This window comes from Oryctolagus cuniculus, chromosome 1 (genome assembly GCF_051225735.1).
Source record: "Oryctolagus cuniculus isolate XC-2025 breed Fujian yellow rabbit chromosome 1, ASM5122573v1, whole genome shotgun sequence".
Classification (NCBI taxonomy): Eukaryota; Metazoa; Chordata; class Mammalia; order Lagomorpha; family Leporidae; genus Oryctolagus; species Oryctolagus cuniculus.
In genome coordinates, this window is record NC_142867.1 from 12,296,226 (window position 1) to 12,367,906 (window position 71,681).

The 71,681-nt window shown below is 40.8% G+C and overlaps 3 protein-coding genes and 1 pseudogene across 8 annotated transcripts; 3 read left to right on the forward strand and 1 right to left on the reverse strand.

The window, feature by feature from the left end:
* Positions 1–13,999: 13,999 nt before the first annotated feature.
* LOC127493005 (focal adhesion kinase 1) lies at positions 14,000–14,482 on the reverse strand. Its single transcript, XM_051854499.3, is given in 2 exon segments — positions 14,000–14,337; positions 14,340–14,482. Coding segments are annotated over 2 exon segments (363 nt in total). The 5' UTR covers positions 14,455–14,482; the 3' UTR covers positions 14,000–14,089.
* A 7,140-nt stretch (positions 14,483–21,622) lies between these two features.
* MS4A4A (membrane spanning 4-domains A4A) lies at positions 21,623–39,531 on the forward strand. Of its 5 annotated transcripts, XM_008271854.5 has the most exons (7): positions 21,623–21,815; positions 22,997–23,156; positions 26,425–26,553; positions 28,886–28,942; positions 30,427–30,585; positions 34,719–34,820; positions 38,848–39,531. In XM_008271854.5, the coding sequence occupies exons 2-7, from the start codon at positions 23,013–23,015 to the stop codon at positions 38,965–38,967; spliced, it is 711 nt and encodes a 236-aa protein (XP_008270076.3). In that variant the 5' UTR covers positions 21,623–21,815; positions 22,997–23,012; the 3' UTR covers positions 38,968–39,531. The 5 variants fall into 5 exon arrangements, with proteins under 5 accessions (XP_008270076.3, XP_089164647.1, XP_017202226.1 ...); XM_089308521.1 differs by lacking the exon at positions 22,997–23,156; XM_017346737.4 differs by lacking the exon at positions 34,719–34,820 and having other exon boundaries at positions 21,646–21,815.
* An 8,739-nt stretch (positions 39,532–48,270) lies between these two features.
* LOC100351637 (caprin-1-like) lies at positions 48,271–51,046 on the forward strand (annotated as a pseudogene).
* A 2,118-nt stretch (positions 51,047–53,164) lies between these two features.
* MS4A6A (membrane spanning 4-domains A6A) lies at positions 53,165–64,540 on the forward strand. 2 transcript variants are annotated; one of them, XM_002709187.6, is made up of 7 exons: positions 53,165–53,286; positions 54,489–54,651; positions 56,470–56,604; positions 58,825–58,881; positions 60,620–60,823; positions 63,086–63,187; positions 63,966–64,540. In XM_002709187.6, exons 2-7 carry the CDS (start codon positions 54,505–54,507, stop codon positions 64,056–64,058), a joined length of 738 nt encoding a protein of 245 aa, XP_002709233.3. In that variant the 5' UTR covers positions 53,165–53,286; positions 54,489–54,504; the 3' UTR covers positions 64,059–64,540. The 2 variants fall into 2 exon arrangements, with proteins under 2 accessions (XP_002709233.3, XP_089164663.1); XM_089308537.1 differs by lacking the exons at positions 53,165–53,286; positions 54,489–54,651 and adding an exon at positions 55,271–55,370.
* Positions 64,541–71,681: the final 7,141 nt, after the last annotated feature.

Sequence of the window (71,681 nt, forward strand, 5' to 3'; positions counted from 1 at the left end):
GAAGATCTCCATGATGAGAATTACAAAATATTGAAAAAAGAAATAGAAGACACAAAAAATGGAAAAATTTTCCATGTTCATGGTTTGGAAGACGCAACATCATCAAAACATCTATTGTTCTGAAAGCAGTCTACAGGTTCACTGCAATAGCAATCAGAATACCAAAGACATTCTCCTCAGATCTGGAAAGAGTGATGCAGAATCTCATTTGGAAACACAGGAGACTTTGAATACCTAAAGCAATCTTATACAACAAAAGCAAAGCTGGAGGCATCACAATACCAAATTTGAATCCATCTACAAGACAGTTATAATCAAAAATGCCTTTCCCTGATTGCTAGTGATCTTGAACATTTTTTCATGTGTCTGTTGGCCATTTGGATTTCCTCTTTTGTAAAATGTCTATTGAGGTCCTTGGCCCATCTCTTAAGTGGGTTGTTGGTTTTGATCTTGTGGAGTTTCTTGATTTCTTTGTAGATTCTGGTGATCAACCCTTTATCTGTTGCATAGTTTGCAAATATTTTTTCCCATTCTGTCAGTTGTCTCTTCACTTTCCTGACTGTTTCTTTTGCAGTACAGAAACTTCTCAATTTGATGCAATCCCAAATGTTAATTTTGACTTTGACTGCCTGTGCTTCTGGGGTGTTTTCCAAGAAGTCATCGCCAGTACCTATATCTTGCAGGGTTTTTCCAATGCTCTCTAATAATTTGATGGTGTCAGGTCGTAGATTGAAGTCTTTAATCCATGTTGAGTGAATTTTTGTGTAAGGTGAAAGGTAGGGGTCTTGCTTCATGATTCTGCACGTGAAAATCCAATTTTCCCAGCACCATTTATTGAATAGACTGTCCTTACTCCAGGGATTGGTTTTGGATCCTTGATCAAATATGAGTTGGCTGTAGATGTTTGAATTGATTTCTGGTGTTTCAATTCTGTTCCATTGGTCTATCCATCTGTTTCTGTACCAGTACCATGCTGTTTTGATAACAACTGCCCTGTAGTATGTCCTGAAATCTGGTATGGTGATGCCTCCAGCTTTGTTTTTGTTGTACAAGATTGCTTTAGCTATTCGAGGTCTCCTGTGTCTCCATATGAATTTCAGCACCATTTTTTCCAGATCTGAGAAGAATGTCTTTAGTATTTTGATTGGTATTGCATTGAATCTATAAATTGCTTTTGGGAGAATGGACATTTTGATGATATTGATTCTTCCAATCCATGAGCATGGAAGATTTTTCCATTTCTTGGTATCCTCTTCTATTTCTTTCTTTAAGATTTTGTAATTTTCATCGTAGAGATCTTTAACGTCCTTGGTTAAATTTATGCCAAGGTATTTGATTGTTTTTGTAGTATTGTGAATGGGATTGATCTTAGAAGTTCTCCCTCAGCCATGGCATTGTCTGTGTATACAAAGGCTGTTGATTTTTGTGCATTGATTTTATATCCTGCTACTTTGCCAAATCTTCCATGAGTTCCAATAGTCTCTTAGTAGAGTTCTTTGGGTCCCCTAAATAAAGAATCATATCATCTGCAAAGAGGGATAGTTTGAGTTCTTCCTTCCCAATTTGTATCCCTTTAATTTCTTTTTCTTGCCTAATAGCTCTGGCTAGAACTTCCAGAACTATATTGAATAGCAGTGGTGAGAGTGGGCATCCCTGTCTGGTAGCAGATCTCAGTGGAAATACTTCCAACTTTTCCCCATTCAGTAGGATGTTGGCTGTGGGTTTTTCATAGATTGCTTTGATTGTATTGAGGAATGTTCCTTCCAAACCCAGTTTGCTTAGTTTTCATCATGAAAGGGTGTTGTATTTTATCAAATGCTTTCTCAGCATCTATTGAGATAATCATATGGTTTTTCTTCTTCAGTCTGTTAATGTAGTGTATCACATTGATTGTTTTGCGCACATTAAACCATCCCTGCATACCAGGGATAAATCCCACTTGGTCTGGGTGGATGATCTTTCTGATGTGTTGTTGCATTCTATTGGCCAGAATTTTATTGAGGATTTTTGCACCTATGTTCATCAGGGATATTGGTCTGTAATTCTCTTTCAATGCTGCATCTTTTTCCGGCTTAGGAATTAAGGTGATGCTGGCTTCATAGAAAGAATTTGGGAGGATTCCCTCTTTTTCGATTGTTCTGAATAGTTTGAGAAGAATTGGAGTTTGTTCTTCTTTAAATGTCTGGTAGAATTCAGCAGTGAATCCATCTGGTCCTGGGCTTTTCTTTGTTGGGAGGGCCTTTATGACTGTTTCAATTTCTGTCTCAGTTATGGGTCTGTTTAGGTTTTTGATGTCTTCCTGGTTCAATTTAGGTAGGTTGCATGTGTCCAGGAATCTATCCATTTCTGATAGATTTCCCTGTTTGCTGGCATACAAGTCCTTGTAGTAATTTCTGATGATTCTTTTTATTTCTGTGGTGTCTGTTGTTACGTTTCCTTTTTCATCTCTGATTTTATTGATTTGGGTCTTTTCTCTTCTTTTTTTATTTAGTTGGGCCAATGGGGTGTCAATTTTGTTTATTTTTTCAAAAAACCAGCTCCTCGCTTGGCTGATTTTTTGTAATTTTTTTTGATTCAATCCTGTTGATTTCTTATCTGATTTTAATTATTTCTCTTCTCCTACTAGATTTGGGTCTGGTTTGCTGTAGGTTTTCTAAATCCTTGAGGTGAATTTAAAGCTCATCTATTTGGTGCTTTTCCAATTTCTTGATGTAGGCACCTATTGATATAAACTTTCCTCTTAACACTGTTTTTGCTGCATCCCATAAGTTTTGGTATGTTGTGCTGTTATCTTCATTTACTTCCAGAAAAATTTTGATTTCTCTTTTAATTTCTTCTATGACCCATTGTTCATTCAGGAGCATGTTGTTCAATCCCCATGTGTTTGCGTATGCTCTAGGGATTCCTGAGTTGCTAATTTCCAACTTCATTCCTTTATGGTCTGAGAAGCTGCATGGTATGATTCTAATTCTTTTGAATTTGCTGAGACTTGCTTTATGGCCTAGTATGTGGTCAATCCTAGAGAAGGTTCCATGTACTGCTGAGAAGAATGTAAAATCTTTAGCTGTAGGATTGAAAGTTCTGTATATTTCTGTTAGATCCATTTGGGCTATAGTGTCGTTTAAATCTACTGTATCCTTGTTGATCTTCTGTCCTGATGATCTGTCTATTTCTGAGAGTGGAGTATTGAAGTCCCCAATAGTATTGTATTGGGGTCTAAGTCTCCCTTTAAGTCCCTTAACAAATCTTTTAGATAAACCAGTGCCCTGTAGTTAGGTGCATATACATTGATAATTGTTATATCTTCCTGTTGAATTGATCCCTTAATCATTATATAGTGTCCCTCTTTGTCTCTCTTAACAGTTTTTATGGTAAAGTTTATGTTGTCTGATATTAAGATGGCTACGCCCGCTCTTTTTTCATTTCTGTTGGCATGGTATATCTTTTTCCAGCCTTTCACTTTCAGTCTGTATGGATCTTTGTTGGAAAGATGTGTTTCTTGTAAGCAGCAAATAGATGGGTTTTGTTCCTTAACCCAATCAGTCAATCTGTGTCTTTTAACTGGACAGTTCAGGGAAATGCAAATCAAAACCACAATGAGATTTCACCTCACCCCAGTTAGAATGGCTCACATTCAGAAATCTACCAACAATAGATGCTGGAGAGGATGTGGGGAAAAAGGGACACTAACCCACTGTTGGTGGGAATGCAAACTGGTGAATGGAAGTCAGTTTGGAGATTCCTCAGAAACCTGAAGATAACCCTACCATTCAAACCAGCCATCCCACTACTTGGAATTTACCCAAAGGAAATTAAATTGGCAAACAAAAAAGCTGTCTGCACCTTAATGTTTATTGCAGCTCAATTCGCAATAGCTAAGACCTGGAACCAACCCAAATGCCCATCAACAGTAGACTGGAGAAAGAAATTATGGGACATGTACTCTATAGAATACTATGCAGCACTCAAAAACAATGAAACCCGGTCATTTGCAACAAGATGGAGGAATTTGGAAAACATCATGCTGAGTGAATTAAGCCAGTCCCAAAGGGACAAATATCATATGTTCTCCCTGATTGGCGACAACTAACTGAGCACCAAAGGGGAAACTTGTTGAAATGAAATGGACACTATGAGAAACAGTGACTTGATCAGCTCTTGTCCTGACAGTTGATGTACAATGTAATACTTTATCCATTTTAGTGTTTTTTTTGTTCTAGTACCATTGGTTGTACTCTGTAATTAACACACAATTATTCTTAGGTGTTTAAATTTTAACTGAAAAAGTGATCCCTGTTAGGAATTTGGAAAACATTATCTGAGTGAAATAAGCCAATCCCAAAGGGACAAATACCACTTGTTCTCCTTGATAGGTGACAACTAACTGAGCACCAAAAAGGAAACCTGTTAAAGTGAAATGAACACTATGAGAAATGGTGACTTGATCAGCCCTTGCCCTGACTGTTGATGAGCAACTTAATATGTTATCCCTCTTAGTATTTTTTTGTTTGTTCTACTTAATACTTTAGGTTGAATACTGTAATCAATACACAATTATTCTTAAGTGCTGAAACTTAACTGAAAAGTGATCGCTGTTAAATATAAGAGTGGGAATAAGAGAGGGAAGATATGTGCAATTCGGGACATGCTCAAGCTGACTTACCTCAAACGGTACAGTTAGAAACATACCAGGGGATTCCAATTCAATCCCATCAAGGGGGCATGTACCAATGCCATCTCACTAGTCCCAGTGGTCAATTTCTGTTCACAATTGATCATAATGATAGGACTAAGAACCAAAGGGATCACATAAACAAGAAGAGTGTCTGCAAATACTAGCTGATAGAATAAAAAAGGGAGAGAATGATCCAACATGGGAAGTGAGATACACAGCAGACCCATAGAATGGCAGATGTCCTAAACAGCACTCTGGCCTCAGAATCAGCCCTTAAGGCATGCAGATCTGGCTGAAGAGCCCATGAGAGTATTTCAGGCATGGAAAGCCAAGACACTCTGGGGGGAAAAAAAAAACCTAAATGAAAGATCTCTGCGAGTGAGATCCCAGTGGAAAGAACGGGTCATCAAAGAAGGAGGTACCTTTCTCTGAACGGAGGAGAGAACTTCCACTTTGACCATGGCCTTGTCTAAATATTATCAGAGTCAGTGAACTCAGGGGGCTTCCATAGCCTTGGCAGCTCATTACAAGAGTCTAGGTTGATTACTGAGGCCATAAACAAGAGTGTCAATTTGTTAAGTCAACAACAGGAGTCACTGTGCACTTACTCCTCATGTAGGATCTTTGTCCTTAGTGTGCTATACATTGAGATTTAATGCTATAACTAGTACTCAAACAGTATTTTTCACTTTATGTTTCTGTGTGGGAGCAAACTGTTGAAATCTTTACTTAATGTATGCTAAGCTGATCTTCTGTATATAAAGAGAATCGAAAATGAATCTTGATGTGAATGGAAGGGGAGAGGGAGTGGGAAAGGGGAGGGTTGTGGGTGGGAGGGGAAGCCATTGTAATCCATAAGCTGTACTTTGGAAATTTATATTCATTAAATAAAAGTTAAAAAAAAAACTGCCTGGTACTGGTACAAAAACAAATGGAGAGACCAATGGAGCAGAATAGAAATGCTAGAAATCAGTCCAAGTATCCACAACCAACCTATTTTCAACCGGGAGCTAAAACCAATCCCTGGAGCAAAGACAGTCTCTTCAACAAATAGTTCTGGGAAAATTGAATTTCCACATGCAGAAGTATGAAGTAGGGTCTCTACCTTACACCTGACACAAAAATCCATTCAAAGTGGTTTAAAGACCTAAATCTATGGCCTGATACCATCAAATTATTAAATTATTAAGAGCATTGGGGAAATTCTGCAAGATATTGGCACAGGCAAAGAGTTCTTGGAAAAGAAACCAGAGGCACAGACAATAAAAGTCAAAATTAACAAATGGGATTACATCAAATTGAGAAGCTTCCATACAGTCAGGAAAGTGAAGAGGCAACTGAGAGATTGGGGGAAATTATTTGCAAACCATGCAACTGATAAAGTATTAATAACCAGAATATATAAAGAGATCAAGAAACTCCACAACAAAACAAACAACCCAGTGAACAAATGGGAAAAGGTGTGAGTTTCCGTAGTGTAGTGGTTATCACATTCGCCTAACAAATGGGCAAAGGATGTAAACAGACATTTTTCAAAATAAGAAATCCAAATGACTAACAGACACATGAAAAAATGCTCAGGATCACTAGCCATCAGGGAAATGAAAATCAAAACAACAATGAGGTTTCACCTCACCCCCATTAGAATGATTTTCATACAGAAATCAACAAACAAAAAATGCTGGCTAGGATGTGGGGGAAAAAAGTACCCTAATGCACTGTTGGTGGGAATGTAAATTAGTAAAACCACGATGGAAGACAGTTTGGAGATACCTCAGAAAGCTGAGTATAGTCCTACCATAGGACTCAGCCAACCTACTCCTCTGAATTTACCCAAAGGAAATTAAATCAGCAAATAAAAGAGTTATCTTCACCCCCATGTTTATTGCAGCTCAATCAGTTCACAATAGCTAGGACAGGGAATCGACCTAAATGCCCATCAACTAGACTGGGTAAAGAAATTATGGGATATGTACTTATGGAGTACTACACAGTGGTTAAAAAAATGAAATCTGGTGATTTGCAACAAAGTGGATGAATCTGGAAAACATCATACTTAGTGAAATAAGCCAGTCCCAAATGTGAAATATATGTTTTCCCTGATCTGTGACAACTAAAAGATCACCTAAAAGGAAATCTGTAGAAGTGAAATTGATACTATGAGAATCAATGACTTGAATAGCACTTGTCTTGACTCTCAGAAAACAGGGGTTTTTTTCCTTCTTAATACCATTGGTTGAACTCTTTACTTAACACAGAATTAAGTAATCAATTGAAAATAGATCCCAGCAAAAAACAAAGTGGGAATAAGAGAGGGAGGAGCTGTATAGTTCTGCATACATTCCTACAGACTTACTTCTAAGGGTAAATCTAAAAACTTGCCATGGGACTCCAAATCCCATTAAGTTGGGTGGTAATAATGTCACTTTAAGTGTTAAAGTGATTGCATTAAGTGCTTAATTGATCATATAGATAGAATTAAGTGTTAAAGGGATCATATAAATAAGATCAAGTGTCTAGTAAAAACAATAGATAGAATTAAAAAGGAGAGAATGTTCCAGCATGCGAAGCAGTTCATGCAGGAGACTCAGAAAATGACAAATGCTCTAAACATCACTCTGACATCAAAATCAGCCCTTAAGGCATTCTGGCCTGACTGAAAAACCCACGAGAGCATTCCAGGCATGGAAAGCCAAGACACTGTGACAAAAAAAAAAAAAAAAAAATTCTGACCGAAGGATCTCTCTGAATGAGACCCCAGGGAAAAAAAAGAGGCCCTCGATAAAGGATGTAGTTTTCTCCAAAGGGAGGAGAGAACTTCCACTTTGCTTATGGCCTTGTCTAAATACTGATGGAGACTGTGCACTCAAAAGGCTTCCATAGCCTTGGCAGCTTATGTCAAGAGCCTCAGGTGATCACTGACATCATACATAAGAGTGTGAATTGTTAAATTATCAACAAGAATCACTGTGCACTTACTCCCCAATGCAGGGCCTCTTTCCTTAATGAGTTATACTATGAGAATTAACTATAAAACTTGTTCTCAAACAGTTTTGTTATATTGTGGGGGGGCTGCAAATTATTGAAATCTTTACTTAGTATAGAGTTGATCCTCTGTGTATAAAGTTAATTCAAAAAAAGATGTGGAAATGCCTGGGAAAGCAGAAGTTAGGAGAAGGCATGCAACACTGGGCCCTTGCAAGGTCAGCATGAAGCGGTTAGAGTCCAAGTTTCATTGGCAAATCTTTCAGTAATGATATTGGTGGCTGTCATGAGTCAGTTGGGCTGTGCTGAAATCCAGGCTGTGTGACTTCTGTTCGTGTCTAGTCAGAATGCACAGTACCAATGTCTTTGTACCATTTCATGAAACAGCAGTAGTATATTTCCTTCAGGGCTAGAGAGATGGTCAAGTGAGGAACACCGAGTGAAAACACTAAACATCAAAGTCATACAAACCAACATCCTTTGTCTTCATTCCTGTCCTTAAAACCCGGGCCCAGGAAACTCTGTGTAAAAGTTCTCCTGGCATCTTGTGTTACTAGTTCAGAGGAGATGCTGAAGAGGTGTCAGTACAGATTAGGGCTTACCTGTGGCAAAACATCAGTGGAGACCCTGGCCCAGTTCATCTCAGTCAATATCTCAGAGTTGAAAATAATTACAGAAAACCCAAGAATCAGAACTATAGCTTCCTACCATGCCCTGATTATTTTTCTTTGCCCAAACTGACATCTCCTAGCTTTCCACCCATTAGGAGAAAAAGGGTGTTTTGTTGGTTTGCTTGGCAGCCTGGGGGGTAATAAAACTAAATGAACTTCTGAAGGCTCTGAGAGTAACAATGTCCATCCAAACTGCTGTTCTTGAAGAAATATCTGGAAAACCATGAAAATTATGGTCATTAACTGTCACCCAGGGCTTTCCTTTATGAAGGAAATCCAACACATTGGAGATGAGTGACCATCTGAATGCAGCACACTCAGGGCACAGAGGGTGCCTTGGCTCCATGTATTCAAATCTCTGCTGTGGAACTCTGGAGCTTGCTGGAGAGAGCAGACCTAGTGTCTGTCATGACTTCAACCACTGAATACCCCAGTCTTCCCTGTTGTCTTCTCAGGTTCTGAAACCTGTCTCATGGCAAAGATTATCCAAGAATTCTAGAATAAATATTGAGTCAACCTTACCTACCTGCCTCCCTACTTCCAGAGTAGATGATTGTCTCTGGATATCTTCTTGTCACCCTGGAGCTATTTTCTGGCCTGCACATCTCTATTTCTAAAATAGAGTTTTACAGGAATTTGGGATACACTGAAGGAGTGAAGAGGTAGGTACCATGCATTTCTTCTTGTGCAACAGGAGACAGGCATTCTTAGAAGGATCTATGAAACTGACCATGGTTGGTTGCATTTCATTGTCTAAAATCGATGAATATTGTTGAACCCCATAGAACTTTTTCAACCATATTTTTCCTGATTTATAGTTTTGTTCACTCTATAAACTCATATATTATCTCCCTCATCCACAGCCTCTCTGGTGAAATCATCACTTGAAGTAATTTTTCCTTTCTTAATAGTTACCTTTGTATAAACTGTGTACAGGTGTCCATCTTGCATACACTGTGAGCCATCCCCATGTACTTATTTAGTCAATAAATATTCAGTACTAACAAATGTCAGATTCTCTACTAATTCTTAAAAAGTCATAAATGAACTTATTTCTCTTTATCCCTAGTTTCATGAGATTTAAAGTCTAGTGAGATAGAGAAGAGGGTAAGCAATATAATGTTATTATTCCAATATATTTATGAGAACCATGAAATAATGTGAGCAAAGTTTCATGAAATAATGAAAGAGGAATATCAAACCTAGGTGTGGGGAGGTCAGAAGCAGTGTATCCAATGCAAGTGGAAGAGAAGTAGAAGTTAGGCCTAGACTCAGATTTGACATGCTAACCTGCTGTACTCTACTGCCTAAACCTAGAGCAAGCTGCAGGGTGAGCTATATTTAAGGGGAAGGAAAGTAGATGCCTATGTCATGGGAAATGGTGTATAGTCAAAGTGCAAAGGGCAAAGATGCAGGGAGAATGAGAGATTGTAGCCATTTTTGTAATCTGCTACCCTTTTTTGTCATCATTAATATTTAGGACCCAAAACAAAACAGGTGACTTGGAATATTTTCTGTGATGACCCCCCCCCCATAATTCTGGGGTGAAAAGCATCAACAACTCTTCCAGTAGAGAAAAGTCCAGTCTTGGTCTTTCATAAAATCCCAAATTTTCTTTTGAATCCTCTCTGGCCTTAGCTCATCTTAACTATTCTCCTAAACCCAACCACCTCAATAGTGTACATCCCCAATTTCTTAGGGCGAAATTCTCCCATTGGTGTCCTGGTACCTTCTTCCTTCTAATTAACTCTTCAATTTCATGTGAAGTGACTAATATTAGCAAGCATGGACACTGACTCTCCCAAATCTGTTCCCCTGTTCTTTAAAGTCATTTCTGAAATGTTATAGCAACTAGAATGAATCAGTTTTTGAAATTTTGACCATTGTTTTAATGCCTGTAACTCATGTCAAAACTACCACTTGACTAACTTCCATCTGCTGGTTCACGCCCCAATTGGCCACAATGGCTGGAACTGTGCTGATCCGAAGGCAGGAGCCAGCCAGGAGCCAGCCAGGAGCCAGGAGCTTCCTCCGGGTCTCCCAAATGGTTGCAGGGGCCCAATAACTTGGGCCATCTTCCACTGCTTTCTCAGACCACAGCAGAGAGCTGGATCAGAAGCAGAACAGCCAGGACTCGAACTGGTGCCCATATGGGATGCTGGCACCACAGGTGGCAGCCTTACCCACTATGCCACAGCACTGTCCCCATATCACTCTATCTTTGAAATAAATAATTAAATATTTCTAAATATGTGGTTTAAAATATCGACAATTTTTCTGTCTTTGATGGTTTTTCCATTTGTTACTCCTGATGTTTTATATAGTTTTGATATCTTGATTACCAAATGTTTGGGGCCCTGCCACCCATGTGGGAAATCTGGATGAAATTCATGGCTTTGGCTTGGCCCAGCTCTGCCTGTTGCAGCCACCTGGGAAGTGAGCTACAAAATGAAAGATATCTCTCTCTCTCTCTCTCTCTCTCTCTCTCTCTCTCTCTTTCTCTTTCTGTCTCCCTCTCTCCTTCCCCCCTCCCTCCCTAAATCTTACTTTCAAACAAAAATAACTAAGTCTTGAAAATAAAACGATAGACTGAGACTTCAGTTCCCAGTCTGATATGTAAAGAACTCAGAAATTGACACTCTCATACTCACAACAAGAGAACCACGGGACAATGAAAAGGTCCACAAATAATCACAGATTTATTAGAGAATTGAAATCACAGAGCAAATGGCTTTTCCACAACTTGGAGAGACAATAATAAACAGATTCACAGCTTGGCAGCAGCAAACCTGAACTATAACTGATGAATTGCTGGAGATTAAATTAATGATACATTTTTCCAAAACCAGTGACAAACACCAAACCACCAGATCAAGCAGCTCAGAGAATACCATACATGAATAATGACAAAATATTTAGAAATGTCATATTCAAATGTCAGAAAATTGGAGTAAAAATCTTGAAAGAAGTCATGGGCGAGATATAAAACAACATGTCTATAGAGGAACAAAGATAAGAATTACATTGACCTTCTCTTCAGAAATTGTGCAAGTGAGAAGAGAATGGAATGAAAAACTTAAAATACTGAAGAATAGAAACTCAAGCACAATCCTCCGTCCTTCTTGGTTGCACAAAATGCTGAATGAGATGTTGATCTTTCAGTCTTGGAGTTCTACTTGGGAATGCTGTCATGCCAGCTCAACTCCACCTCTCCCAGTCTGAGAGTGCCAGCATGCTCCATTGAGTCCGTATATCTCAAAGGCTGGGATTTATGGATGAATGTGCTGAGGTTTGACAGAGTGTGTGTGTGTGTGTGCGTGTGTGTGTGTGTAATGTGGTGATAATGAAGCACACATAGTAAGTGGTTTTGAATGCAAGGGCAGAAGTGTTCAAATGAGTTGATTCATAATGAGGGTGATATTCACAAGGGAAGAGCTAACCAGGTGTGGGATCACTAGAACACAGGTTGTTTGATCATTAGAACTTATTCCTTTCAACTTCTCAGTAAATGAAGAAAAAACCTATTTAGTAGCTGAACTGAGATTAAAACTTGCATTACCTCACTCCCAGGAAAGTACCTTATTGTCTTTTTTGAAGATTTTATTTAATTATTTGGGACGCAGAGTTACAGATAGAGAGAAAGACAGAGAGAAAAGTGTTCCATCCGCTGGTTCACTCCCCAAATAGCCAAATGGCCACAACAGCCACAGCTGGGCCAGGTAAAAGCCAGGAGCCAGGAGCCAGGAATCTCTTCCAGTTCCCCCATGAGAGTGCACGGGTTCAAGCACTTGAACCATTTTCCACTGCTTTTCCAGGCCGTAAGCAGAGAGCTGGATCAGAAGAGGAGCAGCACAGACACGAACTGTGCCCATATGGGATACCGATGCCACAGGGGAAGGCTTAGCCCACTATGCCACAGCACCAGCCCTCATACTTTATTGTCTTTAGCCACCTTGCTCCTTAGACAATCTCCATAGCAAAGAGTTCTTGCAAATGTGATTTTTTTTGGCCTTCATAATTTTTTAATTATTATTCTTTAAAGATTTATTTATTTGAGAGGCAGATTTGCAGAAAGAGAGAGGGACAGACACAGGGGTCTTCCATGTGCTGGTTCACTCCCCAATGGCCTCAATGGCTGGAGCTGGGCCAATCCAAAAGCAGGAGCCAGGAGCTTCTTCCAGCTCTCTCACATGGGTACAGGCTCCGCTAAATAAAGTAGATTGGATTTTACTTGAAATACGGCTGAAAAGAACAGAAATCAAGCTAGCATACTCAGAGATTTGGAACTAATGAATATTTCATTAGCATTAAGATTATCCTTATAATGATGTTTGTCTCTCACATTACTATAGAACAATGTTCAATAAAAATACCTGCAGATTTTAATTTATTTGACAGGCAGAGTTATAGACAGGCGGAGGCTGCAGATATTTTTAATGGATCTTTTAGATTTTTCCAAGTTTTAAAAATTTTGGTTACTTAACTAAATAATAGAGATCAACTCTCAAATAAAATCTTTTTTAGCCACTGATAAAAACAAATCCAACTGCATTCCCAAGGAATATTTTGCCAGTTCTGTTCCAGCTTTTTGAAAAATTTTGAAAATATACCTGTACTTTTCTGATGAATTCTGTAACTGGGACAAGATTTTATTCAACTTAAGATTTATTTGGGGCAGACACTGCCTACTAGTTAGGACACTAGTTAAAGACATCCATGTCCCATATCGGTGCACCTGGGTCCAATTCCTGCTTCCAGCTTCCAGATCCAGGGAGGCAGGACGGACAGCTCAGGTACTTGGGTTCCTCTCACTCTCATGAAAGTTCTAGATTGAGTGCTTGGCTCCCGGCTCTGGCCCCAAGCCTGGAGCCACTGTGGGCATTTGGGAAGTGAATCAGCATATGAGAGCAAGTGTGTGCAGTTTCTCAACAAAGACAGGAATGGGGGGGGGGGGTACAGGGGAAGGCAGAAAAAGAAGTTATTCACCTACACGTATGTGTTCTTTGAAAACATCTATCCTAATCGATTCAGATTTTTGTACTGACAGTTACTGACATTAAGAATGAACTTGTCAGTTCATAATCATCTTTATTTCTGTGGTATTAGCTATAAAAATGAGAACCCCATGGAAGAAGCCCATTTTTACAATTTATACTTCTTTTGAAGTTCAGTACTTTAAATCTACAATTATCAATTAATATTTTGATTTACTTAACAATGGAGAAAAATTACTATGGGAGAACCAGAAGAAAGACGGTTATAGGGACTTCTTTTATTTCACTTTGAAATAATTTCAGTTTCACTGATGCTTCAGTACTAGGAACTAAAAGATCACTTTGCAGTTTCAGTGTTCCATATGAATACCAAATATAGAATCATTTTCTTTAAGGGGAGCTGGGGGTTACTGGGCCTCAGGAAGCAAGCTACACAGCCCAATACTAAGGTAATTAGGCATACTTTCCTCAGGGGTACACCAAGAGATAAAGGATCAGACAGCAAAAAGACTAAGGGCTTGGGTTCTGTTGAGAGACAGACAAGAAATGTGCCCAGTAACGAGCATCACAACACAATGAAACCAGATGGCTCAAGGAGTGCCAGAGGCTGAACAGAGGTCTAAAGAGGTCACAGGTTGCAATGACTAACCAATTGCTTTTGTACAGGCGTCATAATGAAAACTAAGAATACACATTTATCCTCTTACGCATGTTTTAACATGACAACAAAGCAGATGTGCATCAGTCCAAAGCAGGTTTGCGTCTTACTTCCACTCCTCTGGGGGGTGGGCGAGCTCATACTTCTCCCTCACGCTGGAGACGCCCATGTCCACGTGGAGCCAGTGAACCTCCTCGGACCGCAGGTGACTGAGGCGGAATCCATAGCAGGCCACGTGCTTTACCTTGTGACTGTCCACTGTCTGCTGAATGATGCCCCTGACATCAGTAGCATCTCCATGCCTGATAATACTGGCCCAGGTGGTTGGCTCACTATTGCTTTCAAAGTAATGAAGACTTTCAATACTCGCTCCATGGCACCAGGGGAGCGCTCCATGCCAGGACCCAGGTGAGTCTTGGCACTGGGATTCGGTGTGTGATTCAAGTTTGGGTCGAGGTCAGCAGCTGCCATTGTTTTGCTAGATGCTAGGTATCTGTCATATTCTTATGAAAACCAAGGGACAACAGGTCTCTAAATACAACACGCTGGCAAAGGCGACGATATAGATGCTGTTCACTTTCCTTGTGGAGCTTCGTAACAATGACTGGACTCCCCTTCCGTTACTCTTGGGGGGCTCTGGGAAGTGGAGGAAGGCACTGCATTTGTAACTGGAAGACTCGGGAGCGCCAGTTCTACAGTTCAGAAGGCCGCAATAACTCCGTGAAGAAATCAAACGATTTTTAAAATACTCCTAGTTTCTTTCTTCTGTCCATGGCAGTCAGAGGACTCCGGCCGCGGCTCAGCACCGTGCGACCGCGCTCCCTCCCACGCCTCGCGCCGGGGGCGCACAGCGGTGCTGGCCCGGAGGCGGTGGCGGCGGCCGCAAATGTGATGTTAATTCATGGATTCTCTTTATCTGGTTTTTGATTGCTATCATTGACAATTCATTCTCCCTTTTAGCTCTCTCAATATTATAGCTTTAATATCTCTTTTCTTCAGTCTACAGCAAGAGCTATAGTCTGGTGGAATCATTCAATTAGCCTATGAAAATATTTGCATAGAATTCTAACTTATCCACTAGTTTATTAAAGTAAATTTTAATGAATGGTTTCTAGAGAATAACATTGCTTTGTATTACAGAGAATATTCTAGGCAATTTCAATTAGCTAATGATTATGTGTTCAGAATTCAGAGGAAATGTGACTGTGAAAAATATTGTATCAAGCCATTGGAGCTGGATTTAAAGAGCTGACCACATTTTATTAAGCTTTTTATGGAATTTATTTTTTCCTGTCCTAAAAGCAAGAGATAAAATCCAGAGTATCAAGATTGTGACTTTATGACTCTTTATAAAAATGGAAGTTTTGAGGGAATTACTTGCCAAAGATAGTTGATAATGATCACCTGTTTAGCTTAATGTACAAAGAAAAGGAGATTAGCCTTCCCTGAAATCATATGCAAGTAAGAAAGATTTGGTTTCTTTGAAAAGTTATATATTTGTTCAATTTAAGAGACCCGACTGGCCTGAAAGCCATTTTCTGAGTTTCAGATATAAATATAATTCTTTTAATTGGTAAAAGTGGTTGCAGATCAGTAAAGTAGGCAGAGGTGAGTGACCTAATTTTGATAAAGAATGGAAGAAGGTGACACATGTACCTTGCCTGGATGTTGGCATAGACTAATCAAGCTATTGTCACTAAGCATAAACTATCCCAAGGGAACACTAATAGTTGTTTTACATACTATTTTAAGGTTTTTATGTAACGCAACTTATTTTTCTTTCTTTTTTATTATTTGAGAGGCAGAGACAAAGAGGATGAGGAAGTGAAAGTGAGAGAGGGTGGGGGAAATTCTGTCTGCTGGTTTACTCTCAAAACTCACAATAGCAGAGACTGGGCCAGGGTAAAGATGGAAGCTAAGAATTCAATCCAGGTCTCCCAATAGGTGGCTGAGATCCAACAACTTGAGCCATCACCTGCTGCCTCCCAGGATCTGCACTAACAGGAAGCTAGAATTTGGAGTGGAGCTGGGACTCAAACCCAGATACTCTTACATTAGATGTAAGCATCTCGGCCAGCACTGTGGCTCACTAGACTAATCCTCTGCCTGCAGCGCTGGCGCACCAGGTTCTAGTCCCAGTTGGAGCACTGGATTCTGTCCCGGTTGCTCCTCTTCCAGTCCAGCTCTCTGCTGTGGCCCGGGAAGGCAGTGGAGGATGGCCCAAGTTCTTGGGCCCTGCACCCGCATGGGAGACCAGGAGGAAGCACCTGGCTCCTGGCTTCGGATCGGCGCAGCGCGCTGGCTATAGTGGCCATTTGGGGGGTGAACCAACAGAAGGAAGACCTTTCTCTCTGTCTTTCTCTCTCATTGTCTAACTCTGCCTGTCAAAAAAAAAAAAAAAAAAAAAAGATGTAAGCATCTTATCATATATCTTCACTGCTAAGCCAAATGCCTATCCATTATTCTACACTACTACACTACATTATTCTATTTTTTTCTATCAAAAACTCACATAGATTCATTAGAATATGAAAAAGATTCGGTTTCTTCTGTACAGGTGGCAGAGCGGCAGCAGCTGCGGTGGCTTTGTACATGGTTGTCGACGTCACCCTGGCACAGGCACTGCTGCCCATGGGACAGGAGATGGGCAGGTGGGCTTGGTGCCTGCGGCCCAGTGCACTGGGAGGTGGGACACTGACTATTGCACGATCCTGGGAGGGGGAGTGTCCTGGGGGGGACCAACACCGACAGGCCCGGGCCTGGCCATGGTGTCAGTGATGGGGGGAGTGTGTGTCTCTGGGGGCCCAGGTCCCTGCCCAGCCCAGCAGCCCTGGCTGCAGCGGGAGATCCACGGGGCCTTCTCCCTGAGGACTGGGCTCCATAGCAAGCAGGCTGCGGTGAACGCGAGGTCGGGGCTCCAGGGCCAACCCAGCGGTAATACAGGCAACAGTCTCTGGAATTAGGGGTTAAAAATTTTAAAAGTGTTCTTTTAAGAATATTAGGTTTCTGGGGCCAGTACTGTGGTGCCAGAATTGCATATGGGCACTGGTTCATGTCTAGGCTGCTGTTCTGATACAGATCTCTACTTATGGCCTGGGAAAGCCGTGCAATATGGCCTATGAACCCGCATGGGAGACCTGGAAGAAGCTCCTGGCTCCTGCCTTCACACTGCTCAAGCTCCAGCTATTGAGGCTATTTGGGAGTGAACCAGCGGATAGAACACTTTTCTTTCTGTCTCTCCCTCTGTCTGTAACCCCACCTCTCAAATAAATACACAAAATGTTTAAAAAATGTTTCTTAGTTATGTATTTGCTATTTGCAGAACCATTTTTTTAAACACAGAGAAAACCTTCACAGGGAAAAAATTATACAACACACACACACAGAGACACACACACACAGACACACACACACACACACACACACTTTTCTGTTTTTAATTTGGCATTTTATAGCCACTGAAAAAAATCTTTTATTAAAAGAAAGCAACATTATATCCTTCCTGGATTCAAAACCAGGATGAGCAATGCTTCCATCTGTCACATTTATGTGGCCCCCAGTTCCTGATATATTTGCCTTCACAATTTTCTCCCATTTAGTTCTTTAATATCAGGAATCTCTGAGGCTTCTTCCTTTCTGTAGCTGAGGTTAGAATATCATTTTCTCAGATGATGCATCTTGACTGGCTGTGGATGTACCACCTCCTTCTCTCTCTCCCATGGACTCTAGGTTATGTACCCAATAGCATTCAGCAGATTCTTCTTAATGCGGGAATCAAAAAGACAGATAAGTAAGATACATGGACTGTCTTCAAAGATAAATAAGCTGGTAAAACAAAGAGATAAATAAGAGTATGATTTTGAACTAGTGACTAATCTTGGTGGATTATGTTTCCTAATAACTCTGAGGGGCAGAGAGAAAATCATCAATCAAAAAGCTTGAAAATAATCTGAGAAAAAATGGCATCACATATTTTATAAGTTAGGAGCAGAGAGGTAAGATGTGACTTAAAAGCTCAAAGAAACTGTAAAACTGATTGATGGAGTTAGAGGCCCAGGGGGAAAAAAAAGTTGATTCTCTTTGAAGAATTCCAGTCAGTCTTAGAAATTGGAAGTGTATACCACAGGATGTCTCTGTGGGCATGAGAATTACCCAACTGTCTCAGAAATTAATGAATTAATTAAGAATAGTGAATTAAGATTTCAGCAGGTTTAGAATGTAATCAGGCTAACAAGGATAGGATTAACACTTCTAAGAAGGAGGACTGGCTCCAGAAAAATACAGATGAAACCAATAAATTGCCCTCTGAGTCTGTAGACAGAGATTTACATCTTTGATGAAGCATGAAAACAATTAGCATATCAAAGGAATATGGGAGTTATTAACTCTAGGATAAATAGAGGATCAAAAAGAAAGGAGATCTATATATATATAATAGACTAGTCATATATTATTTAAATACTATATTGATCTATCCCAACATCTTGATAAAACCAGGTTGGGAGAATGAGGATAAAGGAAATATTCTGGTGGGGTAAGGGCGGCGGCTATAAGGGTCAGTCTGTTGTCTTCAATAGAAGGAAGTTAGTAGATAATTCATAAAACCAAACATTAAATCCAATATTAAAATATTTCATGCAGAAATAGGTAAATAAATAATGAAAGAAATAAAAACTTAAATTCTTGCTTTGGAAGAAAGAATGGAGAACCAAGAAATAGGGCACTAATGACCTCCTTCAGTGTAAATCCAGTGGACATTTTGTCTTTGCTTTTCTGAGTTGTTTAATAAGAATTAAAACACTTCTACGTTCAAAAAAAACAATGTTAAGCAATCTGTGCATATTAAGTAGCGTTCAGTCATTGCAGAAGCTGTGGTTTGGGTAAGGCCGCCACATGACCCCCTGCCCCTGCCTCACTACCAAGGGTGTGTATGTTGACATTCAATACCCATTCTGAGATGTTGCAAGGCTGAAATTTGATTGGAATATAATGTTTAGAGGTGGGACCTTTGGAGCTGGTTCAGATTTGGTAAATTAATCAAGGTGGAGCTCTCATGACTGGATACTGGTGGCTTTGTAAGAAAGGAGAGGAATCAAGAGGTGCACACTCACATATGCATTCTTGATCCAAGATGACCTTGGATGCCCTGGCTCTCTGCCAGCAAGCAGGCAATTCCCAGAGGCAAGGTCATGACCTTGGATCAGAATCATGAGCTAAACACACTCCCTTTGTGTTGAAACTGCCCTGGTCTGTGCAATAGAAAACAGACTAATACATAAAATTGGGACTGAGCCTTGGTGCTGTTGCTAATAACACACATCTAAAATTGGGTAAGTGGCTTTGGAGTTGGGTTATGGACAAAGGTTGAAAGAATCTGGAGAAGGCTGGAAAAATGCTATAAGCAGTGCATTGTGGGAGATTCTGGGAAGGGTTCAGAAGATGAGACTAGGGAAAGCATCTCAGATAGAAATGAGTATTCTAGTAGAAATTACTAAAGGCCAGCACTGTTAAACTGGTAAAGCCTCTATCTGCATTGTATCTGTGCCCTAGGACTTTATGGAGGATCAAAATTAAGAATGATGAAGTGGTTTACCTTACAGAAAAAACTTCAAAACAGCAATGCTTTCAGGCCATGGCATGGGTACTGTTGGCCACTTTTAGTCAGGTGACACATGGGAATAAAAGGAGGCAGAGCCGAGGGATTTGTAAAATTTGAAGTGTAGCTAGGGAAGGAGGGAAGGTAAAGTGTCAAGAGTGGGGCTGAGTTCTGACTTGTGAAAGATTAGTGAAGATAAAAGAGAGCCATGTGTTAACGGACAAGACAATGACAAAGAGGCACCAGGATGTGTCAGAAATCCCAGAGACATGTGGATTCATTCCCATGCATTCAGCTAGTAAAACACTCCATGGCTACAGCTGTAGTTCTAGCAGGACCAGGTACAGCTTGTGCTGACATCAGTACCAGGCACCCACATACAGCTGGTTTTGCAGGTGCATAGAACCTAACAGTGTGGGCATATGGTGGCTTCTACCAAGATTTCAAAAGCCTGAGAGGGCAGATAGGAACTTGCTACAGGATCAGAAGTTCTGTGGAGAGGCCTGATGGGGTAATGTCTATGTTGTCATGGAAGTTAAGCTGCAGCATGGAACCCAACTGTTTAGAAGAATTCCTATAACTCACAGAATACATTTCAAAGTCCTTAATTTCTATAGAATGAATTTTTGAGTCTTCCAAAATTTCAAGTGTTGGAATCCTAACCTCCAATGTGATAGTATTAGGAGGCAGGGCCTCTGGGAGGTAATTATGTCATGAGGATGGCACCTTCATGCATGGGATTAGTGCCCTTAGAAGAAGTGACACAGAGTTTGCTTCCTGTCTCTGCTCTCCCACATGAGGACACAATGAGAAAACAGCTGTCTCTAACCAGAAAGAAAGCCCTCACCAGAACTGATACCCCGACCTTGAACTTCCCAACCTCCAGATCTGTGAGAAATAAATTACTGTTATAACAACCAGGCTGACTGAGACAAGCTTGAAGGTGAGTTGGACCCTGTGTGATCTATTATTTTTCTCTACTCTTGTTCTATTCTGATTCTGAAACTTTTAGTTTTTTGATTGCACTATGATCTCTCTACTCCCATGGCTTTTCTTCTTCCTGCTGACTCTGGCTGGAAATTTGCCATCCTTGAACTCTCCTTCTACTGTGTGTCTCCTGCTCATTCATGATCTCCAGTTAGATGTACTTTTCTCCAGAAACTCTCCAGTGTATCCCCAAGGTTGGGCTCTTTGATCTTCCTGCATGCTCCTCTTTACTTTATCCTTCAGAGAACTGATGGTCTTGGATTATAATATCCTTACTTGTCCATGCTTCCCAGTAGTCTACAAACTCCTTGGGGGCAGAGGCTGTGCCAATCATTTTTCATCATTTTATCTGCATAGCACATTGCTAAGTTCACAGTAGTGTTTTTTTCTAAGCAAATACTGAATGAATGAAAACTGAACACCACTCTGCTCTCTTCAATCAATGCTATGGTTGACATATGACTTGTCTCCCAAGCGTCCCTGTGTTGTAAGCTTGGTCCTCAGTGTGACTGTGTTGAAGGGGTGGACTCTTCAGAGGTGGGTGTATGGCAGGAGTGAACTAGGACACTTTGGGGTACTGCCCTGAGAAGAGATTAAGATTCGGGGGAAGTGATAACAAGGTAGTGCAATATATAATTTCAGTTGAGTTTGTCTTAGCAAAAGGTCAGGCTTTTTCCATTATTCTAAGTGTTTCTTCAAATTTGCAAGATGTTATATTAGTTGTTACTATGCAAGAAGCCTGGTGCCATTTTATGGCCATTCACAATCTCCAGTTGTGGAATTTTTAAATTGTGTGCAAACTGGTAAAATAAAGATCTCTAGGAAGACAAAGATAATCTGGAAATGTGTGAAACTGAGAAGAGGGGATTTTTCACCAGGCTTCTAGATGCCATTAAATTAGTTTGTGTATAAAAAGACCTTTAATCAGAGTTTGGCACAGAAATAATGACAATTACTTTCCTATGAAAGACTGCAAGAGGTGCTCACTACTTGTTCAGCAAATTTCACAATGAACATTCACACCCATATTAGGGACACAGAATCAGTTAGCAATTTCCGACAAGAAAAGGGAACTAATTGCATTTCTCAGCACAGCATTTGGAAAACTTACTAGCAGAAGGAAGCAGAGTTAAACTGAGAGAAGTGTGGAGTGAGGGGTGGTGACTGTATCTGGACAAAGAGCCTGGGGCACTCTCCCAGAGTCTGGCATTCATCAGACACACAGCAGACACTGCAGGCTGCAAGAAAGGTAGGTCCAAGGACTTGCCTTCCTGGTCTGTGGGGTTGATGATGTTTCATTTCCTAGTTCTGGAATCCCTGGGAGTCGAATGAGAGAAAGTGAAGCCACTTCCAGTGATACAAGCTAGTATTCTGGGTGGAGTGGATTGAGCTGCTTTATATGTACATTTGGGGATGTTGTGAAGCAGAGCATGGGGGAAAGTAAAGTCCTGAATCATAGAGTTAGTTATCGACCTTTGTGTTCTAAATTCCCAGGGTGAAAAAAAAAGGGCTGAAAGCAGTACTTTAAACTTTTGACTATTTATTTCAGATACTCTTAATGTCCCCTTCTTCCGTGGGCTTTCTTCTCTGTCTCCAATGTGCTATTTTTATAATTCAAAGTTTAAGAGAAGTTCTGCCGCATGCAAAATTTGGTGGAGTTGGTATAGGGTAAAGGACCCCTATCTAATACAGTGAGACTGGTCTCAAGATAGACTGTGGCCTGCCAAGTTCTCCAACAATCTTTAGCCATAAACTGAAGCAGCTCATGGGGAAGTACACTCACAAAAAACACCTTGAAGAATCAGCTTTCTTAGGAGCAGAGAGAACCTTGGGGGTAGTTGTGTTCAACGCAGATTTCCTCAGATGAGATAAATCAACCCAACTCGTCTACATTACGTTTATAGGACAAAATGTAAAATTAATTAAACTGCACTCTGAAGATGGATCTGGGAAGGCTTCTAGTTCCAAGAATGAGCTCTGATTAGAAAAGGAAGAATCCAAAATATGGTGAAATAAATAATAATGCAGATTGTTCTCTGTATTTAACTACTATTTAAGTGCTTCTTCAATGGGGATATGCCTGTAATCCAGGGTATATGCAGTAAAAGGTATAGAGATAGAATCTGAGCAGAAGTGGGATACGAACTTGAATAAATTTCCCTAAGCTGAGGTGTCTGGCACATTTGCCTCAGATCTGTTCACGTTTTCCTTAGATCAAGGTTTCTAGTATCTTGATATCAAGGGGCACTTAGGCTGTTCCCCTCTGTCTTCTATCAGTGTGTTACTTACCATCCCTGGCTTTTAAAAGCTATAGTGATATAGGTAGGGAATACAGCCCAGAATGTGGCCTTAGGGAGGAACCTGCCTCGGAGTGTTATATCCCTCTTATCATCTTCAGAACTTTTTCCTAAATTTCATTTCTTGTTCCAGCACCATATCTACTGCCATGACAATAATACAAGGAAATGAGCAAACCAGAGCAGATGCTGGCCCTGCCCTGTCCCAACCAGGACAGCAAGCCAATCTAAACTCATATATGTGGAAAGGGTTGGCAGAGAAGTTCCTGAAGGGGGAACCCAAAGTCCTTGGAGTAAGTCATTTTTGGATCTGGGAGAAGACTGGCATCATTGTAAACTGTGAACTATTCCAAATTAATGTTAAATACTATATTCCACTAACCTCATACTACGTACATCATCTATCTTTGGGGAAATATGCTATTTATGTTGACATAGGCTAGGCTTTTAAAAATATATCAATAATTATTTTAAAGATTTTATTTTTAAAGCAGTTTTAGATTTAAAGATAAATTGAGAGGATAGTATATGTATGAGTATATCCCATAAATCTCTTGTATAAGCCCTCACACTTACATACTTTCCCTGTTACTAACCTTCCCCACCAGAGCAGTGTGTTTGTTACAATTGATGAATCTGCAAGGGCATATCATTAACACTCAAAGTCTGTAATTGGTATGTTCTTTAAAATCGGAAAAAATGTATGAAGACATGTATTCACCTTTACAACATCATCCAAAGAAGTTTCACCACTATAAAAATCCTCTGTGCTCTTCCTTTCCATCCTTCCCTGTCCTCTAAACCCTTCACAAATGTTCCATAGTGTATCTTCTCCAGAAAAATCACACAATTAGAAATTATATAACATGTATCCTTTTAGATAAACTATCAATTTAATATACATTAAGTTTACTCCATTTTTCCAATGGCTTGATTGCTTATTTACTTATCACTAAATAATACTCTATTGCCTGGAGGTGTAATAGTTTATTTATGTGTCTGCTTTCTGAGGGACATCTGCCAAAACTTGGCAGTTCTGCATAAAGCTGTTAGAAGTATCTGTGTCCAGGTTTTGTGTAGACAAAAGTTTTCAACTCATTGAGTCAAAACAACTGTTGGATTGTATGGTCTATTAGTCTGTTTTGTTTTGCTACAATGAGATACCTGAGGCTGGGTAATATATAAAGAAAAGAGGCAGCCGGCGCTGCGGCTCAATAGGCTAATCCTCCACCTGTGGCGCCGGCACCCCAGGTTCTACTCCTGGTCAGGGCGCTGGATTCTGTCCCGGTTGCCCCTCTTCCAGGCCAGCTCTCTGCTGTGGCCCTGGAGTGCAGTGAAGGATGGCCCAAGTGCTTGGGTCCTGCACCCCATGGGAGACCAGGAGAAGCACCTGGCTCCTGGCTTCGGATCAGTGCGGTGTGCCAGCTGCAGCACGCCAGCCGCAGCGGCCATTGGAGGGTGAACCAACAGCAAAAGGAAGACCTTTCTCTCTGTCTCTCTCTCACTGTCCACTCTGCCTGTCAAAAAAGAGAAGAGAAGAGAAGAGAAGAGAAGAGAAGAGAAGAGAAGAGAAGAGAAGAGAAGAGAAGAGAAGAGAAGAGAAGAGAAGAGAAGAGAAGAGAAGAGAAGAGAAGAGAGGCTTATTTAACTCATGATTCCAGTGCTTGGAGAGCCCAAATGGTGTGGTACTGGTGTCCTGGAAAGGGGCTCTGGGGCCACATGACAACACAATGGAGAAGTGGAAGGAGAAATGGCCAAGTGTGGAAGAATCCAAGCACATTGAGGCCAAGACTTGATGTATAACAAGGTGTTCCACTCTGCAAGAGCAGTATGCATTCTTTCTGAGGCCATTGCTCTCACCACCTAATTGCCAGCTAGGCTCTATCTATCTCTTAAAGATCCACCACCTCAACAACAACACAAGCTCCCAGCGCATGAATCTTAGAGAATGAAATCATACCCTAACCAAAGCATCCTGCCCCTGCCTCCATGGTTCATGTCCTCTCACACTACAAAATGCATTCTCTCCCTACTTATAGTGCCAAATGTTTTCGCTTTTTCCAGCGTAGCTCAGAAGTCTGTGCACAGGATCTCATCTCAGACATAAGGCAAGCTCTTTATAGTTGTTAAATTGTAAAATACACACACACACACACACATTAATACTTCTCTGATGCCATAGCTGGACAGTGTCGCTCCCCCTCTTTGCGGAGAAACGACACTAGACCCTGCACTGTTCTTTTATCTGCTCGGCCCTCCCCGGGTTTGCTGCTGGTCCTTCCCGGGTTGGCTGCCGTCCCTTCCACCTCCGTGGAAGGGCGGGCCCCCCTGCCACTTTCCCCACTTCCGCGGGGGAGCGGCACACCACCGGCCGGCTCTCTCGGGTGCTGCTCAGATGTTCCTTCAGATAGATGTTCCCCTTAGATGTTCCTGGTATATGTTGTCTCTCTCCTCCTTTATAGTCCTCTTCCTCCAATCCCAACTCTGCTACCCACACGCCGAGTACGCTGCTCTCCTCCAATCAGGAGCAGGATCAGCTCCTGCAGGTTATTGGTCGAACTGGAAGCAGCTGTGTAAAAGTTGTTTACTCCTCTCCCAGCGCCATATTGTGGGAGAGCAGATGCATAGAATAAGTCTTAATTCCAGTAACTTAGTCTAGTCCAAGTTGCTCCCCACAGACAGGAGTCGGAAATACATTCCTAGACATAAGCTAAAAGAAAGTGGTCACAATCCTCCAGCAATATCAAAACCCAGCAGGGCAGATAATATACTCTTGAAGAATTTACTGGGGGGGGAGGGGTGCATAGGGCAGGCAAGGCTTTGGGCAGCCCCGCCCCCACAGTTTTGGTGAGCTGTCCAGATGGCCTGGACAGTGAGCTCATAGAGAATGCCCGAGGCTATTTCCCTTAACAGGTCTTCTATACAAGGCCCCTGGGCCTGTGAATAGACGAGCAGCCTGGAAGTTTTCTGAGCTGTCCTTTGTTGGTTTCTCCTACCCATAATCTTGATGCACAGTACTTGGCTCATTTTGATAATTTTTTTTTCCTTTTCTTTGAATTTCTTTTTATCTATGGGGGAATTGTACTCCAAATCTCTCATTTTTAGATTCCTATGCTTAGACCCCAGGCCTCAGGCCCAAGAGAATGTCATATTTACTCTTCATTTTTTTCTCATGTATCTGGTTTTTTCCTTCAGTTATTTCTCATTGCTCCAATAATTACTCTCTAATTCTAAGACCATTCCCATCTGAGCACTGACAAAAGAAAGAAGTGGTTGTGGAAGGCCTGGCATCACAGTTATCAAAAAGGCCCCCATGGGCAGGTTCTGGCAGACTCATTGTAATCCTGGAGTTACTGAGGCAATAAGAGTTATCCAGAGAGATGATGTTAATATTAGTTCATCCACAGTTCTTTAAATTAAAAATGTGATAAGAGGGTATCACAGAAGTCATCTGATTACAGCAAAAGATGGAGAATGAGGGCTTCTGGTGGTTGGACGGGGGTGGCTTGGGCCATGTTTTGGTGGAGGATAATCACTTTTTATTTTCCTCATCATTTCTAGGTTGTACAGATTATGATTGCTGTGATGACCATGAGTGTTGGAGTAACAATGTTGAGTGCCACATTGCCGTATAGGGGGCCACATCCCATTTCAGTGTACACATTTTACACAATTTGGGGGTCAGTCATGGTGAGTGGAATACTTTCTGGCAAATGGAGATAGAGTAACACAGTTGTTAATAGCTTAAGCTTTGGGATCCTATCCTAAATATCTTCTGGTACAATGACTTTGACAATAATTGGTAACCTTTTGACTCAGCATGTTTTATATGTGCATTTATATTTCAAACTCACCACAAACTCTGAAGGAGGATTTATCATCATCTTCATTATGGATGAAGAAATTGGAATTTATAAACATTAAGTAATGTGCCCCAGGTCTATTTGGTACAGGAATCAGATTAGGTCAGTCTAATGTCAGAACTGCATACAGTTAACCACTCTTGTTTTCTGCTTTCATCTTCATTTCCTTTTCAAGTCCACATTGCAAACCAACTTCCATAGTTTATGCCCTTCACTCCAGAACTGCAGGAGTTGTGTTTGTTGGTTCAGTGATCACTCAGACTGTAGCAGGTATCCTCTATTTGATAAGTGAAATAATTTTTTGCTGCTACTATTTAGTAATCTTTCAACCTTATATCCAAATCCTTCCCTGTAAAGTGCCTCTTTTTTCTACCTTACACAGTTCAAGTACCAATACTAAGAACCAATCACAGATTTCTCTTATTTTTGACTCCTTTAATCTCAAGGATAGTTACATGGCTTTTACTAGAATTCCACAAGATTATCCCCATATTAGCCTTTTTGTTTTATTTTGTTTTGAGTACTTTGGGAACATTGTAAAATTTCATTCCTATATAACTTTCACATTCCTTGTTATGTTTATTTCTGTAAGGTAATAAATATGAGGACATTTCAATAAGTTCCTTGGAAAACTGGCATTAAAAGATAAGTTTATTTTGATGCAAAAAATTTTCAAGTCCATACATAGTTTCTTTATAATACGTGTTATCCGTGAACTTATTGGAGCTCCCCATATATAGCCATAGTTTTAGTCATTTATTTACTTATTTTTGCTATGATAAATGAGGTTCTCTTGTTCAATCCTATCTTCAAAAACACATCTCTAATAGGCACATAGAATTTATGTATATAATGCTTTTCCATGTGCTTTACTAAATTTTTTAGAACTCTATAGTACTTTTTGGTAATATTCTTGGATATTTGTAGTATAATTCATTCATACTTAAATAATAACAATTTTAGTTACTTGTTTTAAATATTTGTCTTATATAATTATTTTGGTTAACATATCCAGAGTAGTACATAATAGGGTAGTAACATTATCTTGATATTTTTGAAGATTTATTTTGTTTATTTGAAAGGCAGAGTTACAGAGAGTGGGAAAGACAAAGAGATCTTCCATCAGCTGGTTCATTCCCCTAATGGCCTTGAAACTCAGAGCTGGGCCAGGCCAAAGCCAGGAACCTAGAAATCCATCAGGGTCTAACATGGGACAGTTTCTTATTAAGATAATTGATTACTTAACATATCTATCTAATTTAACACTAAATTTTTAACTCCTATTTAATGAATATAAATTTCCAAAGTACAGCTTTTGGATTATAGCGGCTTTCCACCCAACCCCATAACCACCCTCCCACCCACAACCCTCCTATCTCCCGCTCCCTCTCCCATCCCATTCACATCAAGATTCATTTTCAATTCTCTTTATATACAGAAGATCAACTTACTATATACTAAGTAAAGATTTCAACAGACTGCACCCACACAGAAACACAAATTGTAAAGTACTGTTTGAATACTAGTTGTACCGTTAATTCACATAGTACAACACATTAAGGACAGAGATCCTACATGGGGAGTAAGTACACAGGGACTCCTGTTGTTGATTTAACAATTGACACTCTTGTTTATGGCTTCAGTAATCACCTAAGCTCTTGTCATGAGTTGCCAAGGCTATGGAAGCCTTTTGAGTTCGCAAACTCCGATATTATTTAGACAAGGTCATAGTCAAAGTGGAAGTTCTCTCCTCCCTTCAGAGAAAGGTACCTCCTTCTTTGATGGCCTATTCTTTCCACTGGGATCTCACTCGCGGAGATCTTTCATTTAGGTGGTTTTGTTTTTTTTTTTTTTTTTTGCCAGAGTGTCTTGGCTTTCCATGCCTGAGGAACTCTTTAGCCAGATCTGAATGCCTTAAGGGCTGATTCTGACGCCAGACTGCTATTTAGGACATCTGCCATTCTTTGAGTCTCCTGTGTATCCTGCTTCCCATGTTGGATTGTTCTCTGCTTTTTAATTCTATCGGTTAGTATTAGCAGCCACTAGTCTTTTTTATGTGATCCCTTTGACTCTCAATTAATTTAGGACTAAATTTTAATGTTATGATTTCTAATTTTTGTTTAGTGTTTTAAAACTGAATTCCTTTTCTTTATTACTAGTTTATTTTGTCAGGATCCTTCTCAGTTGCAGCAGGAACTAGAACTACAAAAGGTCTGGTGAGCAATCTTTCATTTTATTTTATTTTGATACTAAAAGAAGAAGAGCTTAATCAACTGTGTATCCTGACAAATTATACTAAGAAAACTAATATAACATTACATAAAGAAAACATTTTTTTTAAAAATCAAGGAAGACTGAGTTTTATTTAGTAGGATCTGTATTTTTTTTATTTTTTATTTTACTTGAGATGCAGAGTTACACACAGAGAAAGGGAGAAACAGAGAGAGGTCTACCAACTGCTGGAACTTGGCCGATCAGAAGCCAGGAGCAAAAAGCTTCTTGCAGGTCTCCCACATGAGTACAGGGTCCCAAGCACTTGGGCTATCATCCACTGCTTTCTCAGGCCATCAGCAGGGAGCTGGATTGGAAGTGGAGCAGCCAGAACTCAAACCAGCACCCATATGGGATGCCTGCACTGCTGGTGGATGCTTAACCTACTACACCAAAGTGCTGGCCCTAGTATTTTTCAAAAATTGTAATCAACAACTGGCTATTGGTAGAATCACTGGCATTAGACTGGACATTTTGACTAGGTGGTTGCTGAGAACATCTTTCTGAAGATATAGAGTTCCTGAGAAGCAATGCCAAGTGGCATTAGTCACACAAGCCTTGAAGCTTGAGGTCCAGCCCATGCCAACGACACCTAGTCAATGTGGTGTAATATTTTAGCTGACTGATCTGTGTACTCCTACTGTATCCAAAAAGAAATTTGAATTTGCAATGGAAGAAATTCACAATAAGCTATGACCTAAGAAGAGGCAAATTTAGAATATAGCTCTCGTGTTGATGCTTTTTTTGATAAAGCCAATAAAAGACAAAAGCCCAGATCCCAACAAATATTTTTCTGACTAAAGACCACATTTAAACTTTCTTTGATCAAAAAATAAACACCAAACTCTGGAGAATGTCAGTAAGGCCTTTCCAGATCTCTCCTCAAGCTGCCTCTCTAGAATCTCCTCCAGCTAAAACTGTCTAGTGTCACACTGAAAGTCTCACACTTTTGTAAGCAATTTTAGTCTTTTATAAAAAAACCCTCTTACCTTCACAAATAAAAAGAGAATGTGGGTACAGCAGAGAGAGAGAGAGAGTACACAAAAGGTATAGAGGCATGAGACAAGCAGTATTTAAGATACATGATGTCGGGCATTGCAGAAGATGGACACACATAGCGCTATCTAGTCAAAGTGTAAATGGTACTGAAAACCCTGCTAAGCAGGCTTGAATTTTATCACAGGTGTCCAGTGGAGTCAGCCTCAGAATTTAAGCTTGGAGTAACAGAATCATATCTGTGATTCAACAAGAGATGAGAGTTGAAACTACTATAAGGAGAGAGACAAGGCAGGACTTCTGGAATAATCAATATTCTAGTTTAGTGGATGGAATTGTGTTGGGGAAGAAAGGGTGGAGGAGGTAAAGGAATTGAAGGAGAGGTATCTGGCAGTACGACTGGATTATTTAATTGATTTGCAATCCTTTCTAGGTACAAGGCAGCCTAGGATTGAACATCACCAGCTCTGTCTTGGCTGTATTTGGGATCATAATCAGTGCAACAAGCTTGAGTATTTATTCATTCCATCATCCTTACTGTAACTATATTATAGGACGTGATAGTTGCTTCATGACCATTTCCATTTTACTGGTGAGTTCTTCCCTTTTTCATAGATTACTGTGGGGGAAGCAGGTTTAGGGAGGATTTGCTCCAACAAAAGCACCAATCAACATTTCCTAATTGCTGAATTACTTTGGGAAACTGGAAGTGATTGAAGAACAGGATACTCTTTTTATTTTTTAGGAGTCAGGTTCACATCTCCTCTCTCTTAAATCCTTTGCTATCTGTGAAGAGATAAAGTACAAAGAAAATTCAGTTTTAGAATAGCTACTTGTTAATTGTTACTGTCCTGGGCATTTTGCTTAATTTTTCCTGTTTAATTTTAAAATACTAATCAATTTGCATAGTTATCCCTTGTAAAAGTCGAGTACAGATGTCAGCCCCTACATATCTAATAGGGCTTCCTGGTAGACCCTGATGGAGTTACTTTGTTCCTTACTCACAAATGAAGATTGTCTTGAACATTATCCTTCAGTGGTGAGTAACCCATTGTCTTTTCAAGGATGTTCTTTTAATGTTAATCATTTTTAACCTCAACATTCAGGTGCTGGTAAATTCTCAATCTCAGTTCTGTATCTTTACTCTTTTTTTGTACAAATTGCCCTCATCTAGATTTGTTTTATTCTGCAAATTAAGTCTTACACAAGTGTTTTCAAGCAGTAAAACTTCCTGAAGTTTTAGGCCTTTGAGAAAATGCAAGGATGAAGAGTTATGGCAGCACATCATGGAAGACTGAAATGCACAGTTAAATCTTTACTATTGTGCCAGCATTGTGGGCAATGGGCTTAGCTACCACTTATGACCCCAACATTCCATATTGGAGCATTGGTTCAAGTCCTGGCTGCTCTGCTTCCAATTCTACTTCCTGTTACTGTGCCTGTGAAGACAGCAGAAGGTGGTGCCTTCCACTCATGTGGGAGACCCGGATGGAATTCTTGGCTCCTGGGTTTGGCCTGGCGCAGACCTGACTGTAAATAAATATTTTGAAAAAAATCTTTACTATTAAAAAGCCTACTGCCTGTTCTCAAAACCACTAAGTTTTCTTTTATCTTCTCTCTGTAGTTACCTTCCAACCCTTCATCTTGCTTCATAGTGGTTTTCTCATTTTTTCCTTCCTATACCCAAATGTGGAAATTCAGTACTCTCACTAACTTACTATGTAGAGCCAGTCACATTTCCTGTAACTTTCCCAGATAATCTTACATGTCTTAAGGGCTTTCTTATATAGTCATATCAGAATAATTCCTTGAGAGTCTTTGATAAATTAACTTATTCCCATTGAGATTTCTAATAGTTCTTATGATAAATAATTATATCCACTTAAAATAAATAAAGTTTCTGCATATAATTGAACAACTTTTAAAACACCATTCCGAAATTGGCAAAAGCAAGATTCGATTTGAGAATCTCATGCCTCTATTGCCCCTAATATTTACTGGTTTCCTAAGTAGATCCTCAACATCCTCAAAGTACCTCACTTTCTATTTCTGGAGATATCTGCATTTACAGATTTAATGTAAGAGTAAAATAATCAGAATAAAACCTGAACTGACTGATTTCACAGGGCTGGTTTCACAGGCATATGAACTGTGCCATCACTTGGCTTAATGCTCCACTATTGCTCCCTTGGAATGATTAATTATTTGTTAACTAGAAACACTGTAAATTATATAGTCTGTTTTCCATTTATCTCAGTCACCTCTCAAAGATCATCATGAGTTTCTATTAATTATATGGATTTCCTCCCCACTCACCCAGTGCATATAGCAAAATACTCTTTTAAAGGTTTCCCAGAATCTCAAGCATTAGGTCTTCTCATTCCTACTGGACACCTGTACATCAGTCAGTGGGTCTATAAATCCTTATTTTGTGCCCAATCCTGGGATTGAGAGACATAAGAGGGAGAGCAGTTCCCTATCTTCAAGAAGCTCTAATGCTCTTGGGAGAAAAGATATAATGCTACAAAGCATATAATAATAAAAAGAGGATAGAAAAGATGAATTCTCTATAGAAAAGAGTAGTTAGAAGAAAAATGACCTGAGTCATTAAGCAGAGCCATATAGAATTACCAGTGAACAGCTGTACTTGAACTAGTGATTTCATATGTCTCAAAAGAATAATATTATATGTTTATATGTCTGCATGTAACATGTATATAAGCATATCAACATTCATATATATATACAAAATATACAAATATATACTTGTTCCTTTGGTGGAACAAAAAATAGCATGGCATCTGTTTTTGTAAATGTTTCCTTTTTTTAAATTTATTTTATTTGAAAGGCACAGTTACAGAGATAGGGAGGGGGGGTCTTCCATCTATTGGTTCACTCCCCAAATGGCCATAACAGTTAGGGTTGGGGAGGACAAAAGCCAGGATCCAGAGCTTCTTCTGAATCTCTCACAAGAGTGCAGGAACCCAAGGACTTGGGCCATCTTCCACTACTTTCCCAGGCCCTTAGCAGAGAGCTGGATCAGAAGTGGAGCAGGCAGAACTCAAACTGGCACCCAAATGGGATGCCAGCACTTCAGGCAGCAGCTTTACCTCACTACACCACAATACTGGCCCCTGTAAATAAGTTTTCTCAAAATATGGCCTAGCCCAATTGTTTACATAGCACATGTGGCTGCTTTCATGTTATAGTGACAGATTTGAATATTTATGTCAGAGATCTTACTATCTGCAAAACCTAAAGCATATATTATCTGGTCCATAACAAAGTTTGCCAACTCTTGGTCTACTCCACTAGATGGTAAGATCCTTAAAGATACACAAATAATTTGTTGTATCCACTGCTCTATATCTGAATCTGTTGAATGCATGAGTAAATAAGAAAACAATGAATGTACATGTTCTCAAGATTCACTGAATCTGTGCCTTTCATGTCCTGAGATCTTAATCTATTGGCTTTTTTATGGTGGAGATACTATCTCTAACCATAGAGAAAAAGAGGAAATATTTATACTAAAAAGTCTAAGACAACAATCCAGGACAAGTCCATTAGGAATAAATGTACTGCCCAGTGTTCCTCAAATTTGACCACATATTTTGGCCAATAATTAGACCTAAAACCAGTTCTCTTGGGAGATGTGTGAATGATGGACTAATGAGGTGTTCATTGTTGTGTTAGTTTCTTACCTCTGCTTTAAAATGGCTTAAAACAATATTAATTCATTAACACCTATGTCTGGAGGTTGGAAGTTTGAAATGGATGTCACTAGTCTAAAATTAAAATGTTGTCAGCACTGCATTACATTCTGTGGCTCTAAGGAAGAACCAGGTTCTTGCCTTTTCTAACTTCTAGGGGTCCAGATTCATGCAGTGTAGCATGTTCAGATCTCTCTCAAAGTTTGACTCTCTTTCCACTTGTTTCTACTTACAAAGATGCTGACCCTACATTGGGCCCAGCCAGTAAACCAGGAAAATTCATCTTTCTCAGCTAATAAGTATCCTTAATTCTATCTGTAAACTTGATTCTCCTCTCATGTAACTGGGCAGAGTCACAGATTCTGGGGATTAAGGATCTTCATAGGGGATCATAGCAATATGTCAACTGTATGGAATGTCTATGGAAATCTATGGAATTTTCCCATCTGCTGAGTTACTCTTCAGATGTCCACAACAGCCAGGCTGAGTTAGGCTGACACTAGGAACCTAGAAACAGTCTTGATCTCCTACATGTTAACAGGAACCTAACTACTTGAGCCATCACCAGCTGCCAACCAGGGTGCACATTAGCAGGAAACTGGAATCAGGAACAGAACTGGAACTTGAACCTAGTTACTGTAAATGGGTTCAGGCACTATGAGTGGGTTCAGATGATTCAGGTGGTGTCTTAACCACTGTATCAATGCCATCTTCCCTACCCACTTTTAAAGAACATCCATATTCTGTGTCCACTGTAACACTTGAAAGTAGTGGACTGGGGCAAAACAAAAGAACTAGTATTACTTTATCTGTAAAAAAAAAAAAAAAAAAAAAAAAAAAAAAAGAGTGCTAAGTGACATTAGACAGATTAGAATTAGAATTGGTCAAAGTTTTGTCTGCAATTAGATTTCCTGAATCCTGACAGTGCTTTCTCTATTTGGCATTTTAATCAGTGGTCAGCATTTACAGCTTGTCTTCTCTGTTTCTCATGTGACTATGAATTTGCTCCAAGGGTATGGATAGTATTGCCCTCCTTTTAAGTGTGCTGGAGTTCTGCATTGCTGTGTCCCTCTCTGCCTTTGGATGCAAAGTAACCTGTTGTAATCCTGGTGGGGTGAGTACACATTCATTTCAATGTCTTTGGTAGTTTCCTATTGTTATGTATTCAATTGTATAATTTTAGAGGCTTAAAACCAACATATTCATTATCTCCAGGTTCCTTGTGTTGACAGCCTGGGTACTTCCTTTCTAGATCCTCTGCTCAATGTCTTACAAGGCTTTACTTAAAGACTTAACTGGGGCTATGGTCTCATCTGACATTTCTGGTCCTGTTGCAGCTCATGTAGCAGAACTACTTTCTGTAAGCTCTAGAATGCATGACAATAGACTACTTCTTTGAGGATGGCAGAACAATGAAAGTCTCAGCTCTTTTAGAGTTCACATTATTGGGTTGGGTCCATGTACAATAATATCCCTTTTAATAAATTCAAATCCAACTTTGGTAACTAGTGTTACAGGAGTGATATTTCATTATATACACAGGTACCACCCAGACTCCAGGATTGAAAGTCACAAGAATGTGCATTACTGGGTATCACCTTAGAATCCTGTCGACTGTAATAGCTAATGAGAACTATTTCCCATCCTTAGTCCCTGAAACAGCATCCTCTGAGTCTAGATCAGAGAATGCTGCTTAATGGAGTAATCGACAAACACTGCCAAATTTTGCTCCATTACCCCACTCTATCCTGGGACTATTAAAGAAATAGCAATTTGTGCACATCCTGCCCTTTCTCTGTAACTGATCCTCCTGGCTGTTAAGCAGAAAGAACATCACATGCACATTTGCAACAAGATGCAGGAATCTGGAAAACATGCGGAGTGAAATGAGCCAGTCCCAAAGAGACAAATAGCATATGTTCTCCCTGATCGGTGACAACTAACCAAGCACCTAAAAGGAAACCTGTTGAAGTGAAATAGACACTATGAGAAACAGTGTCTTGATTAGCCCTTGTCCTGACTGCCGAGGAACAACTTACTATTTTATTCCTTATAGCATTTTTTGTTCTACTTAATACCATTGGTTGAACTCTTTAATTAACACACAATTATTCTTAGTCATTTAAATTTAACAGAAAAGTGATCCCTGTTAAATAAGAATAAAGAGAATAAGAGAGGGAAGAGATGTACAGTTCAACACATGCTCACTCTGACTTACCCCTAATGGTAGAGCTAGAAACGTGCCAGGGGGTTCCAATTCAATCCCATCAATGTGGCATGTACCAATGCCATCTTACTTGTTAAAGTGATCAGGTTAAGTAAATAATTGATCAAAAAGATAGGATTAAATGTCAAAGGGATTACATAAATAAGACCAATGTCTGCAAATAATAATTAATAGAATTAAAAAGGAGAGAATGATCCTACATGGGAAGCAGAATACACAGCAGACTTATAGTATGGCAAATGCCCTAAACAGCACTCTGGCCTCAGAATCAGCCCTTAAGGCATTCAGATCTGGCTAAAAAGCCCGTAAGAGTTTCTCAGGCATGAAAAGCCAAGGCACTGTGGCAAAAAAAAAATGACCTAAATGAAAGATCTCTGCAAGTGAGATCCCAGTGGAAAGAACGAGCCATCAAAGAAGGCAGTACCTTTCTCTGAAGGGAAGAGAGAACTTCCACTTTGACTATGGCCTTGTCTAAATAAGATCGGAGTTGGTGAACTCAAGAGGCTTCCATAGCCTTGGCAGCTCATGACAAGAGCCTCAGGTGATTACTGACGACATAAATAAGAGTATCAGTTGTTAAATCAACAATGGGAGTCACTGTGCACTTACTCCCCATGTAGGATCTCTGTCCTTTATGTGTTGTACTATGCAAATTAATGATAAAACTACTACTCAAACAGTATTCTATACTTTGTGTGTCTTTGTGGGTGTAGTCTGTTGAAATCTTTACTTAGTATATTGTTGCTCCCCCTCTTCGTGGAGGAATGACACTAAACCCTGCCTAGGTTTCCTATCCAAGTCACGGCACCATTATGTCGCTCCCCGTCTTAGTGGAGGAACGACACAGGACCCTGCGCTGTTCTTTTGTCTGCTCGGCCCTCCCCGGGTTTGCTGCTGGTTCTTCCCGGGTTGGCTACCAACCCTTCCACCTCCGTGGAAGGGCGGTTCCCCCTGCCACTTTCCCCACTTCCGCGGGGGAGCGGCACACCGCCAGCCGGCTCTCTCGGGGGCTGCTCAGGTGTTCCTCATAGATGTTCCTGGTGCGTGTTGTCTCTCTCCTCCTTTATAGTCCTCTTCCACCAATCCCAACTCTGCTACCCACACGCCGAGTACACTGCTCTCCTCCAATCAGGAGCAGGATCAGCTCCTGCAGGTCATCACTCAAGTTGACGAGAGGCAGCTGCGTAGAAGTTGTTACTCCCTTCTCAGCGCCATATTGTGGGAGAGCAGATGCATAGAATAAGTCCTAATTCCAGTAACTTAGTCTAGTCCGAGTTGCTCCCCACAGTATATAGTAAGTTGATCTTCTATATATAAAGATAATTGAAAATGAATCGTGATGAAGAATGGGATGGGAGAGGGAGTGGAATATGGGATGGTTGCAGGTTGGAGGGAGGTTATGGGGGGGAAAGCCGCTATAATCCAAAAGTTGTACTTTGGAAATTTATATTTATTAAACAAAAGTTGAAAAAAATTGAAAAACAATAATAAAAAAGAACATCACATGCAGAGACAGAGAAGTGGGAGATTTAAGGAGAAAAGAGATTAAGAAAGATGCCCCAGAAACAAGAGGACATACATGTCTTCTGAGGCTTGAGAATGCCAGAGTGATGAAATGGGGAGTAAAACTCCAACAGTTGCTCATTAGTTTCGTTGCTCAAATGCCCAAGGGAAGATAAAGTCTATAGCTAATTAATAAACTATTAATAGTTTGAGATTATCTTGTTGTGCTTCTTCTCTACACTTTTTTGCTTCTTCTTTTTTTTTAAGATTTATTTATTTATTTGAAAGGCAGAGTTACAGAGAAGCAGAGGCAGAGGCAGAGAGAGAGAGGTCTTCCATCAACTGGCCGGTCTGAAACCAGGAACCTAGAGTTTCTTCTGGGTCTCCCACGTGGGTTCAGGGGCCCAGGGACTTGGGTCATCTTCTACTGCTTTCCCAGGCCATAACAGAGAGATGGATTTGAAGTGGAACAGCTGGGTCTCGAACCAGCACCCTTATGGATGCCAGCACTGTAGTCGGTAGCTTCATCCGCTACGTCACAGTACCAGCCCAACTTTTGTGCTTCTGAACTTTCTTTTGGGGTTCCCAGACAAAACCATATGCCACACCCCCAGAACCCTTCCCCACATAATAGAGATGGGGAATAAATCATATTAATTCTAATCATGGGTTTGTGTTGTAAGATCTTAGAAGTGTTTCTCAGCAGTCACAAATGATTTTGTAATTGCAGTGAGTGAAGCATTTTATCTTCATTATGTGAAGCATTTGGGCATGGGAGAAAATTCCTTAGTAACCTTTAATTTGTAACAATTATGTCTATGATCATTTCTGCTCCTAGAGTAGTTAGAGCTGGGAAATTTTGCTCCAGTTAAGCTCCTGGTATGAATTCAGATCAGTGGCCTTGGGGCGTATATAAGTCTCTCTCCTTCCTGTTCCCCTCCCCAAGCTCTTCCCTCAATTTCGTTTCACACTCAGTTTGAGGGATAAGGACTAGCACTTTGTTCAGTTTCACGGTGATCTCCGCCATTCTGAGATGGTATGGTTTTTGTAATACTTTATTCGTGGCTATAAAATCATGTTTTGGATGTGTGGTTGTAATCAGTCCAAGTAACCCGATTTGGAAGAAGAGCTCTGTGTTTTTCATAACATTTTAGTTTACTCAACTTGTTGGGTGCTATTATCCATATGTCAGATGAATCCACTTTCAAAAGTCAGCAATAACCATACACTTCTTAGCAAAGAAGTATCACCGAATGTGTGTAATAGTACCAACCTTGTCTGATGAATTCCTGAGATTTATTTTGAGTTTGAGTTCAGAGATGAGAAATTAAACTCTAAAATTGTGGGCAGGAAAGGGAAATTCTGAAGTTGCTTGAGTGACTCACTGATGACATTCTGATTGACTTCACAGGTTGTGCTCATTATGCCGACAAACTCACATGGAGCAGAAGTGGTTCCCCCTGCACCATTTAAAGAAGATTTAGCACCAACAATAGATCAACAGAAAAATGTTCCAAACTATCTACCCTGACTGTAATGCATGAATCCTACTTGGGAAAGTATTAGAGTCTAACTTAGATATGTATGTAAAATAAATTCAGAATCATGTTCTCCTTTTTCCCAAACTACTCAATGATTCAATTTGCTGACTCTCTAACAGAATATCAGAAGTTGAATAAGCAAATCATACACTTTAATGGGTCAGCAGAAATTGAAAGTAAAAAAAAAATCTCTTTAAGGCAGTATAAAAGAGCATTCATTGTATTTTCAAAAAAGAGTTGGCAGGGCAAAGGCAAAAAGGTATTGCCGAGATGAGGTCTAGTGGACTATACTTTATTAATAGTATTCAGAAATGCAATTCATTTTAACATACTGACCATTTTTATGGAATCCTTTTTTCCTTATCCACATTTTCATCAACTATCTTTTTCTTTTAACTTGAAGAACTTTAACATTCATTGTTTTGAAATTTTTCTGGCATTACATTGTTTCAGATTGTTTTGCTTGTTGTCTGAATTCATTTTAATTTTACTTTGATTTTTGATGTATATTTTCACAGGATATGGGTGCTTGATTAAACTTTTTTTATCTTTAATGATGTCTTTTTGTGCAGTTATTGTTATCTTTGTTCTCTAAAGTATACTTTGTCTCACTTAAAAACTTTTTTGTTTACCATGCATTTTTAGTGATTTCTCTGTGAAATTCTTTAGTGTAGTTTACTTTTCTTCATCCAGCTTGAGGTTAATTGGGATACTTTTAATGTGAGTTTACACTTTTTATCAAGTTTGTAAATTTCAACCATTTCTTCAAATAATTTCCAACTCCGTGAACTTCTGTTTTTCTTGGACTTTGATTATACTTTAGACCACTTTATATTGCCCACTTGATGATTTATTAACCTTTCCAGTCTCTTTTTCTTTCTCTGCTTCTGCTTATAGAGATTTTGCATCTATCTTTAGCTTCACTAACCTTTTCTTTTCAAAGGTAAATGTGTTGCCACTCTTGTGCAGGGATTTATTCATATCATATATTATAGTTCTTAATCTCTAAAAATTCTATTCAGATCCTTTGTGTATATTTCTTTTTTGAGTTTTCATTTTATTTGAAAGGGGAGAGAGAAAGAAGATGGGGGGGGAGGGGGAGAGAGAGAGAGAATAAGAAAAACCACCATGCATGGTTCATTCCCCCAAATGCCTGCAACAAATGAGAACATGAACCAGGATAAAGTCAGAAGCCCAGAACTCAGTTCAGTCCTCTGAAGTGGGCAGTAAGGTCCCAGTTACTTGAGCCATTACTTGCTGCATACAGGAAACTAGAATTCCAGCTGACACTGGAATCCAGCTGCCTTCAAATGGGATGTAGGCATCCCAAGCAGCAGCCAAATCACTGTGCCAATGCCCACCCACCACGTACTTCATTTTTATACTTACTTTGTCTACAGTTTCTCTGAAATTTGTATATACCCACTATATATGTTTTAACATAACTTTGATTTGGTTCTCATCTGTGATTTATGGGTCTGTTTTCTTGACTGATTTTTCACTGTTTATTGTCATTTTTACTGTTTATTGTCATTTTTCTTCTTGTTGTCATATGCAGCTAATTTTGGGTTGGATGACAAATATCATGATTTTTATATAGATTAGTGTTCAATTTTTTTCCAAAGAGTGTTACATAAAGAATTAACAAAGCTTATGGGACTTAATGGGGAATATGAGTATTAAATGAACAAGTATTTACATTATGGGAATTTTAGAAGAGGGAACAAGGAAAGGGATTTCAATGAAATGATTGCTCTAAAATTTCCAATTCTTAGATGAATATGGATATTCAAATCCATGAAGCTCAAAGATTCCTAAAAAGTTTCAACCCACATTGGTTCTTATATTTTAATCAAGTGGTCAAAAATCAGAAGCAATGAGAATTTTGTGAGTAACAACAAAAAAGTGAAATGTCATGTACAGGAAATCTCCATTAGGTAATCAGAAGATTTTGTGGTGGAAACATTGTGAGCCAAGAAAGAACAAGATGGCACATTCTAATTACTAAAAAGAAAAACTGCCTGTTAAAAATACTATACCCAGTAAAACTGTCCTTCAGAAATGGAGAAATCCCAGACAAACAAAAGCTTAGGGAATTCCCATTAGACTTGTCTTGCATGAAATACTTAAGGAAGTTCTTCAGACAGGAATTGAGTTTACTAATTAATATCATGAAAATATAAGAAAATATAAAAATCTATAAAGATAAATATATGGTCATATACAGAATATTCTAATACTGTAATGGTTGTGGGCAAACTATATCTTTGGTGTGAAGGTTAAATTCAAAACACTAAAAAACTACAGTAAGTTGTTAAAAATGCACAATATAAAAAGGTATAAATTGTAATATCAAAAATGGAAACTGGTGGAGAGTAAAGTTAAAATTGCAGAAATTTTGTGCATAACCAAATTTAAGTGGTTACTGTGGTAACCATGAAGCAAAACTCTACTGTAGATGCATAAATGATAATGAGAAAATAAGTGAAGAGTAGAGCTACAGAAAATAACCAAATCACAAAGGCAGACAGAGAAAGAAAGGAAAACCATTAAAAATATGATAATGGTAAGTCCTTGCCTATCAATAGCACCTTGAGTGCAAATGAATTTAATCAATAAAATTAATTTGACTGGATTAAATTCACCAATCAGAAGGTTTACAATCATTGAATAGCTTTAAAAAAAAAAACTGATACAGCTATTTTCTGCCTTTAAGAAACCTACTTTAGCGCTAATGACACACATAGGTTGAAAGTAAAGGGATGCAGCTGGCGCTGCGGCTCAATAGGCTAATTCTCTGCCTGTGGCACCAGCACACCAGGTTCTAGTCCCAGTCGAGGCACCAGATTCTGTCCCGGTTGCCCCTCTTCCAGGCCAGCTCTCTGCTGTGGCCCGGGAGTGCAGTGGAGGATGGCCCAAGTGCTTGGGCCCTGCACCCCATGGGAGACCAGGAGAAGCACCTGGCTCCTGGCTTCAGATCAGCACGATGTGCTGGCCACGTGCCCTGGCCATGGCGGCCATTGGAGGGTGAACCAATGGCAAAAGGAAGACCTTTCTCTCTGTCTCTCTCTCTCACTGTCCACTCTGCCTGTCAAAAAAAAATAATAATAAAAATTTAAGAAAAAGAAAGTAAAGGGATGCAAAAAGATATTTCATGTAAATGGAAACCAAAGGCAAGAGGAGTGGTTATGTCTGTATTAGATAAAATATTCTCTAGTGAAAAAATGTCACAAGTAATAAAAAGTCATTATTAAATGATAAAGAAGTCAATTCATTAAGAAGAAATAATTGTAAGTAGATATTACCCAACATTGAAGCACTTAATATATACAACAATTGTTAATGGACGTGAAGGGAGAAACACATAGAAATACAGTAATAGTACCTTCAGTACCCCACTTTCCAAAATGGTTAAATCAACCAGACAGGAAAATAATAAGGAAATTCTGAATTTGGACTGTGTTTCAACCAAATAGAACTGAATATATATTCAAACCTAAATTGAATCAGAAAGAAATAGATATATCAAACAGACCAGTAACTAATAAAAGGTTGAAGAAATAATTCATGCCTTCTAATAAAGAAATGCTCTCACAACTGAATTCACAAATAAACACCACGAAACATTCAAGAATTATTATTCAAAAAAAAAATAGAGCTGGAGTGAATACTTCCAAATACATTTACAAAATCAGAATCACCATGAAATCTAAGCCAGACAAAGATACTATACTAGTGGTCTCATAGTGATTACATGATTCTGAATTTGTTAGAACTATATACTATACACTATTTATGATGAATTTCAATAAAAACATAGTAAGAAAAAGAAAAAAACATGATTTAATAGAGGCAGAAAAGGCATTTGATGAAGTTTAACACCCTTTATTCTTTTTTTTAAGGTTATTTTATTTATTTGACAGATAGAGTTAGACAGTGAAAGAGACAGAGAGAAAGGTCTTCCTTCCATTGGTTCACCCCCCAAATGGCCTCTACGGCTGGAGCTATGCCCATCCAAATCCAGGAGCCAGGTGATTCTTCCTGGTCTCGCATGTGGGTGCAGGTGCCCGAGCACTTGGGCCATCCTCCACTGCCTTCCCAGGCCACAGCAGAGAGCTGGACTGGAAAAGGAGTAACCGGGACTATAGAACCCGGTACCCATATAGGATGCTGGCGCCGCGGGCGGAGGATTAACCAAGTGAGCCATGGCGCCGGCCCCTAACACCCTTTATTCTTAAAAATTCTGAATAGTTCAGCTACAGACCAAATGTTCCTCAATGTTACAAAGGCCATTTATGAAAATCCCACAGCTTGCATTAGAATCCATGTGGAAAAACTAAAATTTTTACTCTGGTATCTCATACAAGGCAAAATTACCCATTTTTACCATTTCTATTGAACATGCTATTAGAAGTTCTAACACATTAATTTATTCAGAGTTGTTAAAACCATAAAAAAATCTATCTTTATTAGTCTGAACAGAGATATTCCTGGGCATTTTTATACATAAACTATTGAACAAAATTTGAAGTAATGCATAAATAGAAAGTAACTGATCTAAGGCTATTTATGTATTTATATATTTAAGTAAATATAACAAATTTAATTTATAATATTTAAGTAAATATAACAAACAAGGTTTTATCTTGTTAGAAACACCCAAATTCCCACAGATATCAAACAAGGCCAGAGGACTGTTTCTAACAAAGAGCCTGCATGCTTCACTTTGCTTAATCCTCAGTTTAGGGACAATATTTTCTCCCTCTGATCATACTTCCTTCTTTCAGGGAAGAAACGTCTCACATGTATGAGAAGCCCAAGTTGCTTTTATGAAATAGTTTGTGCTGCACTCTAACCCTTCTTTCTCTGAACTTGTTTGTGAATAGCTCAGACTTCCTGTTTCCCAATAGAAGTTTGCTCACAGGTTATGAAGAAGACTAAAATTCCTGCAGGATGGCATATTTTCTCTTCTCCATCCAAGCATTGAATACTTTCTTGGTTCTCTCCATAAGATAATATATGTAAAGGGGTAGGAGTAGGCGGGGGTGGGGAAGAAGAGGAATATATAAAGAAGTCTTGAAAAATGTTGACTACTAGCTTCTAAATTTTTCTAAAATTCTAAAGAATAATGTCACACTAAGTAAGTTATAATAGATTCTTCAGAAAGATGTATCAGTAGAGAAGAGTATCTGCTGTACAGAGTATGATAAAGTGTTGTGGGAATATAAAGAGCTTGAGGAGGAGCTAGGGTCGATGACTGACAGTTCCAGCTGAGCTGGGGTCTGACAGCTCCAGCGAAACTGCCGCTGGACAGCTCCTAGCTCACCTGCAGTGCCTCTGCACAGGTGGGTAATTGACAGCTCCTCGCCAACCCACTGGGGTAGATGATTGACAGACAGCTCCAGACAGTTTGCATTTCGACCACCTCAGCCCACTCTGAGGGACAGCTGCAGCTGGCCTATATGACAGCCTGGCCCGACCCACCTAACTCCCTTCCTTATCCCATTCAAACTCCCTTCCCTTTCCATATGCTGTGCAAGCCCAAACCTAGCCGCCCCCGGCCCCTCCCCCCTTTCCCTCCACCCCCGGTCCGTGACAAGTACCAGAAAGACCCCGCCCCTTTCCCAATAGCGGAAACCACAAGTCCCACAATTTGCAATCAGCATTAGCTGCAAACACCCAATATGGTTGCATCTCCCTCTCCCCCAAGGATGTTTAGGCCATTATAATGTCCTTACAACACACTTATCATGGAGGTCATGGCCCCTTCCATGCTGCACCTGATACTGTGACACTTCTGATATTTCTTAAAGAGGATATGTAAGTGGGTAGTGTTCAAACCCTGCCCCAAACTCTGCTTCCTTTTGAATGTTCAATTGGGCTCCAGCCCTGACATCATCCTCCCTAAACCTCTGGAGGGTATGAACTTGCTGAAGGGGCTTTTTCTTGGCCAGTGCTTTTCCTTTGCTTTTTTCTCCTTTGTGGAGGGATTTGTCACTGTTGCAAGTTTTTCCTCAGAGAGAGTTTTTTCTTTGTGTGTTAATACAAAACTTGGTTCTTGAATTTGCTCTCTTTGTATAAATCCTGTTTTCCTATACATCTCTATGCCTCCATCTTTCACACATGAAGGGAAGAACCTACAAGAAGCCTAGGTGAGACCCAACCCCACAGGAGGACATGGATTTTGGGGCTGGGGGTGTTAATCATTATCATTAAAAGGAGAACGCCAATGTCCTTTGAGAACCAAAGGAAATTCCTCTGGTCCTGAAAAAGAGGAGTTTGAGGGTGGGTGATAAAGTAGGAGGGGCTGGCACTGTGGCATAGTGGGTAAAGCTGCTACCTGCAGTGCTGGCATCCCATATGGGCGCCAGTTCAAGTCCTGGCTACTCTGCTTCTGATCCAGCTCTCTGCTGTGGCCTGGAAAAGCAGTAGAAGATGGCCCAAGTTCTTGGGCTCTTGCACCCATGTGGGGGACCCGGAAGAAGCTCCTGGTTCCTGGCTTCAGATCAGCTCAGCTATGGCCATTACAGCCATTTATGGAGTAAACCAGCGGATGGAAGACTTTCTCTCTCTCTCTCTCTCTCTCTCCCTCCCTCCCTCTCCGCCCCCCCCCCCCCCCCCGTAATGTGGCCTTTCAAATAAATGAATAAATCTAAAAAAAAGAACAGGACCAACTAACAGTAAATTAACTTGCATGCCAACCACAAGATTGGAAAAGGAAGACTGTGACCCTTATTCTTCCAACTTAAAAATACATGGACTACGTTGCATTTGTGAGCAACCTAGAAGTTAGGTAAGAGGTTGAAGCTGCTTTCCCAAGAACATTAGCAGGAAGCTTGCGAAGAGTCAGGGAGAAATGCATCAAAGTAAGTAAAAACAAATGTGTGGCATTTTATCTACCTTTGACAGTCTCTCATCCTGGCATCATGTATCCTGACCCAGAGAAAACATCCAACTACAGCTTTTCCTCAGAAGGTAAAGAGTAGTGGACCATCTTATATTTGGGGGAGTTTGCTGAAGGGTCTGGTTTTAGTCTCATCTGACTCAGAGTTCTGACAGGAACCAGCATAGTTTTGACTACCACATTGAAGTCCTCTGAGAACAAATGAATGTGTACTCTTTTGGCTCTAAAAAGACTGTGACTCTGCAGCCCAATAGGGGAAAACAAAAGAATGGCCTCCAGAGAAGAAACAGACAAACCAAGCCTCTCTAACTGATAAACTAAACACACAATCCCAGAGACAATGGACCCTCAGAAAGGGTTTGAGGGCCCCCAGAGACTCTAGCTACACTGCTGGATGAAATCCCACCCAGCACAAGGCCAGACTGTAATTACTGGAGGGGTTTAACATTTTTTTTTATTTTTAAAATAAATTTATTTACTTATTTATTTGGAAAGCACAAAGACACAGAAAGATCTTCCATCTGCTGGTTCATTCCCCAAATGGCTACAACAACCAAGGCTGAAGCAGGTCAAAGCCAGGAGCCAGGAACTGCACCCAAGTCTCCCATGTGTAGCAGAGACTCCAAAGTTCTTGGGCCATCGTCCACTGCTTTCCCAGGCACATTAGCAGGAAGCTGGATTGGAAATAGAGCAGCCGAGACTTCAGCATTTGGTTAACCTGACATGCCACAACATTGGCTCCAGTGATTATTCTGATGTCCAAATCTCAAATAAAACTCACAAGGCATAAAGAGAAACAGGAAAACATGGCCTAATCAACAGAACAAGACAAACCTCCAGAAGTTAACCCTAAAGAAATGGAGATATATCAATTACATGATCTTGACAACATAGCTATATGACCACATTCATTATATCACTATTCACAATATCCAAGGGGTAGGAGCAACTCAAGTGTCAAACAGTGGATGAATAGACAGAGAAAATGGTATATACATACAGTAGAACATTGATCAGTCTTACAAAGTACGTGAAACTTGAGGACATCATGCTAAGTGAAATAAACCATGTGTAAGAAGACAAAGGTTATATGATTCCACTCATTTAAGATATCTAAGGAACTCATATGAAACAACTGAAGGGTGGTTACCAGGTACTGGGGCTAGGAGGGACGTGGGCAGTTGTTGTTTGATGGGTGTAGAGTTTCAGTCTTACAAGATGAAAAAGATCTAGATATCTGTGGTACAACATGTGAATATAATCAGCATTAATGAACAGAATATTTTAAAGAAGTCAAGATAGTAAATTACATGTATTTTTAAAAGATTTATTTTATTTATTTGAAGGGCAGAGTTATGAGAGTGGGAGAGGAGGTCTTCCATCCACTGGTTCACTCCCCAAGCTGCAATGGCCAAGGCTGGGCCAGGTCCAAAGCAAGGAACCAGGAGCTTCATCCGGGTCGCCCATGTGAGTGCAGGACCCCAAAGACATAGACCATCTTATACTGCTTTCCCAGGCACATTGGCAGGGAGCTGCATCTGAAGTGGAGCAGCCAGGACTCTAACTGGTGCCCAAATGTGATGCTGGTCTTGCAGGCAGCAGCTTAACCTGATATGCTACAACACCAGCCTCAAGTGAATGACATGTATTTTTAAAACCACAATTTAGGGGCAGCACTATGGCTTGTCAGTAAAGTCACTGCCTGTGGTGCCAGCATCCCATATGGGTGTGGATTCAAATCCTGACTGCTCTACCTCAGATCCAGGTCCCTGGTAATGCACCTGGGGAAAACAGCAGAAGATGGCCCAAATCCTTGGGCCCCTGCACCCACATGGGAGATCCAGAAGAAGCTCCTGGCTCCTGGCTTCGGATAGACCCAGGTCCAGTGGATGGGCTCAGTTCCGGCCATTGCAGCCATTTGGGGAGTTAATCAGCAGATGGAAGATTTCTCTCTCTCTCTGCTTCTGTATCTGCCTCTGTCTCTCCCTCTCTGTAACTGCCTTTAAAATAAATAAACAAATATTTTTAAAAATAAATATATAAATAAAATAAAATCACAGTTTATAAGATAAAAAATCATAAAATTAATTTAAAGAAAATTAGGCTCCATTTCTTGCACACATGCCTTTCCATGGAAGTCACAGGAAACCTCTTTTCTACTAGATCAGCAGTTCTCAGCATGAGAGTGGAAGATTTTTTTGCCCCTTCCATCAGGAGCTATTTGGAAATACCTGGTGCCATTTTTGTTTTCACACCTGGGTAGGCTTGCAACTAGGCTCCAGTTAGTAGAGGCCAGAAAATCTGTTAAACATTCTACAATAAGCACACTTAAACCATTTGTGGAAAATGGAACAAAAAAGGTCACTTTAGTGCAAACAAATTGCAATCCATGCATAGAAATGATTTTCAAAAGCTCATGGAAATCCCTGCACAGTCTGAAGATACACTTGACCACCGGCCACAACGGAAGCAGAGCAAGCAGCCGGACCGCCACCAGGGTTCCTCCCGGAGTGAGGCAGCGGCGGGGGTTGGGGCAGCTGCGTCCACCTCTCAGCACTGGCAACCAGCACTGAGACGATGAAGCAGATTATTGGGGTGATCAACAATAAACTCTGGAACCTGGAGAAGAAAAAGGGTAAGCTTGCTGTTTACCAGGAACAAATGGTCAAAGGGGAGAGGCTTAATCAAGATCAGCTGGACGTCATGTCCAAGTACCAGGAAATCACAAACAACTTGGAGTGTGCAAAAGAATTACAAAGGAGTTTCACAGCACGAAGATATTCAGAAAACAATTCAGAAGACAGCTCCTCAGGAACAACTTAGGAGAGAAGAAGCTGAACAGAAATGTCTAAAAACTTGAACTGCAATATATTTTGGACAAAGTAGGAGATGATGAAGTGCAAAGTGACTTAAAACAAGATTTTAATAGAGTGCCAATATTGTCTGAGGAGGATTTGTCGCTGGTGGATGACTACACGTTGGTAGACCCTGAATAGGACATGAGCTTGAGATTGGGCCATATGAACATGCCTCCATTCATCTGTGGGATTTGCCAAAGAGGAAGGAAAAATCTGTATCTGGAACAACTTATAAAACTTTAACCCACAGCACTGTGGTGCACTGGGTTAACACCCTGGCCTGAAGCGCCGGCATCCCATATGGGTGCCAGTTTGAGTTCCAACTGCTCCACTTCCTATACAGCTTTCTGCAATGGCCTGGAAAAGCAGTAGAAGATGGCCCAAGTCCTTGAGCCCCTGCACCCACATGGGAGACCTGGAAGAAGCTCCTGACTCCTGGCTTCGGATCAGCACAGCTCCGGCCATTGTGACCAATTGGGGAGTGAACCAGTAGATGGAAGACCTCTCTCTCTCTCTCTCTCTCTCTCTCTCTCTCTGCCTCTCCTCTCTCTGTGTAACTCTAACTTTCAAATAAATAAATAAATCTTCCAAAAAAAAACTTCAAAGTTTGAGCATGTTTTTCAAACTATTTTGATAGTACCACAACCACCAGAATGGGCTGTGTGAGGAAGAAGAGGCAACCTCAGCTCCCCAGCTGAAGACCAGGGCCTAAACCTGAACCCAAGCGGGCAGAATACACTGAACAAAGTGAGGATGAATCAACGCGGTATATAAATAGACCATTGGTGGCAGAGACACAGGTCAGCAGAGGTGAAAAGGAGCAGGTGGATGAGTGGACAGCTGACACGGTCCAGGTAGTAAATTCACTCCAGGAGCAACCCCAGGCTGCATCTCCTTCAGTACCAGAGCCACACTCTGATCCCTGTGGCTCAGGCAGATCCCCTTGTGAGTATAGTCAGTGAGTATAATCGATATATAATATAGTATAATATAGACAGTGAGTATAATCTTATGGCACAAATGCAGGGGCCCTATAATTTCATGCAGGATTCAATGCTGGATTTTGAGAACCAGACCCTTGACCCTGCTATTCTATCGGCACAGCCTATGAATCCAACCCCAAACATGGACATGCCCCAGCTGGTTTGCCCTCCAGTTCATTCCGAATCTATACTTGCTCAACCTGTTCAATCAGAAGCTACACGGGTTCCTCTAGTTTCATCCACAAGCAAGGGATACACAGCATTTCAACCCTTGTACCAGCCTTCACATGTTACACAACGACAACGAAAGGAACCAATTGATCATTTGCTTTTTTTTTTTTTTTTTTTTTACAGGCAGAGTGGACAGTGAGAGAAAGACAGAGAGAAAGGTCTTCCTTTGGCCGTTGGTTCACCCTCCAATGGCTGCCGTGGCTGGCGCGCTGTGGCCGGTGCATCGCGCTGATCTGAAGCCAGGAGCCAGGTGCTTCTCCTGGTCTCCCATGGGGTGCAGGGCCCAAACACTTGGACCATCCTCCACTGCACTCCCTGGCCACAGCAGAGAGCTGGCCTGGAAGCGGGGTAACCGGGACAGAATCCGGCACCTCGACCAGGACTGGAACCCGGTGTGCCAGCGCCGCTAGGTGGAGGATTAGCCTATTGAGCCGCGGCGCTGGCCAACAATTCTTTTAAATACAGAACAGACTACAGCATCATCAACCCTTCCTGCTGCTTCTCAGCCTCAAGTGTTCCAGGCTGGGACAAGCAAACCTTTACATAGTGGAATCAATGTAAACGCAACTCCATTCCAATCCATGCAGTGTTCCATATGAATGCTCCTGATCCTCCTGTTAATGAACCAGAAACTGTAAAACAGCAAAATCAATGCCAAGCAAGCTACAACCAGCGCTTTTACAGTCAGCCTCACCAAGTGGAACAAACGGAGCTTCAGCAAAAACAGCTTCAAACAGTAGCTGGAACTTACCAAGGTTCCCAGGACCAGCCTCCCTAGGTGACTGTGAATCACCAGCAGCCTTGTCAGCAGAACAGTGGATTTCCACAAAGCAATCAGCCCTACTACAACAGTCTGGTGTGCCTCATGGGGGCTGCTGAAGTGCTGGAGGCTTGATGAATGGACGCTGGTGTCCTGCCAATGGGTTCAGAGGAGGATATGATGGTTACTACCCTTTGTTCTCTAACACTCCAAACAGCAGTTACACACAGTCTTAGTTCAGTGCTCCCCAAGGACTACTCTGGCTATCAGCAGGATGGATATCAGAATTTCAAGTGAGGCTCTGGGCAAGGTGGACCACAGGGAGCCCCATGAGGTTGTGGAGAGCCCCCACAACCCAACAGAGGGATGCCGTGAAAGATGAAGCCAAAGTACAAATTAGGCTTTGGCACTTTTTAAAAGATACACAAAAATTATGAGATATAGTCTGGATGGCTGCTTCTGGACCTGAAGGCTTGAGACAATGACTTTTGTAAGGATTTGTACTCTGTCACTCCTTATGACATGTACGTTGTACTAATCCATGAATATTGCTGTATTGTCACCAAAATTGGTACAGGTGTTGAAATCTCTAACAGATAATCTTTTTTTAATTTTTTTTTTTGACAGGCAGAGTGGACAGTGAGAGAGAGAGACAGAGAGAAAGGTCTTCCTTGGCCATTGGTTCACCCTCCAATAGCCGCCACAGCCAGCGCGCTGCGGCCGGCGCACCATGCTGATCCGAAGCCAGGAGCCAGGTGCTTCTCCTGGTCTCCCATGGGGTGCAGGGCCCAGGGACTTGGGCCATCCTCCACTGCACTCCCTGGCCACAGCAGAGAGCTGGCCTGGAAGAGGGGCAACTGGGACAGAATCCGGTGCCCCAACCGGGACTAGAACCGGTGTGCTGGCGCCACAAGGCGGAGGATTAGCCTAGTGAGCCGTGGCGCCACAGATAATCTTAACATTCATGATCACATGTTCTTCCTGCAGCTTGATCATTTTTAAAAGAAAAAGGTACCAAATGCCTGTTGATATCACCCTTCCAAAATTGTTTTCTGTTGTAAAGCACCAGTATGTGTTCTAGATTGATTTCCCTGTTTAAGGGAGATGACAGTAGTTTCAGTTCTGATGGGATGAACAAAACAAATAAAATATGTTTATAAAAGTTGTATCTTAAAAAAAGGTCATGGAAAATGGCATATTATGAAAAAAAGCTATGCACATGTTTTTAAAAATTGCATCAAAATAAACTTACCTGTACATTCCATTGTTTTTTTTAAAGATTTATTTATTTATTTGAAAGGCAGAGTTACAGAGAGGCAGAGGTAGAGAGAGGGAGAAGGCGAGAAAGAGAGAGAGAGAGAGAGAGAGAGAGAGAGAGGTCTTTCACCCTCTGGTTTACGTCCTAGATGGCTGCAATGGCTTGAGCTGGGACAATCAGAAGCCAGGAGCCTGGAGCTTCTTCTAGGTCTCCCACATGGGTGCAGGGGCCCAAGGACTTGATCCATCTTCTACTGCTATCCCAGGCCTTAGCAGAGAGTCGGATCAGAAGTAGAGAAGTCAGGACTCTATCTGGTGCCCATGTAGGATGTGGGCACTGCAGGTGGCGGCTTTACCTGCTATACCACAATGCTGGCCCCATATTCCATTCTTTCCACAGAATTTTTGAAGTGCCTTAATACAGGATGACTTCCCACAATAATCATCCTGTCCAAAATATCACTTGTATTCTTTTGGAAAATCTTGTCCTTACATATCAATCCCATGTGTTATTGTTATACTAATCATTTTCCTTCCTAGTTAGTTTGGTGGCATTGAGACTGAGAATATAAAGGAGACAAAATGAGACCCAGATGAAAGCAGACAGGGGAGTTTAGTTCAGAGATTACTCAGGCCCAAATGAAGGACAGCAGGGGGAGAGAAAGATGGTGAGAGAGAGAGAGAATGAGTGGGACAAGTATGAAGGGAGTATGCTAAAAAACAGCCTGCCTGGAGCCTGAGGAATTGGAAAAAAAATAAAGCTAGCCTATTATTATTTGTTACTATGATAAACTATATTTAATTAGATTTTATCACTTAACAATATTGTTGCTGTTAGTTGTGTATTGTTGAGCACTCCTGTGAATACGTTTAGGTAAGCCTTTTATAAGCATTTTTTCTTGTCTTTATAACAATTCCCATAGTAGGTGTTGTTCCCCCATCACAGGGATTGGCAATGGAGGCTCTGAAGGCAATAGACTTGCCTAGTAGCGTGGACCTGGTCAATACTGGGGTGGCACAATTCAACAGAAGGCTCCTTGACTCCCCCACTCTAGCATGAGGTGGTTCTGCTGGTGTTTTTTCTGAAGATGCTAGAGGTTTACAAAAAAGGAAGTGGAGCACATTTCACAAATCTGCAGTCCGTAAGTATCACATCCTGTGTGGTGGTAAACACTGGACTCAGGAAGAGCCAGTGATTTTCGAAAGATGAAGACAAGTAGGAACTATTGACAAGGCTGCCTGAAAACTCAGAGCTAAAACCTCCTGGGAGTTTCCGAGAGCTCAACTGGAACCAACGGGCTAGTCCACGGGGACAGGTAGGCAATGCTGAAAGACCTCTCAGTTCACCTACTCCTTGCTGGGACCCCATTAGAGGTGGAATTTGCCTTGAGATACTTTAGCAAATATCAGAGACACTAGAGTATTTTGCAAATCGAATGGACAAAGGCAGAAACTGTTTCTGCTGTTTTCTAAGTGTGCCATCTCAATGAAACACTTCTCTAAGGCCACCATGTAATGAATGGGAGCAGAGCTCTTGTCTCTAAATGCTCACAGGCCATTTGCAAGCTGGAGAACCCATGGGCCAAGAATGAGGCCGTGAAGAGATCAAGCTGAACTTAGCAATTCAGTATCACAGGCAGCTTGGTCTTCACAACTCCTAAGTTCATGTGCCAGGCATTGAACTCAGGTGTTATGACTCCAGTCTTGTTCTCATACCACTGCCTGTAGCTGCTTTTCCAGACCAAATCAGCTCAGACCCAGGTGGCTATCATGAGGTGGCAAGTAGGAAGAGGGCGCATAATCTAGAGAAATGTGCAAGACATTGAACCCCAGTGACAGCTGGGGTTCAGTCGTGGTTCTGTACCTTCCCAGCTCTGAGAATGCAGCTGAGCAATAATAATAACTGCGAATACTTCCTCAGCATTAACTTGGTGCCACAAATATATGAATAAAGGAATTCTATTAATGGTTAACTTTCTTATTCTGAACTTCCTTCACTACCATATGTTTGGACTAAGTAACTAACATGCAGATATATAAGGACTAAAAGCACTGAGGATAGTGTCTGGTGAAATATGATAAAGCGATCTAGAATTTGTGATAAATATTATTACTAGACAAAATCTGAGAAAGACAGAACCTAAGTAGAAAATAGGTTGGCAAACATAACTCTGATCATATCTTAATTGTGGGTACAAGTCATCAAATATATGCCAGTGCATTTGTAGTAGCACTGGGGGAAAGGGAGATTGCAACACGTAAGTTTTGTGTCTCTGAATACTGAGACCACTCAAGATTCGTGCTGATCAATGTGTTGCTCTGATGTGCAATCAATGGACTATGTCAAATACTATGGGACCATTCTCATGAAATCGGAGTTCTCCAGTTTTCACTGTTGAAGACCTCCATTTCCCTTTCCTGAAGGACAAGTCTGGGCTGAGGGACAGATACTCACGGTGTGGGAGCCTGAACCCGGGAGCAGCACACATTCGCAGAGATGCATGTCTTTCTTTTGCAGCATTGGGAGCATCAGCATGATTCCACAGCCCACGACCAAGGAGTCTGTAGTCGTGCTCACAGCGAGTGGCATCAACTTTCCCCAAACAGAGAAACCCAAACCCACCAACCAGAGGCAGGACAGCCTGAAGCACTATCTAAAATCAGAAGTCAAAGTTACTGGGGTAAATCTAGTTCAGATCTTTCTGGAGTGGGATGGAGGGCAAAGTAAAGAGACCATTTATGTCTTGAGATTGCATATCCTTTGTAGCTATGGAGAGCTTTGAGTGTGCCCGAGGGTGTCCAGGCTGATTTTCAGCCCAAAGAGCCATTTACAACTATCCCCAGGCCTTTTCCATAAGAAAGGGAATAAAAATATTTTCTTAATATTCTGAATAGGAGTAATTGAATATTTTTTGCTTTTATATTTTTGCAATACAGTACCTCTTCATACTTCCTTTCACAAAAATAATGGTGGCAAACAATTATATACTTTATATACATTTTTGTATGTGCTCACCAATAGTGAGCTGAATAATCTGTGTTGAATTTGCAAATAGAATTCTTCCCTCCCCGCAAATTAGAGGAAAAACAAACTCCATTCCCCTCCTTTCTCCTTCCCTTTCACGAACAATGTGATATTTACATTTTGTTTGCATCCTTTCTCCCATCCAGGATTTATTTTTTAAATTGTTTTATTTCTATAGAGGGAAGAAATTTCATGTATTTTATATATACACTTTTAAGAGCATAAGGATACTTCCCACCCTACCCTCACTCACTCACTCTATCCTCCCTCCTCAAGGTGGAAAATAAAGATTTCTGGTTTCTCCTATTCAAGTACTAACCAGGCCCGACCCTGCTTAGCTTCCAAGATCAGATGGGATTGGACACATTCAGGATGGTATGACCGTAGATTAGATCTCTGGTTTCTAGAGTTTCTGCACTAGCATGATCTGAGGCGAGGCACTCCTTTTGACTTTTGACTCACTTTGGTTTTTTGGGGGGTTTTTTGGTTTTTTTTTTTTGTTTGGTTGGTTTTTTTTTTTTTTTTTTTTTTTTTTTTTTTTTTTTTTTGATAGGCAAAGTTAGTGAGAGAGAGACAGAGAGAAAGGTCTTCCTTTTCCTTTGGTTCACTCCCCAAATGGTCGCTATAGCCAGCGCGCTGCGCCGATCCGAAGCCAAGAGCCAGGTGCTTCCTCCTTGTCTCTCATGTGGGTGCAGGGCCCAAGCACTTGGGCCATCCTCCACTGCCTTCCTGGGCCACAGCAGAGAGCTGGCCTGGAAGAAGAGCAACCAGGACAGAATCCAGCGCCCCAACCGGGACTAGAACCCGGTGTGCCGCCACCGCAGGTGGAGGATTAGCCTAGTGAGCGCTGGCTTTTGACTCCCTTTGACTGTCTAGTGGGACTAATGACCTTTTCTCAAATATATAAGCACATGGGTTCCTATGACACTCACATGACATAGATTTAGAAAACTGCTTCTTAAATATCAGTAGAGCTATGTGGACATCAGGACAAAAAACCTCAGACCACAAAGGCCAAATTGCTGGTCTGAGGAGCAGGCTTCATGTGATTGTGTTCAATGGGTTTTGGGGGGAGGGACTTTCACACTGCCAGTACTCAAGAGAGTACAAGAGCTTTCAGATGTCCCCTATCCCTATAGAGGCAGAAGAGTTACCAGTCATGGAATCAGAGAGCTGGGAAAGCAGATCCCAGCACTCACCATGAATTGGAAGCAGGGGTCATGTATAGACCAGGTATTGAGGGACAGGAACACCTGAAGGCTCAGTGATACTTCCATATGGCCCAACACATTGATTTTCTGTGGCAGACAACATCCTCTGCAAATCGTCTTTTTACTCAGAGCTTTTACAGTGCCTCTGTCCTCATTGGGCTCTTGCTCAAGACATTAATGCATGACCAGCACAGGAGAAATGAAAATGACTTATTGTTACCAATGCTGGTTTTCATCTGAGAACTCCATTCCTTTTTCAACAGGCTATCCAGATCCTGAGTGGAGTGATGGTGTTGAGCTTGGGGATCATTTTGGCATCAGCTTCCTTCTCTCAACATTTTACCTCAGTGTTTTCTATCCTGTTGAAGTCTGGCTACCCATTCATAGGAGCCTTATGTGTAAGTAGAGCTCCTGAGCAGGGCCAAATGGGGTGGAGAGATGGCAAGATGCCAGGGGTTAGTACTCACCACTTGCCATTTCCCTACTTTTCTGTCTGCCAAGCCCAAGGAGTTGTAGTAGCACTTGTTCTCCTGTGTGTGTAATACAAGGAAGCATTGAGTGAGTAGGCGGACAACAGTGGCCTGATTATAGATGCATTTCTGATCTAGCTCAAATAAACATTTATTTTGAAGATTGCCTTATTTTTCATCATCTGAAGGTTGGTAGCGTCTCTCCAGGTTTATGCAAAAAAATCCATGAAGTGGAGTGAAGTTAGGAAAGGTTTATCTATACAGTGAAATGAGCACCAATGCAGAACATCGCTCAGTCACAGACAAACCACACAGATGCACATGGGAACTGTGGCGGCAGAAGCGCTTTCATCCCTGAGCTCTCTGAAGACGTTTTTGGCTGTGTTAATGTTTCCCAGGGCAGACTCAGAAGATGCCTGTGATTCAGAGGTAGCATAGAAACATCTCTGGAACAGCTCCAGGCTTGGAGTGTCGAGAGGACTGTGTGGTACTATTTTCAGAGAAGAACTTTCTTCTACATTGAAGGGAGTCTTTCTCATAGTTCTTTTTCCCATTAGCTTCCACAACTCAGTAGTTCTCATTTACCTTTCCTACATTTTTTATGCCTGCAGAGGTCTACTTTTTTTTTTTTTAACTTGGCTCATTTTTATTCTTCTATTAACCAAAGTCAGAATTTTATTTGCATTTCAACTTTTTTTTTTCCAAAATGCCCTTTATCTTTTGAAAGACCCCATCAAGGAGTCTACCTTACATTTTGGTCCTCCTGTCTTCTTAGGCTCCTCTAGTTTTCCTGAGACTTTCTTTGTCCATGACTTTGACAGTTTTTACTAGACTGGCCACAATTTTTGTAGAATGTTCCTAAATCTGAGTTTTTCTCATGTTTAAACTGAGTGATGAAGTTTTATGTGAAGGTGACAAAGGTGAGCTGACGTTCTCACCAGGTCATATGAAGGGTACCGACTGTCAACATTATTTGCCATTAATGAATTTAACATTGATTGTGTGGCTGAGGTGGAGTTTTTAAGGCTATTCCAAATGTAAAACTACTTTTTTCTCCCCTATTTCTATACTGTACTCTTTGGAAGTAGGTCATTGAGTGCACTCAACATTTGGAGAGGTATATAGTCTTAAAAAAAAAAAAACAACTCAGCATCTATTTATATAGAAAAATTACTTAACACTGGGACCACTGGAACCACTACTTTTCTTCTAGTTCTTTTTTTCTTTTGCAGAGAATCTTCCATTACTCACCTGATCCAAATCTGCTAGACTGCAAATAATTCAAAGAGGAAAGGGAATTTCTATGATTTTCTGAACAGTCTTGAAGCCTTCCTGCCATCCAACCTCAACCTTCCTTTTGTTCATATTTTAATTTGCAGTTACAAACTTAAAATACAGATCTCTGTTTCCCCATGTCTATTCCTATTCCTATTTTTTCTTTTAATGAAGAATTTACACCAATCCTTTTCGAATCCTGCAAAAAATTAAAGCTGAGTGAATATTTACACTCATTTTAGGAACCTAGTATTACCCTGATTAAAAAAAAAAACACAAAGAATGATAGTACAAGATAAAAAACAATAGGTCACAGTCTCCAAGAATGCAAGAATGTAAATGCAAAATTCTTCGACAACAACAAACTAGCATATGAAACTCAACAACACATTAAAAAGATCATGCACCATGACCAAGTGGTATTTATCCCAAGAATGCATGTACGTTTCAATTCATATAAACCAATAAATGCAATACACCATATCAACTAAATAAAGGACAAAATCACATGACAATATGCCATTCTTTTCTTATTGTGTATCATTGTGTTCATGTCCTTATCTAGAGAACATGGGACTCCAAGACTTTTCCTTCTTAAGACACAAACAGAACCAAAAATCTTTGCAGGGTTTCAAGGTCCTCATTTTGTATAATGGGATAGGTTCCTGGTCATATGACCCTTTTCTTGTGCTTTCTGAGTGCTCATATTTGAACAAAAGGGATTAATTAATGTACTTACATAAATCGTACATCATTGGTAAATTGCTCTCCAGGGCTTTTCTCATGGGATTTTTCACAAACATTGTGGTAGTAACGTGGTAGCTACTCTGCAGATACAAACTGACCTGACAATATTTTGTCTTTTCTGAGTAGTTTATCCTCTCTGGCATCCTATCAATCATCACAGAGAAAAGGTCGACAAAATCTTTGGTGAGTATGAGAATCATAACACACAACCTGATGGATCATATTAAGGTTTAGAGAAAACTTATTCAGGATGAAAATGTCTACTTTGAAACCTGGAAACTAAGTTCCAGAGCAATTAGTTTATTTAGAGTTGGAAGCTGTGCCTAGATCTTCTATATCGTTGTCCAGTGCTTATTCCTGCAACCACTATCCACTAAACCAGCATCTGCACTCAGGGTGTTATGTTACACTCTGGAGCAGTGCTCAGGAGACTCATACCAAAGTTATGATTACTTGTGATGTTTTATCTTAGTAACTACTTTCAGATTCATAGCTTCAATGGGGAAGAAATTGACAGTGGTGGCGGTGTATTTATTATGGATATACTGTATAAGCCCATGTGTCAAAACTCTTGAGAAAGCACAGTCAAAATGCTGTGCATGTAAAGAAGTGTCTCCCACTCTTATCCATACCACCTGAAGTTAGTACTTTGTTGAGTTCTAAATTGTCATTAATCCTTTATATTGGCTAAGAAACCAAATTTATCCACTTTTAATGCTTTCCAGGAAAGCTAGAATTGAAAGTGGCAGAGAGAAGGAAACTGAATTACAGGTTGAAACTTTTCTAACCTGTAATGATTCACTAAATGTAGTGAATTCACTAAATTCACTCGATCCCACATCCTCTTGGGGTTGATATAGGAGATGATGTGATGGAATTCCATACAACACATTAACACAGAAGCTCAATTTGGAATCTCTGACTACACGAATCTCCCCAGAGCAGCAAGGAAGAGAGAAAGAAGAGTGCTCAGGACAATGCCAATATCTCTCTTTCTTTCATTAGAATTTAGAATTTGATCATTGTAATTCACAACTGGGCCCTAGACCACTAGATCATTTTTGATATTCAGTAGGTCTTCCTGTGACGGTTGAAATGCACTGAATCTGTGCTATCCAATATGTTAACTGTGGGTAGCAATTGATAACTTTAAATGTTGCCAGTGAAATTGAGAAAGGGAATTTTAAATTTCATTTAATCTTTCTTCATATGTAAGTCATCCATGTGGCTGGTGATAACCACAGTACAAAATTGTATACTCTCTATATTAACTCCATAATAAGAGAAAACACATCTGATTTTGTCTTTCTAGATCTGCCATATCTCCCTCAACACAGTGATCTCCAATTACATCCATTCTGTTGCAGATGTCAGAATTTCATTATTTTTTATAACTGAGAAATATTCCATCGTGTACATATATCACATTTGCTTTATCCAATCATCAGTTGAAGGACATCTAGGATGAAAGGCATGATTTTGAAATAGATCATGTATAAGGAACAGCAAACCACTTCCCCTGCCTCTTCTGTATACCTGATGCCCCCAGGACATGTTCCTGAGCAGGTTGGAGGGACTGGTGCTACCTTTACTTTTGTTCACACCCTCCTTGATCTGGCCAGCTTAACCTCACGAGGCCCTGCTGTCAGCCCAGGGTAAAGCAGTTAGGAGAAAAGCATTCTCTTTTACACTACTACACCAGCCCTACCTGGTGGTGGAAGGGAGACCATTTTATTCATTCATTGTTTCAAGATTAGTTTTCTAGGATCAGAGATTTTTCTAGACACCAGGAAGGGATACAGAAATAAGCAATGAATCCTACATTGCCGATGGGAGACAAATAAGATAACAAATTCTTGAAAGGCTAGCAAAGAGATATTTGCTTGTGAAGGAAGATCTTCACTCAACATTTCTTGTTCAGGTTCACAGCAGCCTGGCCATAAGCATCCTGAGCGTTCTGTCTGCTCTCCTGGGTTTCATCCTCCTCTTTATCAACCTGGCTGCTTTGAGTTCTGCTTCCCAGCAGTGCGAGGTGAACACGACAACTATACCAACCATGTATCCTGGTCTTCCTTATGCCTCATATGAAGAATGGGACTGCTATATGGCCAAGACAACTTTGACTGTAAGTATTTTTATTTTTCAATTAGTTTTTAACAAAGTCAATATAGTTCATAGTTACAATTCTAAGAATATAATGATATTCCCTTTTTCCCTCCCCCTCTATCCCTTCCACCCTCCATCCATCTCCTTTTCTCGGAAAATCTCTCTCTATTCTTTCCAGTTTTGGTATCAGGGAGAGGGCCAGGGTTATGCAAAGGAAAGGATACTTCTTTAGTGAGATTAAGAGGTTTTGTTATGTGATCATATACTAATACAAGTAGAGTGAAACTGAAGAATAAATGTCAAATAAGATTGATGACTACAAACAAAGCTTATCATTGGTAAAGTTTCTTAATCCAAATTTAGAAATATAAAATATGAGTTTGTCAAACTGAGAATCTTTATGCATGGAGTGATGAATTAGAAAGACAGATATAGAGGAAAGCGCCAGGCAATCGGGGGATGCCAGCACCTAAACCTGGTATGCACATGGTGGGAGGTTAAGTTGGCCTAGCAAATATCAGAAACAGCAGTGAGAAATAGGGTGCGAAAGCTTGGAGTTTGAAGGTAGGGAAGGGCTGTTCCTCTTTCTCATGATCATGAAAAAGAGTAGTTCTAATCAGGTGAGAAGGTGACATCATTTTTGCTTTTTGTTACAACTCAAAGAAGTGGAGTTTATTAAATTACGAGATTAGACATAGAGGGAAATGGAGAATGTTAACTTTGGATGACTGTAAGGGAACTTTTGGAAGATGGAAAGAAAGGGTCTGACAAAACAGTATGTCTTATGTTGGAGCATTCAGGAGTATCTGCATAGTCAGCAATGCACTGTAAGAAAAACAGGTAACATAACAATAAAGAGACTGCAGAATATTTATTTTCTGAAACTGCAAAAGTCAGATAAGCCAAAGATTCACCTGTAGGATGGTCACATAGAAAACTCTGGTCAAACTCATGCTTGCACTTCACTCCTTATGGAGTTGCCAACAGGTGCTTATCCCCGTTAAAGGTATTATAATGCAAAAAGTGCATGCAAATAAGTTGAGAGTAACTCATTCTCCTCTGGCACAGCCAAGCATGACCTTCAGAGAGAGGTTTATGAGGATTTTGTATAATAGATAAAGCATGAATTCAAAAAGGGATAACTTTACATTTGAAGGACAAAGACTTGTATTGATTTTGTTCCTGAGGTGATTTATAAGTAATGGAGAAAAGTTAATATCTTCTTTTTATATATAAAGAACCTAGACATTTCTTTATCTCCCTTTTCTGTCAGATGGCCACTTCTACATAAGTAATTTCTCAGAACAGAAATGGTAGAACTTGTCCTCTTGGTCGTGTGCCTTTTTTAATTGAGTCTGGGTTGTTAGCAACCTTAGCAATTTGCTACCTGGATGGCTTTTTCTAACTCTTAGCTACCACCAAAAACACACAAGAGAAAACATATAAAGGGGTTCCTGTGGTAAAGTGTGTCAATATAGAATTTTGACCTGCTCAGGAAAACCTCATTGATCCATACAAATCACTGAGAAGGAAATGGAATTATGCACACTTGATAAATGAGAAAAACGGAAGCTAGAGAAATAGAGATTCAGCCAGGTCCATGTGGCTACTAAGTGGTAAAAGTGAGGCTGCAGTGGGAGCTGTTGGTCCAGTCCCTGGGGCTATTCCCCACTCTGCTCTCTTCCGGAATAAACAATGTAATTAGAATTATCTATGTCCCTGACAGGTAATAAACAAATGCGTAAAATGGTTTGGTTGATTAGCTGCTCCTCATTGCTGCTTTCCTCTCAAGGAAATAAATGAGAAACAGGCAAAATAAGTGAACGTCTAGGCTTGGGAGGAGAAATTTTATCTTTAAGAGTGTTCTGGGCCGGCTCTGTGGTGCAGCAGGTTAATCCTCCGCCTGAGCGCTGGCATCCTGTATGGGTGCCGGTTCTAGTCCCAGCTGCCCCTCTTCCAATCCAACTCTCTGCTATGGTCTGGGAAATCAGTAGGCCCAGAAGAAGCTCCTGGATCCTGGCTTCGGATGGACGCAGCTCCTGCCTTTGCGGCCATCTGGGGAGTGAACCAACGGAAGGAAGACCTTTCTCTCTGTCTCTCCCTCTCACTGTCTGTAACTCTACCTCTCAAATAAATAAATCAAATCTTTAAAATAAAAAGATAGTGTTCTGAGTTCATTCTCTGTTGGTTGAAATGATCTTTCATTTCTATACCCAACTTGCAATCAGCATGAAGGCTTAGGCCAGCTCAAGACCCAACTCCTCTCTCTCCTGTGTTCCAGGGAGCTTTGTCTTTGATGCTGATTCACACCGTGCTGGAGTTGTTCCTCGCTGTGCTGGCTGCTGTGCTTTGGTGGAAACAAGCTCATTCTGACTTCCCTGGGGTGAGTCTGCTGGCTGGCCTCCTTGAATTTTGCCTGGGACATTTCTGGGATGCACTGGGCAGTATCACCAAGGGTGGTAGAAGGAACAGTCAGTCATTAAACACACTTGGGAGGTGGTTTGGACATTGATAGAAAACAGATTTGGAACTCGTGGCAAATGGGTAGCCAACCAGATGAGGAGTCACTGTATTTGAAGACACTTGAATCTGAGACATCAGTTGGTTCGGTTCTTCCATTTTGCAAATGAAGAAAATGCAGCACTAGTTAAGACAAATGCTTTTCCAGGCATTATACAATTGATTTGTGCCTGTGCTCAGGAGATTAGTATTTATTTGGCCCCCTCCTAAGCAAGGACACTTTCTACTATGGCCACTTGTATCTAACAATCTTAGCTTGGCAAAAGTCTTTGGCACATATGAATGATTCATTGACCACCTATGTTTGCTTTTCCCTTCTTCTGAGTGTAAAATTTCTTCTTTCCCAAAACATATTAAAAAAATATTGTTGAATCAAATTCCATGGGACACCATTATACCACTGTCCACACCACTATGAACTCATTTAACTGAATTAAGTCTTTGATTTAGTCAACTCTTTAGTTATAGAGAGGAGAATATGCCCTCGGCTGACGAATACCAATTGTTTTGGTGACTTAAAGATGTGCTATATTCATCTTGGAGTAGTAAGAATTCCTCCATAAGAGGAAATGACTTTGAGATAAACATGAAGTTGAACCTGTGTGAAATCTAAAGACCTTACATCTATTTTTTTCTTCTAGAGTGTGCTTTTCTTGCCTCAAAGTTACAAGAATAAATACATGTCCTCAAAAGTGGCTGGTGGATCTGGATATGAAGAACTGATGTCTTCTTAGGGAAAAAATAAGAAAGAAAATATTCCAGAAATTTGTCTTTCATGATAATACAGAAAATCTAACCACCACAGAAGAGAAAGTTTGAGTTCCCTAAAACATTGGCTTTTTATATAACAAGTATTAAAATATTTTTGAATATTAGCAATCTCTTGATTTTTCCGATACTGGCTTTAGCAAAAGCCCAGAGCTGTAAATTATCATGTACTGGAGTGGTCAAAGAGTCACATTCCTTCCTCAGAAAACTAGGCAGAATGGTGATTTAGTGGATCATGGTGAAGCAAAGGAAAAACTTTTTCTTGTACTCCTTAAATTTCAAATGAATTATTGATTTCTTTTGTTGTTCAGACTCTTCTAGTAGGCAAAATGCTTCATCACATGTATTTTTCTTATTAGTGTGTGGAAACAAGTTCTCTCTGATAAAATCTCAGGTGGCATAAAAGTAGTTGGTTTCAAAATAAAATCTTTATGCAATTGTTTGAGCATTTATTTTGTTATTTTCCTTTAAACACAGAGTAAGTCAACAATGATATATACAAATCTAAGTTTAAACTCTCTTTACTGTACACTAAATATCTAAAGAAAACAAGAACATGAGAGCTAACCAGGGATATTTAGTCATTATTAAGATACAATCAGTTCACACTTTCTTTATGACCCCAAAATAATAATGAACAATTGCATGACTGTAAATGTCAAACCTCAGCACACACATGCGTGCATGCACGCAAACACACACACACACACACACACACACATACACACACACACATCCTTGGTTTTATACATGCTCCCTTTCTTTGTAGCATCCTGCCATCTTTTCCCTACCCTGACCTACTGTATCATGGTCACATTCACAGTATTAGAACCTCTGATACTCCATTTCTCTGCTATTGTCTTCACATATGAAACTGGAATGTCAGTCCTTTGGTTTTATCTTTTTTTCCAACTCTCCTTGTTATGTGTCCTGCCTGCAAAACTCCTGTGTGTACACATACACCCATGCTTGCATGCACACATCCACATCATATCTCTTACTGATTTTCCTATTGTGAACATTCAACATTTATCAGTCTTAACTGGATACCAGAAAATATGCTTGACGCCAGGGTTACAAAGGCAGATAAAATACAATCCTTGGTTTCAAGAAATTTAATCAAATTTTGTTAAAGGGGATGACAATAAAATTAGGGGCATATTAAAGTCTACATTAAGTTCCACTTGGGTACATGATAAATTATACCCTCTTCAACCTAAAAGAGTATAGAGAATAAATGTGTGTGCTTATGTATGTATGTGTATGAGAGAGATGGAGAGACAGCGACAATCCTACCTTTGACAGCTCAGCCTCCCCAGTGTAAGTCACATAGTGTCACATTCCTGCCACAAGAAACAGTATCCAGAACACAAATATTGGAAATACTTGGAAACCCCAAAATATCATGTTAGTTGGTGATATTTGTCATGTGAGACAGTTGCTAGAACTGGTTAGTCCCAATGGCAGACTTTTCTGTGCATCTCACTGAGACCACATGGAAATCACCAATCTTGTTAACAAACAATGCTCAGCAACTCCACAGGCCCATGGCTACAAAGCAACATTGTTAATCAGTGTATATGTTCATGCCTTGACTAAGGAGCAGTACTGCGCAGGTTCTACAGCAAAACATCCTTAGAAAATTTCCAGCTGAAATTAATCCTAGAAGCACAGATATATAGATCAATAGAATTAAATTGATCAGGGCCGGCGCTGTGGGGTAGTGGGTAAAGCAGCCGCCTGCAGTATCGGCCTCCCATATGGGCGCTGGTTCAAGTCCCAGCTGCTCCACTTCTGATCCAGCTTTCTGCTATGGCCTGGGAAAGCAGTAGAAGATGCCCAAGTCCTTGGCACCCAAGTGGGAGACCCAGAAGAAGCACCTGGCTCCTGGCTTCAGATGGGTGCAGCTCCAGCCATTGCAGCCAATTGGGGAGTGAATCAGCAGATGGAAAACCTCTCTCTCTCTCTGTTCGTGGAGGAACGACACAGGACCCTGCGCTGTTCTTTCGTCTGCTCGGCCCTCCCCGGGTTTGCTGCTGGTTCTTCCCGGGTTGGCTACCGTCCCTTCCACCTCCGTGGAAGGGCAGTTCCCCCTGGCCGCATTCCCCACTTCCGCAGGGGAGCGGCACACCGCCGGCCGGCTCGTCTCGGGGGCTGCACAGGTGTTCCTTCAGCTAGATGTTCCCCATAGATGTTCCTGGTGAATGCCGTCTCTCTCCTCCTTTATAGTCCTCCTCCACCAATCCCAACTCGGCTGCCCACACGCCGAGTACGCTGCTCTCCTCCAATCAGTAGCAAGTCCTGCAGCTTGTCAAGTTGGTGAGAGGCAGCTGTGCGGAAGCTGTTTACTTCTCTCCCAGCGCCATATTGTGGGAGAGCAGATGCATAGAATAAGTCTTATTTCCAGTAACTCAGTCTAGTCCGGTTTGCTCCCCACAGTGGGAGAGCAGATGCATAGAATAAGTCTTAATTCCAGTAACTCAGTCTAGTCCGGTTTGCTCCCCACAGATCCCCCTTTCTTTTTATTTTTGGCGTTGATACGCGCCTGTCTTCGGTGTCCCGCGGCACACACTCTGCTCTGCTTGCTAGAGTTGCCACAGGTTCTTACAAGTCCTATCAATCAGGCAAACCGAATCCGGGTCCTCTCTTCGCCATGTTGTGAGGAGGTTTTTAGGCGCTGATGCGTGCCTGTGTTCGGTGCCCTGCAGCGCATGCTCTGCTCTGCCCGCAGGGGCTTACAAGCTCTATCAGGCAAACCGAATCCAAGCCTTCTCATTGCCTTATTGTGGGGGAGACTTATTAGTGTTGGTTCGTGCCTATCTTCGGTGACCTGCAGCTCATACTCTGGTCGAGCTGCTTGCTGGCGCTTACCGCCTTAAATCAGGCAGACCGAATCCAAGCCTCCTAATTGTTACATTGTGGGGAAGCCTTACTGATGTTAATTCGTGCCTGTCTTCGGTGACCTGCGGCGCATAAGCTGCTAGCTGCCCGCAGGTGCTCATCGCCTCACTTGATTAGGCAGACCGAATCCAAGCTCTCACATTGCAGTGTTGTAGGGAGGCCTTTTTATTTCTCTATTTCTCTATCTCCGGGCATTCCTATTTCTCCCATTTTACTTCTATCTTCCAGCATTCCTATTTTTCTCACTTTACTTCTAAACTTCTGTTTCTCTTATCCCTGCGGCTTCCCGCTCTCATTCTTATCCCCGCGGCTTCCCGGCTGCGCCCGCCCCGAGGCTGCTTCTCGGCGGCTTCCCGGCTGAGCCGCTTCAGCCCGCGCCTCTCATCTGCGCAGCTTCCCGGCTTTGCGCGGCTTCCTGGCGCCTCGCCCCGCCGGCGCCCGCCCCGCGGCGGCTTCACAGCTCTGCGCGGCTTCCCGGCGCCTCGCCCCGCCGGCGGGTTCCCGGCTCTGCGCGCACGCTCCGCGGTCTCCACGCACTTCGCGCCCGCACCACGGCCTCGCGCCAACGCCCCGTGCTCTCTCTGCACGCGGCGGCTTTCGCGAATGTTTCCGCCACCACCGGCATTCAGTCCAAGTTCCCCGGACTAACCTGGCGAATTTCAACCTGGCGGCCCACGTCTCTGCCTCTGGTTCCAGATCTTCGCCTCTTGCTCCCCGAGGTGACTTGAAGAATTCCAAGGTGGCTTATGTCTCCACCTCGGCCTGCACTCGCGGCTTCATCCTCCCTAACATTTTTCTCCACCCGGTATGTTTCCTTAAGTTTTCTTCCAACAATATTCCTCTCATTTCTCCTGGCTACTCCCCACAGTCCGCATCTGAGTCCAAGCCTCCTCCAGGTTTCACTTTCGCTTTCAATCTCCTAGCTTCCCCGCCATAGTCCGCATCCGAGTCTATGAAAGCTTTCACTTTCGCTTTCAATCCTAACTTCTTTCCCACAGTCCATATCCAAGTCTATGCCTAGGCTTTCAATAGCTTCTTCCGGCACCTTTCTCGTCCGGCTTTTCCCTAGGCTCTTCTAGTCTCTCTCTCCGGTATTTTCCTGCTTCTTCCCTCCTAGGTTTCCTATCCGTCCTAGGTTTCCTATCCGAGTCACGGCACCATTATGTCGCTCCCCGTCTTCGTGGAGGAACGACACAGGACCCTGCGCTGTTCTTTCGTCTGCTCGGCCCTCCCCGGGTTTGCTGCTGGTTCTTCCCGGGTTGGCTACCGTCCCTTCCACCTCCGTGGAAGGGCAGTTCCCCCTGGCCGCATTCCCCACTTCCGCAGGGGAGCGGCACACCGCCGGCCGGCTCGTCTCGGGGGCTGCACAGGTGTTCCTTCAGCTAGATGTTCCCCATAGATGTTCCTGGTGAATGCCGTCTCTCTCCTCCTTTATAGTCCTCCTCCGCCAATCCCAACTCGGCTGCCCACACGCCGAGTACGCTGCTCTCCTCCAATCAGTAGCAAGTCCTGCAGCTTGTCAAGTTGGTGAGAGGCAGCTGTGCGGAAGCTGTTTACTTCTCTCCCAGCGCCATATTGTGGGAGAGCAGATGCATAGAATAAGTCTTATTTCCAGTAACTCAGTCTAGTCCGGTTTGCTCCCCACACATCTATCACAAGTTTGTCCCTTTTAATCGTTGGATAATATTTTGCAGGATTTATTTAATATTCTATTATCCCTTCACATCCCTTGGGATGTTTTAGGCTATTATAAAGCGAGCAGTGGCAAAGAATACTATACATGTCTTTGTATTATATTTTCATGTTTCTTGAATAAATACATGGAATCATATTATTTCATAATGTAAGTATGCTGTATTTATCTTCATAATAAATTAGCAAATTGTTTCCAATTATTCAATACCATTTTATATTTCTACCAGGTGTGCAAGAGAGTCCCACTTGTTCAACATCTTCACTAATTCTTACTATTTCATAATTATTTTAAAATTAATTTTAACCACTATGATGGGTTTGAATGGCATTTGTTGTGGGTTTAATTTGAACTTCCTTTATAAGTAATGAGATTGAGCAACTTCTTGTATGTTTATTGGTCATTTGCAAGTAAGTATACTCTGGGTCTGTTTAGGATATCTTACTGTCTTTATACTCTGCAGATTTGCTTTATCTGTCTGGGTGTGGATTCTCTCCTCTCTCCCTCCTTCCCTCCTTTCTGCCCATCTCGTTTTATCTTACCTTTTTCTTTTTACTATCAAATCATGTTCAGAATTCATTTTACTTCTTGGATTAAAGGATCTGTGTCTGTCATGGTATCTGAAAATACTCAACTATGCATAGTGAAATATTATTTTTAAAAATCTTCACTCTCTATTCTTTCTGGTATTCCGATTCAATATGTATTAGACATTCCAATGTTAATCTATACTATACCTCCATTTCTCGGATTTAACATTCCTTTTATAGCTCTGTGAACAATTTCTTTATTTTAGTGTTGGATTTAATGAACTCTCCACATCTATCCTACATTTAAGCCAATATTTTAATTCTTCATTCAGATTTTTCAAAACTGTATCATTTGCTATCATATTGTTGATGCTCTTCTTTAATTTTGTTTTCTGTCTTTAAAGATCTCAAGCATATACTGAATATATTTATACCTATTTACCGATTAACTCATTACCTGGAGTACACTTTCTCTTTTTTTAAACTTTTATTTAATAAATATAAATTTCCAAAGTACAGCTTTTGGATTACACTGGCTTTTTCCTAGAATACACTTTCAAAACTGGATTTCTACAATTCAGTTACCCAAATGTCACTGATACTGGGCATCTGGAAAAAGCTCATAAAATCCACAGATTCCCTGTACTTATAAGAACATTGTTTAGGCTTTTCCATGACATCAGTTTTACAAGGACCTACTGGTCTATTTTGTACATATGAGAATCCCAAGGCTTCTTGGTTGCAGCCACATGTGATGTGACATCCCCTGTTGGCACCTTAGACATACGTTGACACTTGTCATGTATCCCAGGATTTTTTTTTTTCAGTAAAGCTGAGTACTAACTACCACTGGTTTGCCTTTGTGGTTAAAAGAATTGATTTGATTTTACATTTTGATGGACCTGTTGGGATATTGGGCCTATTTTCAGCTTTTTTTTAATTATAAAATACAAATAAGAAGTTGATCATTGCATCATGAATCTGGGGTGGGGATAGATGAGCCTTCTAGGTTGGGAGCAAATCCAAACTGGAGGGGTGAGGACAGGAATGAGGAAGACTTTTTCTTCCCACAGTGGTTCCATGTCGGTGTTTTCTCTTTACTGTTACTTGTTTCATAATAAATTATGTATAGATGAAACCATAAAAAATGTTTCTTTACTTATGGCCCAAAATCAACAGACTTATCTTTTTACCTTATTACCCTTAATGTTATATGCCAAAAATAAATAAATCTTTGTAGGGAGAGTGGAAGCCTCAGATCCAAGCATCAATCCTACTTTCTGCCCTTCTTCACTCAAAGACAATCGTTTCAAGTTTTATTTGTTCCCTTCCCATCCATAAAAAAAAAATGTGTAGCACATGTATATGTTCTTATACATATGAAAGAATAATATTTTATTTTAAAATTAAAGAATTTAGGAAAGAGAACACAAATGATCATTCCTAGTCACAGACCAAGTAAGTGAGAGAGTTGAGATTTATACCTGAGTTTTCGTGACTTTTAGATATATATACTTTGATGTCACTTAACTGCCTTTTTTCAAGTATGTGGGAAACTAAACAAGAGCCCCCAAAATTTTGGAAGTTGGAACAAAGCTGGTTCAAGCCCTAGGGGCACCTAACCATTCTTTATTGCCTTGCATTTCAGGGCCCCAGAATTCTATATTCCACTGATTTCCCCTGAAGAACCTTAGAACCAACCCTTTTTAGCTCTCAGTTAAGGGTTGCTTATCATATCTTTGTGATAGATTTGTAGACAGCTTGGACAATGAGTTTTGCAGCTTTGCATGAGATGCATTTTGCTACTGCTTTCTCCTGTTAAATTCGATCCTCTCAGTACAAGGAAGTACAGTGGCTGCTTTCTTTGAAATGCACCTCAGCTATGTGTGCAGCATTTTGCACACTGGGAAAGCAGAGATTAACTATGAATTCTGACTGCATGCAGTCTCTTTCAGAATGATTAATGTCATTCGTGCCCAGGGGATTGTTGAAAGCATTCCCACAAACAAGATTCAAAGCACTCCGTTGGGATAAGCCAGACACATCTGATTTTGTTCAATATCCACACAGGAAGCTTCATCATTTCTTTAAAAAGCATCTACAATCCCTGGATATAAGTGGTCTTTAGTCTCCCTGACATTTGCAAGAGAATGGGAAAAATTAAAGGATATATTATTTCTTAGAGTGAGCTAATCTCATGGAAAGAGTGAACTCACTCAGAGGCTGAAGAAAAATGCCTTACTCCAAACCACATTGCATTTAGTGGCTGACCCAACACTAAAGCTTGCATCATCTCACTTCTGCTAAACACCTTACTGTCCTTAGACACCTTGCCCTCTAAGCAGTCTTCATAGCAGAGTTCTTGGAAATATGACGAGCAATCATAGATTCTGTTTTTCTTGATTTTTCCTTATTAACATTGACAATCCATGCTCCCTCTTAGCCCTTAGTCCTATGGTTACATT

Bases quoted from the DNA above. Each gene is read 5' to 3' on its own strand.
- MS4A4A (XM_008271854.5), top strand. From the start codon at position 23,013: ATGACAATAATACAAGGAAATGAGCAAACCAGAGCAGATGCTGGCCCT. The intron at 23,157-26,424 runs GTAAGTCATTTT...CATCATTTCTAG, and splicing joins GGGAACCCAAAGTCCTTGGA to GTTGTACAGATTATGATTGC. The intron at 34,821-38,847 runs GTGAGTACACAT...TTGACTTCACAG, and splicing joins CCTGTTGTAATCCTGGTGGG to GTTGTGCTCATTATGCCGAC.
- MS4A6A (XM_002709187.6), top strand. From the start codon at position 54,505: ATGATTCCACAGCCCACGACCAAGGAGTCTGTAGTCGTGCTCACAGCG. The intron at 54,652-56,469 runs GTAAATCTAGTT...CTTTTTCAACAG, and splicing joins CAGAAGTCAAAGTTACTGGG to GCTATCCAGATCCTGAGTGG. The intron at 58,882-60,619 runs GTGAGTATGAGA...TTTCTTGTTCAG, and splicing joins AAAGGTCGACAAAATCTTTG to GTTCACAGCAGCCTGGCCAT.